A 69,742-nucleotide genomic window follows, 5' to 3' on the forward strand; every position below is an offset into this window, starting at 1 on the left:
GGTTGGGCTAGGTAGCGGTGATCAGGTTCCGAGTCGAATCGGGAGGTCAGATATGGGTAGACGCACACAGATGACAACGTTTTGGATTGGAAAAAAGAGAAAGACGGGTCTGGGAGAGAGATGCTGAGATGGGTTTGGTGGGGAGATTTGAGATGAGGGTGGATGGCATAGCAGCTTTGGAGCTGTTTGGGGATTTCAAAGATGGAGCTTTCTTGGTTTCAAAGGCGACAACTTTTGGGTCTGAAACGAGAGAAATGAGAGAAAGAGGAGAGAGATGGGTTTGAAGAAGAAGAAGAAGAAGAAGAAGAGCAGAAGAGGAAAATGGTGGATGGAGTGGTAGAGATATATTCACGCAGAGATGGAGAGAGAAGAAGATAGAGATTGGGATTTATTTTTTATAGGAATTAAAGATAGAGATTGGGATTTCAAGAGAGAGCGATTATGCTTTGCTTTTTTTAACTTTTCATTTTTTGTTTGGACAATAGATAATGTGTTCAAGTAAATCCAGAATATGTGTCTCGCCCAAACTCGAGGTTACTTGCTCTAGTTGAAATAGGGTTTATATTAGAGATATTCTCGGAGAATCTTAGGAGATATCCAATCAATGTACGATTATGTTTCCATGTACAACTCTATCTCTATGCTTGTAATCCTCTATATAAAGAGGCCCCTATTATCAATGAAAGTCAGATTCAATTCTCTCCCAATTCAGTTTTCCTAAAACACATTATCAGCACGAAGCCCTAACCCTGAAACCCTAAATTCGTAGCCTTCAAACCCTAACCGCCACCGCCGCATATATTAAAGTCCTCAATCCCAGGATTCCAGAACCGGCAGTGGAACCCCCAGAACCGGCCGAAAAACTACCGAACCGGCCACCGGAAGTATCAAACCAGCCCTCCAAGAAGAAAAAAAAGGGATCCCTGCAAGGGTTCACCACCTTCTGGACCTCCGATTGCTACCAAATTTTTCCATCAGTAGCGCCTCAACCCCAGGATTCCGAAACCGGAAGCAAATTAAACCCCAAAAACCGGTCCGGAAATAGATGAACCGGCCTGCCAAAAACCGGCAGAAGAAAGAAAAAAAAAGGGAAAGGAAAAGAAGCCCAGAAGCCCAAGGCAGAGGCCCACTAACGCAGGCCCACTGCCAGGTCATCACAGGGACCCACTGCCACGTCAGCACACCACGTCAGCATCAAGGACCCATTGCCACGTCAGCAGCAGGACCCACTGCCACGTCAGCCCTCCGGTCAACGCCGGTCAACTCCTGGTCAATGCTGGTCAACCTCCGGTCAACTACTTTTCGGCCATTTCCGGTGACTTTTTCCAACAACTTTTTCTGGTCAAATTTTCCGGCGACCTATTTCGAGGTATTTTTTACTAAATGTTCCAGTTTTTTTTAGAGTTTTTTTAATTCAATTTCTCTTCTTTTTCGGGGACTTGCAACATCCCTTCTTCTACCCCCTTTCTTCATCATAGGGGAGACCTAATTAAGCCGAACTGTGGGGGTTAGTGCTCACTCCAAGCTTGGAGCTTGTAAAGTTCTCCAAACTTAGAGTTTGTTGAGATAAAACGATCGACCGCAAACATCATTGTTTCGATCTAATCCAACCCCTCTTGGAATCGAATTTCTTGGAAGCGACTACGCTTAGAAATTTTATTTGTTTTCGTGGTAGCCTTTTTCGCTCCGAAACTAACCCTAATTTCTTGTTCTCTTTCAGGATGAGTAACCTGAACAAATTGGACTTTGCTCCATTGGGAACAACTGGCTCTGAATATCACAGGTGGGTTCGTGATATCCGCCAGCATCTCAAGGCCGATGGAATCTTGGATACGATTCTCGAGCCTAGCCAGGACGTGCTAACTGTTGAGCAAGCTCAAGCTTTGGAAGCAAATAGAGCAGCCTTAGAGGTAAATAAGGCGAAAGTCATCATCCTAATGACTCGTCATATGGATGATTCGCTCCAGTACGAGTGTATGAATGAAGAAGACCCCAGAAGGCTGTGGGTCTCACTCGATGAAAGATTTGGTAACGTCCGTGACTCCCTGCTTCCTGACCTAGAAGTGAGATGGCATAGCCTCCGCTTCTGTGATTTCAAATCAGTTCTTGACTACAACGCGGAAGCACTTCGCATTAAATCCTTAATAGAATTCTGTGGTAAAGAGATCACAAATGCGATGTTGATTGAGAAGACTCTCTCTACCTTCCCCGTCTCTGCATTGATGGTTGCTAAGAACTATCGAATCGATGTTACTGCAAGACGAATCACAAGGTTTCATGAGCTCATTGGAGCTATGAATGTCGCTGAAAATCATGACAACATCCTTGTGAAGAACTATAATTCGAGATCCGTGGGAACAGAGCATATTCCGGAATCCAATTATAGTCGCGCCCCAAAGAGATGGCGCCAAGAGCGATACCCTAATCTTAGGAATACATTTGGACGTTCTGGTCCATATAATCGCTCTACTTGGGAATGTAATCGCCAAAATAGGCGAACACGGAACCGAAGAGGTCAACGTGGAAAGAGAGAGGAAGGCAATGCCTCTAGCCATGTTGGTGGCGCCCCCAACACTAAGAGCCATCTAAATGACGCTTTCAAAGCGCCTCAATCAATGGAGTTTGAGCAAAGAGATGTATGTTCTCGATGTGGAGTGTCTGATTATTGGGCACACATTTGTAGAGCTCGTGAAGAAATTGTCACCGCCTACAAAGCATATTGTGAAGCAAGAGAAGCTCACTATGTGGAACAAGAAGATCAAGAAGATGATCTAGAGTGAAGGGTTGAAGACTACAAATCTGGCTGGGATCAATAGATCGCTAATTCTGTTTAAGTCTTTTTATTTTCCAAGAGATGTAATAGGTAATTGCCATATATTTTTGTAGTAGATGCCAATGGTATTAGTCTTTCTTCAAAGTAGGCATACTCAATGTAAATGTGATGTCTAGGAAGGTTTTGAGATAAGTGGTACTTAAGTGAGTCTTGCTCCACCGACATCTCTCTACTCACCTGGTCACATTTGCATTGGAATTACCGAAAGAAGTTAGACGACTGCCATTGTTTTGCATTAGCTAGTTTATTGGATTAGATTTTCTTTGGTCAAAGAGACAATGATGTAACTCCGTTGGCTTATGAATAAAATTTCGAGTTCTTTTCAATATGACTCCATTTTAATTCTGAGCATATTACTTTGTGACTACGATGGCTGAGCCATCAGTATTAATTCAAGGACATGGAATAGCCCAAGTTCCCCTTGCCAAATGGCACATTGATTAATGTCACAGAAACTCTCTACGCTCCTAGGGCAAATCGTACCTATGGATAGCCAACGGATTCCATGCGAAAACGCATGTAGAAAACGAAAATAAGTTCCTTTGCTATTACCCCTAATGATTGCGAACAAATGCGCATCTTAGAGAAGTTTATGTGTCTCTCTAGTGGACTTTATGTCACTATTCGAGCTATTAAATCCAATAAAGTTATGAGAGAAGATCTCTTGAATTTAGACACATATTGGCTTTGTCACGACAGGATAGGTCATCCTGGTCATGATATGATGATCCGTCTACTAAAGACTTCACATGGACATCTTTTCTCTCGAGCGAAATGAAGCATGAATCAAAAAGTTGATTCTTGGACTAAGTGTGACCGACGCTGCTGCCTAGGGCACCGCCTCCGTCCACCACCAGCCTAGGGCTGGCATAGTCCCTATCCATGATGCCATGGATGGCGTCCATCATGGTGATGGCGCCCCAGGTGATGCTGCAATCACCAACTTCGCTTCAAATAGCGTTTCAGACGCTCAGGCCCAACCAAAATCTTCATTGGTTACTTCTAAAGCCTCTCGCTCGTTTTACAAGGCCCGTTCCTTAGGGAAACTAGGACTGAGACTGTCCTATGCAAAGGATATGAAAATACTCATAATGTTCTTACATAGAATCCGTAGGGATTCTCTGGACTGATTCATCCAACTTGCGAACGTTTAAATATCTCATAATGTTGGTTGACACGCAAACACGCTGGTCACGTGTTGTGCCATTGTCCACTTGTAAAGCTGCTTATGAAACACTCCTAGCAGACATCATATGACAACGGGCTCACTCCCCGAATCATCCTATTCAGTCAATTGGATTTGACTATGCTAGTTAGTTTACATCGAAAACTTTCGATGGTTATTGCATTTGGGACTGATGTTGGACATCATATTCCCATGAGCACACCCAAATGGTCTCGCGGAAACGACTACGATAGTAGTCCGGATATTGGTAATGCGCACCAACCTCCTTATATCCGCTTGGGGTGATGCAATATCGCATGCAGCTATGCTAATTCGTCTACGACCCACTGCCACTCAATCTACCTCTGCGTTACAGCTAGTGACTGGGTACAAATATCGCACTTACGCATATTTGAGTGTGCCATTTATGTGCTAATTGCACCGCTACAACGCTCTATAATGGGTCCTTACAGACGAATGAGCAACTCAGTTGGATTTGAGACTCCAACAATCGTCCGCCACTTAATGCCCTTGCATGGCGATCTCCTTACCGCTAGATTTGCGGATGTCACTTTGATGAGACAGTCTTCCCGTCGTTAGGAGGAGATAAGAACACGGATGTTCAGCAGGAATGACAGGAATTGTCGTGGCCTGTCCCCACTATGTCTCATCTCGATCCCTACTAAAGTGACAAGATCACACAAATATGCTGCAAACATGCCTGCAAGGATGGACGTCCCTACGAGAGGACGTAGCGCCACCCTACACAGAGGTAGGCATGGTGCCAACGCCATAGAGAGTGGCACTTTGGCGTTACAGGTCATGACCCCAGCTAGGATGCGTGGGAGGCCCGTGGGTTCGAATGATACTTTGGCACACTCCAATCCTTTGATCATCGACACTCAAAATCCGTCTCATGAGTATCTTCTGGGTTATGGTTATCGTTGGGGGACGCCTCAACGTCAGAACCTATTCCTGAGAATATAGAGCTCTATGAAACTTACACTAGTGTACATGAGACTGTTTGGACCCAAAATGAGCATTTTGGTTTGACAAAGCGTGTTTTGGAGAAATTGAGCCAATATCAGTGGCTCACATATATATTTTCGATAAGTTCAAAAATATATTATTAAGAGGCTAAATAAGGCCTACCAAACATGGAAATGAAAAGTCAACTATAGCACATTTTCCTACTTCGGTTAGGAGAAACCGAGCTAAACAAGGAAGGAGGGTTGGCAGACTGACCAAATGAACTCGAAATGAGCTGAAACTCTGCAGATCCATTCTAGACAGCCCAAGAATCATTTCTTATGAAGAGTGCCAGAGCTAGTTTTGAGTGAAAGGCCTTCAAACAATCAATCCAATTTTCTGCAGAAGCAAAACTAGAAAACTGGACCTGTAAGAGATCCAGCAGCATTTCCGGCCCAACCACATGGAAATAAATTCTGAAATTTTACCACAACAATCTACATTCATGGTGGATCATTTCATATGAAGAAATCGAAGGTTGAATCTGAGTTCTTAGTGGAGATAAAAATTGAAGGATAAGGGAGCAGAAAATGACTTAAACCTAACAAATTCCATTAAGTGTTTAAGTATTCAAACCTAACATTCCATTAATGTTTAGTGCTAAAACCTAACCCATTATGAGTTGTTTAAGGCCAAATAGTGTTGCTTGGAAGCCTATATATAGAGGCTACAACAAGTATCATCTCACCAATTCAAACACCAATTCAAAGACCAATTCATTCATCAAAACATCTCTAAGATGATCTAAGTTCTCTCTAGAGCAACCTCTCTAAGAGCAACTCCTCTCTTTCTCCTTCTCTTATCGGTGATCACACTCTAAGTCCTAGTCTCCTTTGGAGCCGACTATTAGTGCCACCAAACCCTCTGTCAACGTACTTCGGTCCTAGTCTCCTTGGGAGCCGATTGTAGTACCACGACCAAAAACACCACAAAAGACCAATTCAAACAAAAACACATTCACAACATCAAAACATCTCTAAGATGATCTAAGTTCTCTCTAGAGCAACTCCTCTCCTTCTCTTTCTCTTATCGGTGATCACACTCCTAGTCCTAGTCTTCTCGGAAGCCAACTTTCAGTGCCACCAAACCCTCTGTCAAAGTGCTTCGGTCCTAGTCTCCTCGGGAGCCGACTGTAGTACCGCGACCACAACGGTTACGGAACCAGCCAAGCAAGGGTAACGCCCTAGCAACCCAGCCAAGCTAAAGTCACGCTTTAGCAAGATCTCAACACTTCTCGGTGATGTCGCTCTGCTCAATCTACAATATTGAGTATCGATTGTGTGAACAAGAAGAAACTACAGCAAAGTCCTTACCACAAGGCACAAAGAATCCCGCGACGAGGTTGGTGCTCTCCTCGTCTACAATCGCTTGATAGAAGTCAGGTCAAGGGACACCCCCGACGACCGCACCCGAACGGTGCTGGCACGCCCGCGCATAAAAGAGACTGTTGACCAGCTGCAGCAAAATTGGAGCCAAACAGAGACGTGGGATAGAAACTCCATCATGATTGATGATGTAGTTGCGCATGAGTCTGTTGAGTCTGATGACATCGAACCACGCTCCGTTGATGAATGAATGCCAACGTAGAGAAATTTGGCCTAAATGGAAAGATGCGATCCAGGTTAAGTTGGATTCTCTAAACGAAGAGGAAGGTTTTTGAGCCAGTAATGCCAACACCTCCTGACATAAAACCTGTTGACTAATGGGTCTTCGTTAGAAAGCGTAGTGAGAAAAAGAGATGGTAATCTCGTCTTATGGCGCAAGGCTTCTCATAAAACGCCCTGGAATATTCTCTCGTAATGGATGTCATTGCACTCCACTACCCTGTCAGTTTGGTAGTTTCCGAATAACTGAACATGCAGCTTACAAATGTGGTCACTACGTATCTCTATAGGGATCTAGATACGGAATATACATGAAGGTTCATGGTGAACTTCATTTACCCAAGTCAAGTGGCTCTGGACCACAGAGCGCGTTTACAATAAGATTGAAACGCTCACTAAAGTGACTACTTGATTGGGAAGGGATATGCCCACACGTTTCCATAACAAGTTTCAGATTCCATCGCGGTTCATGTTGGACATGATCTTCATTAGAAGCCCTTAAAGAGTTAAGGGAAACCGCTGAACACTTGAAATCCGATTTTGAGATGAAGGATTATGGGAGAACACGATTATGTCTCGGTTTGGAACTTGAGCATCGTGTCAATAGATGCTTAGCCATTTTGACAAGGTCAAAACTTCAAGCACCCCCATGATCGTCCGTAGTCTTGATCCTGAAAATGATCCTATTCGTCTGAAGGATGATGACGAAGATGTGCTAGAGGCAGAAGTGCCTTACTTGAGTACAATAGGCGCATTATTGTACTTAGCTCAATGCACAAGACCGGACATCTCATTTGCAGTGAACTTGTTAGCTAAGGTATAGCTCTGCGCCAACGCGACGCCATTTAATTGGTGTAAAAGATATCTTTCGATACTTGAGATGTACGATTGATATGGGCTCGTTCTATCCCTATAGAGAGATGATGGATTCTGACCCATCACACACCAGCAACGCCGCCAACACTAGTCTGCGTCCTCTATCCCCATCCCAAAACGACATGTATTTTGGAAGGTTTTGTTGATATAGGGTATCTCTCTGACCCATACAAAGGTCATTCCCAAAATGGTTAAGTATTCACCATGGGTAAAGACCGTGATATCTTGGAGGTCTACAAAAATAGACTCTAATCGCTATATCTTCGAACAATGCAGAGATTATTGCTCTTCACAAAGTGGTTCGTGAATGTATATGGATTGGATCCATAATTACGCATGTTCGAACAATTGTGGTTTGAAGTCTACCACAGATGAGCCTACGATCATATAGGATAATGCTGCTTGTTTTGAAGCAATGCTACATCAAAAGCGACCACACCAAGTATAATCAGCAACAACAAACTCTCCTCAAGATCAAAGTGAACTAGGTTCGATCTGAGGACAATATGACAGACTTGCTCACTAAGTCATTGCCTAATTTTCACTTTCGAGAAACATGTTGGTAGCATCTTTTGCGGAAGTTATCCGAACTCCCATGACCGTTGTCATCAGGGGGAGATGCAGACATCAGGGGGAGATGTCTACATGTATGGTCTCGAAACGTGAAGGGTGTGTTGTGCTTTTTTTCCCCTTCGACCGAGGTTATTTTTGTCCCACTGGGTTTTTGTTACTCGGCAAGGTTTTTAATGAGGCAACGAGAGAAGCACCACGTTTGGGCGACACAAGGGGGAGTGTTCAAGTAAATCCAGAATATGTGTCTCGCCCAAACTCGAGGTTACTTGCTCTAGTTGAAATAGGGTTTATATTAGAGATATTCTCGGAGAATCTTAGGAGATATCCAATCAATGTACGATTATGTTTCCATGTACAACTCTATCTCTATGCTTGTAATTCTCTATATAAAGAGGCCTCTATTATCAATGAAAGTCAGATTCAATTCTCTCCCAATTCAGTTTTCCTAAAACATAATGTACTTTGTTTAGCTAGCTTTTTATTTTTTCTAATTTTTACCGTAATGGTGTGTGGTTTTTTTTTTTTTCAATTTTATTATTCATCAAGTCATTATATATTCTTATTTGTATAATTATGTGCTATAAAATTAAAATTAAAATTAAAAAAATACAAAACCGCCTAGGCGCTAGTCTTTTGGCCACCGCCCGACTAGCGCCTAGCGATTTTTCGAACCTTGGATTATTTCTTATTCTATCAATAAATAATATAAATTAAAAACTAGCTAAAATAGAGAGAGAACTGATTTAGACATATTTAAAAAGTTGTTAGTGGAAATAACTTTTTAACTATTTTGTTTTGTCTTAAAATATAACTAAAAATTGTCTAACATTTGCTCTAACATATAACTAAAAATTGTCTAACATTTGCTCTAACAGAAACTAATGTTTGATGTTGCTTTTGCAGCCGGTTGCATCGACATTAAATACCATTGCAGGTGCCCTATACAAGGTGTTCTCTGCATCCCCTGATCAAGCAAGGAAGGAGATGAAACAAGCAATTCTTGGCTATGTAAGCCTTGGAGGTGTCTTTTCAACCGGACTGATGGCGTCGCTCTGTGGTCTAAACCCTCGCCCGCTGAGTTTAGTTCTCCATTTAATTCCTGTAGCAATATATGGTGTTGGTCGTTTGCTACTACCATTTCCTTCACCGAAACGCATATGGCTTGGAGCAAGATTAATTTGGGTAGGGATTTCTTCTCAATTTTCCTTCATATGGTGACCTGCTATGATTTCTAGATAGAAGCACAAATTTCATCAGTTTTTTCACAATAATTCTAGTGTGAAACCATTTGGTTAATTTCTGGTAAGTTTGAGGCTTTGAGCAGATATCTTACTGAGCATAGCCTATGAGACTTTAAGAACACTAAACATGAATTGAAGTAGGTTCTCTTACTCTTCACGAAGAGCTTTGTTGTGGTTTTTTCCAGAGTGCATCAGGAATAATATTTCCCATCATCAAGGCTGAAGGAGTGAGACGGATGTTTTTTCCTGCAACTATTCCAACTTATCATCTTCATTCTTTTCTGAGAATGAATTAAGTTAATTTCAATCCTATTGTATCTAATTACTCTTACAGTTAGTTCTATCGTTCAGGAATGTTCTCAATGTATCAACAACTATTCGTGTAAAACTCAACATTCGTACGTCTTATAGTGGCCATTTCCAGAGAAAATAAAAGCCGAGTAATATATGTGAAAGATTTGTATTGAAATTGCAATATTTCTTTGTTACTTTCCACGTCCAGCCTCTACAGGTGAATTTCACTCCTACAGTCCTACATGGTTTTATGAATTAATCCAACTGCATCCAGGTGTCTTCGCCTTCCCAGTTGCGTTCATTAATTCTCTCACATTAGCTGCTTCTTCCCATTGACCAGCGGCTGCGTATATACTTGCCAAAAGCACATAAACTGATGGATTATTTTGTTCAGTTTCAAGGAGATATCCAGCAACTATTCTTCCTAGTCTTAAATTACCATGTGCTGCACAGGAACTAATTAGTGTCCACCAAATATTTGGATGTGCTTCAATTTCCTTGCTGTTTATCACTGTTTCCGCCTCATCAAGGTACCCGGCACGACCTAGAAGGTCAACTATACAAGAAAAATGATCTACTTCTGGCATAAAGCCGTAATTACTAATCATGGAATTGAAAATTCGTGTACCATCATCAACTAAACCGGCATGACTGCAAGCGGAAAGAACTGCAGTGAAGGTCGCCTGCTCTGGTGTGATGGAAGACAAGTCTTGCATCGCCTCAAAACAATCAACAGCTTCCTTTCCTTTCCCATGTTGTGCATAAGCTGATATCAGGGCATTCCAGGAGACTATATCTTTTTCATTCATTGCTTCAAACACTCTTACCGACCAATCTAAAACCCCGCATTTAGCATACATCGTAATGAGGGCATTACCTAAGCACAGTTGTTGAGAAAACCCAAATTTGAGAATGTAGGCATGAACTGGTTTTCCATCTCTCAAGGATGTTATGCTTGCACACATGCTTACAATTATACTCAGGGTATACACATCTGGACTGAGTTCTGACACAAGCAGCTCATGAAATTGCTCTAACCCTTCATTTACCATTCCGTTCAACAGGAATCCAGAAATAATAGCATTCCAGGTGATCAAATTTTTGTATTTGATATCTTGGAATGTCTGATAGGCTAGATTCATCTGACCCTGCCTAGCATATGAAGAAACCATTGCATTTGAAACTTGGATTTTAAGGATAAGCCCATTTTTGTGTGCAACAGCCTGAATCATTTGCACGGTCTCAATATACTCAGAGCTTGCCAACAAACTTCCATAAGCAAACTCATCTGGTTTCTCTCCTTCCCTCTGCATTTGCAGATAAACCAAAACGGCTGATTCACTGTCATTCACTTGAGCATAAGTCGAGATCATGGCATTCCATGATATAAGATCCTTCTCTTCCAATGTCTGAAAAACCAGGTAAGCCGCTTGCCAATCCCCACAACCAGAAAACATGGTAATTGCTGCATTGCCCACAGCAGTGAAAGCTTCAAAACCCAACTTAATCGCCTGTGCATGTACATGGTTAGCAACTCTTGCAGCTGAACATGAGCTCATGACACTCACAAAAGTCAGCTCAGTAGGCCTAAGACACGCCTCTTGCATCCCTTTGAACATTGTCAAAGCCTCTTCATCTCTTCCCACACCCACCAAACCATCAATCATCACATTAAAAGTAATCTGATCATACACCCCATCTTCTGCTTCTTCAAACACCTCAAATGCCTCCGCAACACTTGCGCAGTTAAAATACATAGTAAGCAGAGCGTTCACAACAGAAGCTCTTCCCAAAAACCCGGTTCTAATCACTAAACAATGCACCTGCCTCCCAAATCCCAGAGACTCCAAACAACACAAACTCAACACACTAGCAACACTAAAATGATCATGCTTAACACCCATCCTATGCATTTCACAAAACAAACTAAAAGTAACCTCCTCATCCCCATTCTCGGCGCACCCGGTAATCATCGCATTCCAAATCGGCACATTACCCTTGTGAGGCATTTTATCAAACACCTCACATGCATAGTCCACATGCCCCAATTTAACACAAGCCGACAGCAGCGTCGTCCACGAATAAACATCTGGGTCTGCAATCTCATCAAAAACCCATCTCACAGCATTCAAATCTTCCGCTTTCGCATAAAGCGAGAGCAGCGGGTTGGCCACGTGAGGGTAGGCTTTGAGGCCGGACCGGACGGCGTTGCCGTGGAGTTGGGTCCCGAAAAAAATGTCGCGTAATTTCGCGCAGGCGGTGACGGCCACCGAGACCGTGTAGTGGTCTGGTCTAAGTGACTCGGATGAATGGGTTTGGGTGAAAAGCTGGAGTGTCTCTGCGTAACAATGCGAGCGATTAAGCTTAACAAGCCTCTGGTTCACCTTGAAGATTTCAGCGGCGGATTCAGTTATAGTTGTTAAGGCCTCTCTGCAGAAGTTGAACTTCATCGCTCATTTTTCCTCTGTCAAATTCATGTTACTACAGAGCATTTGGGTTGAAGAAGAAGACTCTCCCGCCATAGTATAAACTTATATATAAGATCCAACGACGTCGTTTGGTTCAGTGAGAGTATTAGAATACTACCAAAACGCACCGTTTGGCTCTTTCTTCTCCATTGATACGAAAACCTTGAGGTTGCAGAGGCCAGAGAGTGAGAGACACAAAATGCGAAGGTTGTATCAGATATCGATCTCTGTCTACAGAAAACCCAATCTCTCAATTTCAATTTCGTCCAATCCAAACAGCCCCTTACACCTCTTCCACACAATTCACAAACCCACCAAACAAACCAACAACCATGTATTCACCGAACGAAGATCAGGTCTCGGGTTGGTCCGTCTCGAAACCGACCCGGGACCAAGCCCAGACGACCCGACCCACTGCGAGTTCGCCGCCGACGTGGAGAAGATATACAGAATATTACGCAAATTCCACTCCCGGGTCCCCAAATTAGAGCTCGCTCTACATCAATCCGGCGTCGTTTTGCGCTCCGGCTTAACCGAGCGAGTGCTGAACCGGTGCGGCGACGCCGGAAACTTGGGGTACAGGTTCTTCGTCTGGGCCTCGCAGCAGCCCAATTACAGACCCAGTTACGATGTGTACAAGGCCATGATCAAGTCCCTGAGCAAAATGCGGCAATTCGGCGCCGTTTGGGCTCTGCTTGAGGAGATGAGGAGAGAAAATCAGGAGCTAATTACTGTGGAAATGTTTGTGGTTTTGATGCGGCGTTTCGCTTCGGCGAGGATGGTGAAGAAAGCAGTGGAGGTGCTCGATGAAATGCCCAAGTACGGGTGCGAGGCGGATGAGTATGCTTTTGGGTGCTTGCTTGATGCTCTGTGTAAAAATGGGAATGTGAAAGAAGCGGCGAGTTTGTTTGAGGATATGAGAGTTAGGTTCAAGCCTAGTATTAGGCATTTTACTTCTTTGTTGTATGGGTGGTGTAGAGCAGGGAAGCTAATGGAGGCGAAGCATGTGTTGGTGCAGATGAGGGAGGGAGGGTTCGAGCCGGACATTGTGGTGTATAACAATTTGCTTGGTGGGTATGCTCAGGCTGGGAAGATGGCTGATGCGTATGAGCTGTTGAAGGAGATGAGGAGGAAGGGTTGTGAGCCCAATGCGGCTTCGTATACGACTGTGATTCAGGCGCTTTGCGGGCAGGAGAAGATGGAGGAGGCGATGAGGGTGTTTGTGGAGATGGAGAGGAGTGGTTGTGAGGCGGATGTTGTTACTTATACTACTTTGATTAGTGGGTTTTGTAAGTGGGGGAAGATTGTGAGGAGTTATGAGATTTTGGAGAGTATGGTACAGAGAGGGTTTACGCCGAGTCAGATGACTTACTTGCAGATTATGTTGGCTCATGAGAAGAAGGAAGACCTGGAGGAGTGTATGGAATTAATGGGGGAGATGAGGAAGATTGGTTGCATGCCTGATCTTGGTATTTACAACACGGTGATTCGGTTGGCTTGCAAATTGGGGGAGGTGAAAGAAGGTGTTCGGCTTTGGAATGAAATGGAAGAAGCTGGGTTTTCTCCGGGGCTTGACACCTTTGTCATTATGATTCATGGGTTTCTCGGGCAAGGTTGTTTGATCGAAGCTTGTGATTACTTCAAAGAAATGGTTGGCAGAGGCCTTCTATCTGGGCCACAATACGGTACCTTGAAGGAGTTAATGAATGCTTTGTTAAGAGATGAGAAGCTAGAAATGGCTAAAGATGTTTGGAGTTGCATTGTGACCAAGGGTTGTGAGCTTAACGTGTATGCATGGACAATTTGGATTCATGCACTGTTTTCAAAGGGGCATGTGAAAGAGGCTTGCTCATACTGCTTGGACATGATGGAGGCAGATGTAATGCCACAGCCGGATACTTTTGCGAAGCTCATGCGTGGTTTAAAGAAACTTTATAACAGACAGATTGCTGCTGAGATCACAGAGAAGGTGAGGCAGATGGCTGCAGATAGAAAGATCACTTTCAAGATGTATAAAAGACGCGGAGAGAGGGACTTGAACGAAAAAGTTAAGGAGAAGAAGGATGGGGGAAGGAAACGGAGGGCTCGAAAACGGCAATGGCCTAGTAAAGCTAAAGCCTTATAGTTTGAATGGGAAAGCTGTGAAACAATTGACTTCAGTATGCAGGTTCCGGAGAAGAGGGGGCATCATTAACATGAAAATGGCTTCCGGTTCTGCTATGATGTGTATTTCATTCGAGAAATGCCCTACAAGATTCAAGCGTATGTGTGGAAACAGTGGCCTATTCAACTATGAGGTGCAGATAGTATCCCAAGTTCTTTAAAGGGAGAAATGACTTGAGCGCCTTCATGTTTAAGTTTGTATGAAGGCATAATGTGGTTTCTTTTACAATCGTCCATCTTGAGTTATAAAAGAAGCTGTATTTGCTAAACTCATGACTTCATCATTCGATAACTTCTTCTCCCATTGAATCCTGCATTTCGCCTCTGAGAATGTGATTGAATCCCTGTTCAATACAAATCACACAAAGAATTAATAGTTAATTACAAACATTTTCTTTTTTATGATACAAAAAAGGAACTCACAGAACAAAGAAAAATTACTACTGAAAACCCCTTGATACAACATTAGTTCCTCAATTCTTGTTGGATTCCTATTTTCGACCTCCAATTTTTTTTTTCTTTTTTTTTTTTGTGGATTTCTAGTCCAATCGCTCTGATAGTATCTAGAAAAGATACTTACACTGGTTCAACTAGCCATTCTGATCAACCTTCTGGTGCTATGTTGTTTTCCTTTTACGTCCCTGAAAACAACACTCTTGCCTATGTCCTGTATGCTTTTCCTAGGAAGATATACATGGATATCTTTGAACACAAACCCAGTGCAGTCCTGCTAACGAATTCAACTGACATGTGTGTTCGATATTATGAGAAAAAGCAAGGAATATCACCTCATAAATTGACTGGCCATTGCCTTAAAGTGTATAGCACCTTGAAACATTGCAGTCGTAAAAACAGTGACCACCTTTGGCATCACTCAGTGTATTCTGCAAGCTAATGAAAGTACAGTGATAAAAACTTATTTCGTAAATTGCAGCAGGAGGTGCTCCAAGATCTGCTTCCCATTGGGATCCAATTTGATAAGGTGGTTCATATGAATTCTGTTGGAGCCCACATTACAGATTCAATGAAAGACATACAAATGAGGATGACTTAATCCATACTCTGTCTAAAATCTTGGCTATTGATTCATTTTTGACCAAATTAACCGTCCTCCCCATCTTTATTAATTAGCTTGGTTTGCTGAATAGTTCATGCTAAATTGACCTGTCCTCCATAATTTAACAAATAACAAAGGTAGCTCGACTGTAATAGTTCCAGACAGAATTCCTAGCTTTTGCAATTGCTCAATCTGTGTGAATCTCCATGGACGGATGTTGTTATTAATTTTTCAGCTCTGGGTTCTGACCATTAATGTAGTTGCAAGACCGGCCAATTTCATGATGTAAGTAAAAAACTGCTTAATTTCGTAATTTGGATACCTATAATTGCATGAATTTGATAGCAAGCATATATGCTGTAATTATCCCAAAGACCGGTTAAACTCTCTGTACGTCTTTCTTTATTATTCAAAGATTGATTATTGATATAAAGGGCCTTTACGTTTTAGTTTGTTCAAGGCCTATGAGATTGATTACATATATAAGGCTTAATGTGGTTGCTTTTCTAACCATCCGTCTTGATTTATAAAAGAAGCTGTATTTGTTAACTGTTCGACTTCTTCATCCGATAACTTCATCTCCCATGGAATCCGATGAGACATGTCCGCTCCAGGTCCACTGCATTTCGCCTCTGAGAATGTGATTGAATCCCTGTTCATTTGTGTCAATAATTAAAACAAAGAAGTGAAAAATTAACTAATGGTAGGAAGAGAGAGAGAGAGAGAACATTAGCTGCGGGTAAAACTGTATGTAAAAGTCACTAACCCCATCTAATTTATCATTATTCATCACTTAAGATCAAAAGTTTAATTAAATATTAGATTATGGTCTCCCCCTAAAGGCGAAAGCTAAACCCTAAATTCACACTATTTTAATTATAACCAAAAAGAATTAACCATATTATGGGTAAGGATACGTCAAGCTATGCTATTTGCCATGCGTGTTAGTAAACAAGTCGATCATCGATTCCCAAAGCATCAATGTTTAGAAAAACTTACACTGGTTTGACTTGCCATTCTGACCAGCCCTGGGGTGTAATAATGTTTTCCATATATGTCCCAGAAAACAATACTCTTGCGTATGCTCTGTATGCTCTTCCTAGCATTATAGGTCCTGATCCACATACATGGCAATCTTTGAATACAAACCCAGTAGTTTCCTCAGGTCTTTCGCGACCCTGTGCAGTGATATAACCACCATTCTGGCCTAGTTTGTGGACTAACGAAGTTATCTGACATTTCTGCAAGGACGAATTTGATCAGGTGTAAATACATACATGCAGCTAAACGTGTTTGTTATATATGAGAAAACCGGAAGGAGTTTCACCTCGTAAATTGACTGGCCATTTCCCCAAATAAAGTCTATAGCACCTTGAATGTTGCAGTCATAGAAATAGTGTCGACCTTGGGCATCAGACAGTGTATCTTGCAAGCTAATGAAAGTGCAGTAATAGAAACTTGCTTTGTCTCCATCTATTGCAGCAGCAGGTGCCCAAGTAGTTTTCCTCCCATTCGGCTCCAATGTGATAAGGTGGTCGTAAGTATTCTGTTAATAAGAACCAAAATTATATATTCAAGGATAGATATGAAAATGGCTCAACTCATATCTCTGATCTGTTTTAAGAAAAGAAAAAATCTAATTTATATATGCTTAACCTTGAATACTATATTTTTTGCCACAAAATTATCTGCATGTGCCTTGAATGTAGGACTGGCAACAACACTGCCAGCATCTCCAAAATCGATTGTTGTAAGATGATTAGGGTTTCCTTCAAGAATAATGTACGGTTTGTCTTGAGGGATTGTAACCTTTTCACTTGACATGAAAATAGGTTCATTAGAGCTTGGAATTTATTGGATAGCTTGAGAATGAAAACCTTAGAGAAAAAATAGTTTACTTACTTGTAGACACCATGGTTAATATGGATCCGGATCCACCATGCATTATTTGATGGTATGGAATCAATGGCTTGTTGTACAGTGCTAAATTGCCCTCGACCATTCTTACTGACAGTGATCGTTCTCGACACATCACCCTGTAGATCATATCTAATTGCATCAAATTTAGCAAAGAAAAAGAAGAGAACCAATATTACGAGAAACTTCATATTGCAGAACAGATTCAAAATAAGCTTTGTAGATTTTGCAACACAGTTTTCTTTCCATCAAGGAGAGTGAAATCCTTGACGTACTTTATATATATATAGATAAGTTAGATGTACAAAAGTGTACGTCATTGAGATGAAGAAACGGTTCCACAAAATCTTCAAAACAGATGATTAGAGAACGTGATGCAAATTGGACCATATACATTAAGTTGAAATCTTAATATCCCATATACATTAAGTTGAAATCTTACAAAACAGATGATTTACTATTATTGTTTGATAAGGAAGCACCAAAAGGTTATTTCATTCATGTTGCTAACATCTGCTCACTTGGATTGTAGAAAGGAGCCAACTTAATTAATTGGCTCTAGATACCTCTAACCCCAGCTAATGTGTCTGTTTACATTTTTCTATTTTGGTTAGAGAACGTGATGCAAATTGGACAAGCCTTTGAACTGCCTCATTATAATTACTTGCACGGGTTTAAGAGAGAAAAGCTAAAGCAAACTGGACAAGCTAGCCTACGAACTGCCTCATTGATTGTAATTACTTGCAGTGTCAAGAAACATAATCCAGGGAGAAAAGCTAAAGCAACCCCTGAGAGATTTGGCTCTAACAAAATCTCATATATGTAATCAAAGTTGTTTCTCTAACAAAATCCCATATTTAGCTAGGTTGTTGCCCTTCGCTTGCTTTTATAATTTTCATCAACATACGTACTTCTGATCGATTCAATATTTTGTTAGTGGTGCAAGATGAAAGTTGTACCACGTAGGGTTTGGATGAGACCAAATGAAAGGAAGGAAAGAAAGTAAGGTTTAATGAAAAGGGAACACGTACATTGTTGGATCATAATTCATATATATTTTTGTGCCCTAAAACATGGAAATTACTTGTTCTAAAAGTCCAATCTAATGTTGACTAATCTAATTCCATGTTTTGTAGAAAATCTTGACAAGAAGAGAAAAAGTGAAATTCCGGCAAATTTTCCATGCACCACCGCTTATGGTGGCACAAGTACTTCGTGAAGCAATCCCAGAACAATAGGAGTTTAAATGGAGCAATGAAGCCATGGACCATAAAGTACTGATGTAAAGGACTAAGTTTGATCACTCCTTTGGTCGGAAATTACAAGGGAAATCCAAGGAAATCGTTATGCAAAATAGTTGCTGCAAAGTAGCTAGGAATCTGCAGTACTTTCATAATAAGCTTTTCGGGAACAGTATTGGAGAGCGTTTCTTGCATTCTTTCAACTGCACCTTTTCAGAAAGGGCCACCATTCTTTAAAGATATAATGTTTTATTTCAACATGAGCTAAATAACTTGTCAGAATCATCAATGAGGCAGCAGGAAATCATGTGCAAAATAAGCTTCCCAATAAGGCAGAAACTGCCAGCTGTTCACGAAACTTTTTGGGAGATCTTTTCCGGCAACTTACTTAGAGTTTTTCTAGAAGGTTATTGATCATTCTTCAACATATGATGGTATAGATCATGGATATCAAGAACCATCCAGAATCACGGCAATATCAAGTCAATCTTTGTCTTAGAAGGAAGCTTCAGAGAGAGAAAATGAATCCTAGTCAAAACAGGCAGTTTGGCCGAAACTCTTCTTTGGGCGGATTTCTTGTGCATTTTTGGAATGTCTATGATGCTGAAATTATCAAGGAGAGTCCTAGAATAATCCTGCAAGATTAAGGCAAGATCAATCCATCATATTATCATTTGGATAATAGACACCCCTATGTACTTTCTCTCCCATGCTTGTCACATTGACTTTGGTTACCCAAAACCACCCCAACACTCTTCATTTTCATGTTTTCCATGCACAATAAAGAGAGCTAGCTGCTCCTCCTTCTCCTAAGTCATCTTTTTTCTACTCTACACTCTCATAGCTCATCATTATGTCCTTTTTTCTCTTCCCCAACACTTCACCTCCTTTTGTTGACTTTTTCTCACTCTTTCTCCCTTGTTTTCTTACTTATGAAGAGAAGGCTAGCTGCTTCTCTTCCTCTTCTCCCTCTCTTTAAGGCTCTCTCTTCCCTTTTTATCATCATCTCATCTTCCTACAAGTTTCCCAACACTCAATGACCCATACCACTCTATTACACTCTTTTCTATCTCCGTCTCCCCAACAAAATCTCCATCTCCACCTCCCAAAATTCAAACCCATAATATCCATACTCCTCAACCTCCATCACCAGCACCACTACTCTATCACCATCACCACTACTACATCACTACCACTCAAAGTTAGCCAAAGGAGCATCATATCTTCATCACCATTCCATTTACCGTCAACAAGAAGTTCATCATCTATCCATATATTCCACCATCAAGAAGGATTCAAGGAGCATTGAAGGAGAAAAACAAAGGAGAAGCTACCCATTGATTTGTCAAGCTTCAACTAGTTCATTAATTCTTTTCTTAACTCTTTAATTTACCTTGATGTACTTTATAGATTTGATGCTAATTTATATGATTATGAGTGAGTAGTTACTTTGTTGGGGCTAGGGTTGGAAGCCCTAGCCAAACTTGTATGAATTGATATTTTAATTTACATTTGATGCTATTTGTGATTTTCATCTTCATACAGCATGATAGCATCCTCTATGTGCATTTGATAGCATGATAGCATCCTCTATGTGCATCTAGGAACAATGAATTGAGACTTAACCGGTAATAGGATTTGTTCTTAGATAATTAATTCTAGACTTATCCGGTTGGAATTGATAACATTAAAGGAGTTTAAGCCTTTGTAGTCTTATCCGGATGTAAAGAGGGTAATTGGGAAATTAGAATAGCATCTCTTATATTTGAACTTCAATACTTGCAAGGGAGGTTAGTGGTAGACAATCCAACCCCTAACTTCATCCATTATATTACTAGTTTAGTTTAGAGTAGTTTAGTTAACATTTGAACATTTATTTTAATTTGGTTCACCACTCTATCCAACACACAATTTCACTACCACCACAATGCACATACTCACCATGAGCCTAGATTTCCTTGTGAATTTAGGTTTGTGATTGTACATTTGCATATTCTAGCTCTCCTTAGGTTAACACCCTAGCTAGTGAAAGAAATCCAATCCTCGTAGGTTCGACAACCTTTCTTAAATCCCTATATTATTACTTGTACCCCTTATACTTGATGGGTAGCTATTTGGCTAACATACATGCATGCATATAAGATGCATTCAATTATCACTTTTATTACTCAATTACTCAAACAAGAATCAATTTTACTTTATGAAAAATTTTATAATGCATATCCGTATGTTATAGACACATTTATAAATGTGACAACAAATTTTTGTCAAAGTGATAATGTTGAGTCCTTTTTTTTCTTTTTTTTTTTGAATAAAGGGCTGGTGCGGCTGCCCTCAAGCCTTGATTAATGAAACTGTCGGATACAAGGGGGGGACATTGAGCCTAAACCCCTGATTGCAATATATAGGCACCTAGAGAACATCCTGAAATAATATCATGACTCTCTACTAAACAATTGTATTCAAATACGCACCAACTAGCAAAAAGCGCTCTACAGGCGACTCTATTTGCTTTACAGCGGTGACACAACGGAAAGATAACTCGATCTACAACTCGATGACAGCATAGCATAATTTCCATACTCACAGCTTTCCCATCATGTTGCCACTGAAAAATACATCCAGTGACACTAAGTTTCACCCTACCACTAGGAGGCAGCGACTATTTGACCAAGCAAGGAACTCGCCGCCTACCTAGGGCAGACAAGTTACTGTCACTAAGAGGTTGCGACCATTTGCAAATGCAAGGAACTCGCCGCCTACCTAGAGCAGACAAGGCACTTTGAGTCCTATTTTATGTAATCTTAGTTTTATTAATGGTAATTTCACCACCGACGATCTTGTTACAAATTTTTGAACAAATTCGTTGTCAATATTGTAATTTTTGAACAAATTCGTTGTCAATATTGTTGAGTCATATTTTCTATGTACCACTATGGGTACTACCACTGTCTTCTTGTCTGTCTAGATGGCAGCGGAAGGGTATGTAACGGCCTATATATTCTGGCTTTTGATGAATATATTTCGCCTACTGGCTCTATTTAAAAATAAAAAAAATGGTAATTTCACCACCAACGATCTTGTTACAAATTTTTGAACAAATTCGTTGTCAATATTGTAATTTTTGTTTAATTATATATAAATAGTGAAATGAATATGGTAATTTTGTTCTCAATTTTGATTCATATAAATTGTAATTTTTGTTCAAATAGATGTAAAATGAGTATACTATAAATATCACAGTACCATGACTTGTCCCTTTATTGATGGAAGAAATCATAAAAAAATGTTACATGAAAACCAACTTCTATAGATGCATATACCACAACCGTACTGTACTTGGTTATGTTTAATCTGTAAATTTATTTGAATTAACATACTTGTTGATTGGAACAGTTTCTTTATTATGTTTTTTTGTCTACAATTCTTTATTATGGTTTAGTTAGCTGTACTACGATATCTTTTCTTTACATCTAGTATATATAAAACTAGTAAATTTACATCGAAGGGTCTTACGAAAAAATCTCTCTCTCCTCGAGAACCCTAAAGGCCGGACTTTTTCCGATCCAAGAATTCATTCTCGTCCGGCGGCGTCCGGACTCCGGGCTGGCCTCTGGCCTCGCCGCTGTCATGGGGACTGCTGCCGGACGGGTAATTGATGGCTATTGCTCAAGGGGTTCCATCAGATGAGTTTGCTCGGGGCTTGTCGGAGGGTTTGGCTGGGATGGTGCGTGGTGGTGGTCGTTCAAATGGGAGCGGAGATCTAGCTCTGATGACTGTTTTTCTTGATCGACGGCGCCAAGGAGCAGACTCGATGGCGGTGTGTGGCAGGAGACCAGGATCGGGGTTGGGTTTTTCTCTGCGGTGGTGTTGTGACGATCTGGATCGGTTTGGTTTTCTCTGTGCGTGGGTTGCAACGTCGGGGCCTGTGGGGGTGTGGGTCGCAGGCGGTGGGACGGCTGCGGAGGGGATCGAGGCGGTGCCGGTCATGGCGGCGTGCGGCTGAGGGAGCTTCGCTTTGACTGTTGTGAACGACGGGAGAGCAGATGGTGTTGGTGGACTGGACCGGATCAACTGAATGGGCCTTGGGTGGACTTGTTGTGGTGGCTGCCCTAGTTGGGCTTTGAGTTTTGGGCTAGGACTTTGGCCCTAGTGCATTAATTATGTATTAGCTTAGTCTTTTACAATAAAGTTCCTGTTAGGAAGCTAATGCATGTTATGTGCACTCTATGTATTTCTAGCGCCTCTGGAGTAGTACCAAAGGAGGATCTCCGCTATGTCTACGTCCATGACATGTCTAATGAGTGGGTCTATTTCTATGTATCACTGTGGGTACTACCACTATCTTCTTGTCTGTCTATACATGGCAGCGGAAGGGTATGTAACGGCCTATTCTGGCTTTAGATGAATATATCTATCAGCACCCGGATTTGGGTTTGGTTCAAAAAAAAAACTAGTAAATTTACTGACCAAGGGATTTTAAAGATCAACTTAATGCGCGCGGTTGCTTTCCCAACCAGCCATCTTGGTCTATGAAAGAAGCTGTATTTGTTAAATTTATCACTTCCTCATCTGATAGCTTCTTCTCCCACCAAATACGACGGGACATATCTGCTCCAGGTCCTCTGCAATTCGCCTCTGAGAATGTGATCACATCCCTAATCAATTTTGTCGGAGAAACAATGAATCAAGAATGCATGAGTACTTTTCCTTTGTTAATTGTCAACAAGATTCACGCAAAAACAAAAACAAAAAAAAAAAAAGAGGAAGAAGAAGAAGAAGAGAAAAACTTACTCATGTTGAATTTGTGGCGGTGTCCAAAGGGACCAACCCTCCGGGGTAATAACATTTTCCATATACGTCCCAGAAAACAAGACTCTTGAGTAGTCTCTGTATGCTCTCCCAAGAAATGCAGTGCCCGATCCACATACATAACAATCTTTGAATACAAAACCAGTAGTTTCGTCTGGACCTTCACGACCTTGTGCTGTAATATAGCTAGTAGTGCCAATTAATTTGCTCAAAGACATTATCTGACATTTCTGCAAACAATTTGATCGAGCTTAAATACATGATGAACGTAGATATATGCTCTCTAGAGTGTCTAGTTAACTTAATAATATATGCAATTTTCATTCTCAAAAAAAGAAAAGAAAAAAAGAGTGTCTAGTTAACTTTTTTTTTTTGACAAAGGAGAATTCAATAAAACCAACAACACCTAATACAAACTGAAGGAGAAAGTACAAAGAACTACTGTACAAAAAAGAAAAACTAAGTAACAGCAGGAAGAGCATCATAAAGGAGGATATGAGACAAGGAAGAAGGAGGCAGATTCACCCAATCTGCCGGGCACTTCCCCCTGCGAGCTAGACAGGCAATATGGTCAGCTGCCTGGTTAGCCGTCCTGCTAGACCAAGTCCAGCTATAAGAAGGTTGAGCAACTGTTAAATCTCTAATGTGATCGATCAGGGGTACCACAACCCAATCTGACGAGGAAGAGGAATAATTAAGGAGATTAACAAGTTGAAGGGAGTCGGATTCAAACAAAACACGTGCAGCCCGAAGCCTTTTGGCAAGATGAACACTCAGACAAATTGCCATTGCTTCAGCATACAACGGAGTAGGAGCTGTAATGGATAAATGACTTCCACCAATCACAGCTCCATTACAATCCCGAGCTATTGCCGCCACACCAACAGCAGTGGATGACCAGGAGGCATCCGAATTAATCTTGATATGGTGTGGGGGAGGACGAGACCATTTAGGCTTAGGTGGAGGCCGAGGTCGAAGGGTCGAGTTCAATGGAGGGTGAGTACCAGGAGAGACCACACGAAGGTACTCCAGTGAAGCGTCGTAAGCCATAGTAGCCACCATTAGAGGATCTGGAGTAAGATGATTGAAGACACAATGACATCTATGCTTCCACATTTGCCAAAGCAAGAAACTCAAGTGGGTGAGGACCTCTTTCTGATGCAGCCTATGAACTGAAGGAGGGAACGATAAATTCTGAAACCATCTGTCAAAAGTGGTAAGTTGTTGAAGTTGAGGCCTGTAACCAATAGTATGACAAAACCAAACTCTTCTTGACCAAGGGCAAGCAAATAGAACATGTTCAATAGTCTCAGGACAAGAGTTACAAAGAGGACAGAGTGGATCAGAGGCCAACTTACGACGAAACAGATTGACCTTGGTAGCCAAGGCATTGGAAAGAGCTCTCCAAAGAAAATTCTTGATCTTGGGAAGGGTTTGGAGAGACCACACACGTTTCCAGACCATCGGATTAGGAGTATGAGAGGTATGAGCATGAGGCACAGCAGAGGGAGAGGAATGAACCCGGGCTGCGTAGTAGCCGGACTTCACAGTGTAACAACCAGATGTATGCAAGGGCCAAACTAATTTGTCAGGAATAGATGGATTAATCAAAGGGATTGCCAAGATTGCCTGCCTTTGGAGAGAAGAAAGATCGACATCTATTGGAGATAGGTTCCATGAAAGAGAGGACCAGTCTATCAATGAAGACACAGAAATAGAGAGATCAGCCTGAGCAGAGGGTAACAGAGCCGAGCTCGGTAAACGTGGGATCCAATTTGCCTGCCAAACCGGGATATCTTGACCATTACCAACCCTCCAAAGAGTATTCATCTTGAGCAGGTCCCGACCATGCAATAAGCTAGCCCATAACCAAGACGGAGAAGAACCAAGTCTTGCATCCATGAAGGAACCTGAAGGGAAATACCGATGTTTCAACAGAGAGTAACCCAAAAAGCAGTAGGATTGGTAAGAATCCTCCATCCCTGCTTTGCCAGTAATGCTTGATTAAAACCTTCCAGATCCCGAAACCCCATTCCACCTTGAGACTTAGGTAATCTTAGAGTATCCCAGCTTTTCCAGTGAATACCATTGGAATTCTGTTTACCCCACCAAAATCTTGCAATTTCTGAATTAATCTGAGTACAAAGAGTCTTCGGGAATCGAAAACAATGCATGGGATAAGCAGGAACAGCAACTGCAACAGACTTAATCAAAATCTCCTTGCCAGCCTGAGTAAGAATATGTTGCTTCCAACCCTGAAGCTTTCGAGAGACAGAGTCACGAATATAGGCCAAAGCAACACATTTTGAGCGTCCCCAAACTGTAGGGAGGCCTAGGTATTTCCCCGCATTAGTGACAGAGCCAACTCCTAGAAGAGTAGTTATAAAGGTACTCAAGATAGCAGGGCAGTTTGGACTGAAAAATAATGAAGACTTGGAATAACTAATTTGCTGCCCAGAAGCCACCCCATAAGACCGGAGAAGAAATAACAAGTTGTAAGCATTTGGGATTGAGGCCTCCAGAAAAAACAATGAATCATCAGCAAATAGTAGATGGCTAATCTGCGGACCATTGGGAGTTATAGAAATTGGAGTCAGCCACCGAAGGGAGCAGGCTTTGCGAACCATAACAGATAGGACATCACTAACAAATAAAAACAAGTAAGGAGAGATGGGATCTCCTTGACGAAGGCCTCTTGTAGGTTGGAAAAAAGGGGATGGTTTACCATTAAGAAGCACAGAAAGAGAAACTGATTTAACACAGTTCATGACCAACAGTACCCAGTGAGGGTGAAAACCAAGTTTGAGCATAACAGCTTCCAAGAAGTCCCACTCCACTGAATCATAAGCTTTATTAACATCTAACTTCAAACCGAAAGCTCCAACACCAACTTGTCGAAGAAGCTTTAGATGGTGAAACATCTCATGAGCTACTATGACATTATCCTGGATCTGTCGACCTGTCACAAAAGCTGATTGATTTTCAGAGATGATATCCGGCATGAAAGGTTTCAGGCGGTTAGCTAGAACCTTTGAAAACACCTTATAGGAAAAATTGCATAATCCAATAGGGCGAAACTGATGAGCGTGCTCCGGATGGGGAACTTTTGGGATAAGGGCTATATGGGTTTGGTTAAGCTCAGATAAGACCACACCAGTCATGAAAAAAGAAGAGGTAGCTTCAAAGATCAGAGAATGGACAATTTCCCAATACTTTTGATAGAAAATCCCAGAAAAGCCATCTGGCCCTGGAGATTTCAATGCTCCCAATTGAAAGATGGCCCTCTTAACTTCTTCAAGACTAACCTCAGCAAGCAACACCCTATTCATATCCGCTGTAACCACACAATCCACCAACTGCAGAATATCCCCCCAATCTCGATGTCCCGAGGACTTAAAGAGAGATTGATAGTAATGTTGAAGAACATCCGCCACCTCAGCCGCTGATTCCTTCCAGATACCATCGCCATTACGAAGACGGAGAATACGATTCCTCTGATGTCGTTGGGTAGCAGTTAGATGAAAAAACTTGGAGTTATTGTCCCCCAACTTCAACCAAGAAACACGAGACCTTTGATGCCAGAATTTTTCTTCCAGTAACCAAAGATCCTCAATCTTCAGTGTGATGGTACGAAATTGGGAAAAGTGTCTAGTTAACTTAGCAGCCAAGTTTGAAATAAATATTGCACTCATACCAGCCTATAGAATTCAATAATCGGAAACTCGTCATCTTTTAGATCGTTCACCTTTGAAGGAGACCTAGAAGATAGACGGTTCAAGCTATTCGACATATGCGTGTTTTCATTTATCTCATTATCATTTGTGGAGGGCGTTGGAGAAAGCATCATAGGTAAAAATTCAACTAGGGTTTATTGATGGAATATGGCAACAAAACTTAACCTCATAAATTGACTGGCCATTGCCCCAAATAAAGTCTATAGCACCACGAACATCGCAATCATAGAAATAGTGACGACCTTTGGCATCCCACAGTGTATCTTGCAAGCTAATGAAACCACAATGATAAAAACTTGCTTTGTCTCCAACAATTTTAGCCGCAACGTACTGCCCAAGTAGTTCTCCGGTTATTAGGATCCACTTTGATAAGATGGTCATATGAATTCTGTTACAACCAAATTTCCAAAATTATGAATATGAGGCTAAAGAATAAGTAACAGTGTTTTAGATTAATTATACGTATAACAACAATTGCAAGTTCAGGATCTACACTAGATCCTTTAACCTTGAATAGTATATTCCGAGCTACGAAATTATCTGCAAGTAACGTAAATGTAGGACTCTCTGCAACACTGCCAAAGTCTCCAAATTCTATTGCAGTGAGATATTTAGGGTGACCTTCAAGAATAATGTATGGTTTGTCTTCAGGAATCAGCACTTTTTCACTAGATTAAAAAAAAAAAAAAAAAGGTATATGAATGAGCTTGCAATTTACCACATAGCTTGGATTAATTAGTTACATTAAACTTCAGACAAATAGAGATGTGCTACTTACAAGTAGAGACCATTGTTAAGTTGGATTCGAATCCACCAAGAGTTATTTGAGGGTATGGAATCAATGGCTTCTTGAACTGTTCTAAAATCTCCTCGACCCTTCATATCCACTGTAATGGTACGTGATACCTCATCATATAGATCAAATTTCATTGCATTAGAGCATGTACCCAATTTAGAGAAGAAATAGAAGAGAGCCAATAATAGTATTATTGATATGAGAGACTCCATATTATTAGTTAGTAGTTGCAATGGACTTTTGACACAAGGAGATGGTGAATATATATATGAGGAATTTAAAAGTTCCATGTACAACTTTTAGGATTCAGCTGATCTATCAGAATCTAACAATATTTAGTCTGATATTTGTTGAAAAGTAGGAACCATTCATCCACAAAATCTTCAATTATTACGAGGTGATTTAGAGGAGACATTAAATAAGCTGTTTAGTCTATACTCAATATGGATTTTCTACTTTTATGATTAAGGTAGAGTGTTTCTATTGGGACCTCCGAATCTGCTCATTTTTTTTTTTTTTGAACAAACCCAAATAAGGTGACTATCATTCATTGAAAGCCAGAAAGAGCCATTACATATCCTCCCTCTACCATCAAGGGGTAGATAAAGAGTTTGTGGTAGTAGCACAGTGATACATAGATTAGGTCCAATCATTTGACGGTTCCATGCTCCGAAAGGAAGCCTATAGACTATTAACTACTACATAGCAAATAGGCCGAGTAAACTAGACTCAATGACGCTTACTAAAAAACTAGAAGTATAGCTCCCTAACAAAGTAGGGAATTATTTTAATCAAAATGACTAAACTAAAATAGAGGGCCTAGAGCAAAAACCCAGCCCAAAACTAGCAGCCCACACAGCCTAAGAGAAGGCCCAACTCAGGCCCACCAAGAAAGCCTGACCTGAGCCCAAATTCAATCTCCAACCACACTGTTCGTCGACCGCCGCTACCCAGCGCCAGACTTCGCCGCTGCAAAGCAACGCCGGACTTCACCGCCTCAATCCAACGCCGGACCTCACCACCGATCCAGAGCCAGACTAAGCCAAACCACATCCCACAAGACTCGCAAATAGTGATCAAACACCCGTCCGGCAACAACCCATTAACGACGTGGCGGACCAATGCCGACCATGAGTGCCGCCGGACGAGGAGGACGTCGCAAACCCTAGACCAAGCCAGCCGAGTTTTTTGGAGCTCGAGAATACAAATTGTTTTTTGAAATTGAGATAAGGACAATAATTAAATGACATATATAATCTGCTCACTTGACCTCAACTCCATTATGAATTATTAAATGACATATATAATCTACTATAATGACTATTAAATACAATAATTATATCAAAAAAATATTACATTGATTTTTTCTAGACTTTCCAATTCAATAATATTATATTACATTCTTTATTATTTTCCTTATCTATTTTCATATTCCAATTACACTACATACTCATTAAAGCATTTATATATATTTAATACGAATTAACACTATGATTAAGATCATATGACTTAAAAATGTATGATATACATGATGAACGCATATTGGTGAGGGAAAATAAAATAACCTAAATCTAAGTCTATCCATTATATTTGCAAAAACAAAAAAACAAAAATGAGTTAGCAATTAAAAAACTAAACAAATATTTAAATAATTAATCATGAGGTATGAAAAATAGAGAAAATAAAATAAACATTAAGAAAAACTTATTAATCTTAATTTTTTTTTTGCACAGCTAAAACAGAAAAAAAAAAAAAATTAAAAAAAAACCACAGAATAGTTCATGTTATTTTTTTGTTAATTAGAAATTAATTTTTGAAACTCAATACCTTGTATTTAAAACTTTTTCTTACGCAAACAAGTCCGAATTTCTTGGAGTGACCTCGGTTTACGAAACCTAGGTTTCATGTTGCTGGCGACGGTGAAGCTTCGCTCCCTAGACCAGGCAAGGCTGCGGGGCGCTCTCGAGCGTGACGACGGTGTGGCGGCGGTGCGGAGATTGGTCTGGATCGTGTCTGGTTTGGCGGTGGCGGATTGGTTCCAAGTCTGTTCCAATCAGGTTCTCTGGGTTGGTGTAGATCAGGATCTAAGCAGTCGATCGTGGTGGTTTCCGGTGTAGGGCTCGGCGGTTTCTGAGTATAGCACAATGGCGGTCCTGAGCGTGTGTTGCTTGGACTAGTCGGGTCCGGCAAGAACAGAGGGCGACGAGCAGTGGTCCTTCTTGCGAAGAAGAATGGGAGCAGGGCCGATTCGCTTCCAGTGGGTCTGATTGCAGGCTTGGAGCAGAGAGGCAGCGAACCCAGGACGGGCATGTAGTGTTGGAGAGGCTGGCCGCCGGAAAACTTGGCGACGACAGTGACGGGGCAGAAGCAGAGACGGGCTGCTGCTCACCTTACTCAGATTTTGGCTTGGGCCTGGGCTCAAATTTGAGTTGTTGGGCTCTATGTTATGGGCCAGTAGGGAGGGTGCCTTGCCACCCTCATTTGTCACTTAGTGATGAAGGTGGGCCTAACCTGAGATGTGGACCTTCTTGGGCTTTCAGGTCGACTTATGGTCTAGGACCAATCGTTTCGGATCAAGACTGCTACGGGAGTTGGTAATTATTTGAAATAAGATTGGTGTTCATTTTCAAGCGGCTTATGGATAAAGAATTGCTTCTATTTGTTTGCTAGGAAGTGGCTCTCTGTTGGTACCGCAATTGCGCGCCTGGCTAACGGGGATGCTAGTCAATGATGTTACCCTAGAAGACACGGAGTTGTTCTTTGTTTATGGGCTCGCTTACAAAGCGGGCTCAAAATTGACTTGTAATGAGTTTACATTGCTTAGCTAGGAGCGTGGTTATTATCCCGCCATTTTTCTGTCTTTAAGTGTATGTTAGACTCTGGCTTTTTGGCTGGTCATCTAATGATATGAAACTTTGCTTAAAAAAAAAAAAAAAAAAAAAAAAAAACTTGTATTTAATTTTTTTTTTATTGAAAAAGAGATTTATGTTGTCTGATTAAGGATTGGATATGCAATTAAGATTTATAGAGTAATTAAATCATTGAAATGACTAAGTTTTTTATTTTAAAGATAATAGTTTGTTTGCAAATTATATGAGTGAGGTTATTTGAGGAACTTTAGTGAGGTTTAGTGAGTAAATTTAGTATTCAAAAATTTGATATGAGGTGTAAAAAGCATAGGAGGTCAAGCAAGTATATTTGGAGGTCCCAATAGAAAAACTCATCAAGGTAATGCAAGTTTTATTCATTAAGTCAGAGAAAAGCATCACAAAAACATTTGTGTGTTTACATAATGAAATAAACTATCTTTAATCTGGTCCAAAAATTGTAAGCAAAAGTAGTATATTGGTTCTTTATGTTTGGTTTTTTATTTTAGTTAGGTAAGATAAGTCCTTACTCTATTGAGTTAGGGTTTAGGTGTCCTGGTGAAGGTGTTGAGCCGTTAGTATGGTGTTATACCCAAGAACTATTTGCTTTAATCTTGGTATCTTCTTGTTGACAAACTGAGGAGCTGCTCCTGCATATGATCTAGTGGTTTTGGGTCATGGTGCGTAAGGGAGTAGAGTTCCTCTGGAGGTTGGCTTTGAGGATGTATTATAACTCTTGGGATTAGTTTGCTATCAGTAGCCCGATCTTAGGGCAATTATTGTGGTTGGAGGTTGGGCCTTATTGGCTCATGGTGTCCTTAACCGCTAGTTCTATCTTATGGATATGAGTAGTTCATCTTCTCCGATTGGAATGGTTATGAATTTACATAGTCATTACCATCTATGTAATCTTTTAGATTAATGAATGGATTTATATTTCTCTAAAAAAAATAATAAATTAAAAAAAAAAAGTGTTAGTAGGCCTAAAATTTAGTAGGCGGCGTTGGTAGTAAATTCACTTTTTTTTTTTTTTTTTCAAAAGCTTTTTTTATATCATTTACTAAATCGATGCACTAGTTATTACAATATATATTATCAAGTTACTTGTTACCAAGTATAGGAGGCTCCTAAACGAATTGTGTCTAGGAAAAAAAAGTATCGGCATACAAAGAGAGAGGCTTCTCTCTTCGAAGTTTTCTCCTAGGAACCCTAGGCACGTCTTTCAACTTATTCGAACAGCGCTCGTTCAGTGGTGGCCTGACATTTATGTTGGCCTTGGTCGGGTGATGTCAGGGCTGCTGCCGGACGGGCTTCAAAGGCTTGCTGATAGGTTGTCAGTTTGTCTCTTGGCTTGGAGGTTGATGCATCGGTGCCAGATCATGGTCTGTTGGGCGCTGTGGCATGTGGGATCGACGGCGACATGGCGGGTCAAGAAGCAACGCACAAGTGATGGCTTTGATGGAGGCGTAGGTAGCGGAGTTTTCTGGTGGTGACTTGGTGCAGTGGAGATCGATCCGGGTTGGGTTGGATCGAGTCTTCTCCTGTGTCGGGTGATGATGGTGGTGGTGTTCCTCATGGTGGCAGTGGGGTTGTTGTGTTTTACTGTTAGCAGCTTGGCGTAGTGCAACAGGGGTTGGGGTGAGCTGCTTGCTGTTGGGCTCAGACTAGGACAAACTGTGGGCTCTTAGGCTGTAGCTTTTATTTTAGGTTTAGTTTTAGCTAAATAATTCCCTATTTTTAAGGGCCCTATGCTTGTTAGGTTAGGTTACTTAATGAGCCCTAATGAGTGTAGTTTGCTTGTCTATACACTATGTTTTTCCTCATAGAATCCTAATGATTCAGTGGGTAGGACGGCGGAACGAGCTTATAGGCTCGCTTTTAAGTGAGCGCTAAGTTCGTATATGGTAGGTCTATCCCTATGTACCACTGTGGTTTTCATCACGATCCTTAATCTGGCCTCAACTCATCAGCAGGAGGTTATGTAATAACCTACTTGGCATGAGTTATATTAATTGAATTATCATTTAAAAAAAAAAAGTATAGGACCCTCCTTAAAGTCAGCCAAACTAGCATGATTCAACATTAAAATTCACAAAGATTAGGGAAATTTTGTTAGGGTTAATATATTGAGGGAAAAAGTACTACCAATTGGACTAATCATAAGAAAAAATCATTTGAATGTTTTGAAAAAAAAAAAAAAACCTTCTTATGATTTTTGTCCTCATTTGCATAACTTGGTGAATGTGTACTCTGACAGGGCTTATAACAAAAAATTTTTATCGCTGAACTAAATCGCATATTGTGTCAATGCATGTAATGAATTCCTACCATTATATGATATAAAAAAAAAGATCATGAATATTAAGAGCATATGACAACTGATATATATATATATATATATATATATATATATATATATATATATATATATATATATATAGTCACATGAAAATAGGTGGTAGTCCGTCTCATATATATTAGTTGTTTCTGTGTGAGAATACGGAACGGGAACTAAGCATGGATCATGATGGGGAGAGAGAGAGAGAGAAGCATGTATAGTGGTTCACCTTGCCCTTGAGGCAAGGCTACGTCCACTTAGAGAATTCACTATGAGTGAGGCCATGCAGCCTTTGTAGTATACAAGTATGGGGATCATGGATCCCCTCATCTTCTAAGAAGGGGAGGACTTCCTTATATAGCTAAAGGAAGTCTCATTCTATTCTACATTTCCGATGTGGGACATAATATACATATTTGCTTCTCTTGAAGCCTCTTGGAGATCATGGGAGGGTGACCTCCCTATGAGGTACCGGCCGACCTCCACCATAGCGAGGTAGCTCGGGTGTCGGACTACCGGATGCATGTTGTAGGCTGGACTAACCATGTCGCGGGGCCCACCTACGAGGTCGTTGCTTATGCTTGGCAGTATGTAGTATAAGTGATATCAACATTAGTTTTATTTCAATCTTTCCACAACTTATTTTATGTTTCCAGAACTTGTTTCATGCAACATAAATGTATGTGATAACCATTTTCATGCACGTTCATGATTAATTGATTATTGAGGTTAATCAAGTGTTTAAGGGCTTAATGTGGTTGCTTTCCCAACCACCCTTCTTGATTTATAACAGATAATGTGGTTGCTTTTCCAATCACGTACCCTTTTTGGTTTATAAAAGAAGTTGTATCTGTGAAATATCTCACTTCCTCATTCGATAACTTCTTCTCCCATGGAACACGATGAGACATGTCTGCTCCAGGTCCAGTGCAGTTATCCTCTGAAAATGTGATTAAATCCCGAGTTTTTCTATTGAAATCTCTAAATTTACTCACTTGACCTCTATGTTTTTTACACCTCTTATCAAATTTTCAAATACTAAATTTACTCACTAAACTTCCTCAAATAACCTCACTCATATAATTTGCAAACAAATTATTATCTTTAAAATAAAAAATTTAGTCATTTCAATGATTTAATCACTCTATAAATCTTAACTAAATATACATTTCTTAATCAAACTTGAGTTTCAAAAATTAATGTCTAATCAATAAGAAAATGCCATGAACTATTATGTTTTTAAATTTTTTTTTTCTATTTTAGCTGTGCAAAAAAAAAAATGAAGAAATCATTTTGTTTTTATTCTCAAAAAAAAAATCATTCGGTTTTTAATGTTTTTTTTTTCTGTATTTTTTGTACCACATGATTAATTATTTAAATATTTTTAGTTTTTGTTGTTTTTGTTTTTTGTTTTTTGTTTTTTGTTTTTTGTTTTTTTTTTTGTTTTTTTGTTTTTTTTTTTTTGTTTTTTGCAAATATAATGGATTGACTTAGATTTAGGTCATAAATCATAAGAGGATTTATTTTGTTTTCCCTCACCAATATGCATTCAACATATATATCATACATTTTTATGTCACATGATCTTAATCATATTTTTAATTCTTATTAAATATATGTGAATGCTTTAATGAGTATGTAATGAAATTGGAAAATGAAAATAGATAAGGAAAATAATAAGGAATACAATCTAAAATTATTGAATTGGAAAGTCTACATAAAATAAATATAATATTTTTTTGGTAAAATTATATATTGTCCTTAATTGTCATTTTATAGTAGGTTATATATGTCATTTAATAATTCATAATAGAGTGGAGTCAAGTGAGCAGATTTGAAGATCACAATAGAAACTCTCTTAAATCCCTGTTAAATAGTTTCAAACAAATCAAGCCAGGATCTTTAATAAGAAAAAAACCCTAAGTGCTGTCGAGCATTCTGCTCTGTGTGGCACCACCAACGCCGCCCAAAAAGCGAGCAACATCATTCAACATGCTCCAAGGCAGCATCCTTGTATGGAACTGCAGGGGTATTGTGAACATTGAGACACAACGAGCCCTCATTGATCTCGTCCATGCCAAAAAACCATGCCTCATTTTCCTCTCAGAAACCCTAGCAAGAAAGGAGTTGATTAACTCACTCACACACCGTATTGGTTTCCATGATAACATCTGTTTCGATTGTCAGGAGGGGTCACAAGGTGTAGCCCTAATCTGGAATAATGAAACACATGTTGATCTACGTTCTGCTTCGGCGCATCACATTGATGCTGTGATTGGAAAACCAGGTGAAGAACTTTGGAAATTCACTGGTTTATACGGCTGGGCAGATCGAGGACAGAGGGAATATACCTGGCAGTTGATCCAACAGCTTGCTGGGGAGGATTGTCAATTAGCATGGCTCATGGCTGGTGATTATAATGAGGTTATGTCCTCTGCTGATAAGTCAGGTGGCCCACCGAGATCTGCAGCAGCAATGGCAAGGTTCCGCCACACCATGGCTTAATCTGGACTTATAGACATGGGCTTTACAGGGTGTAGATTTACATGGAGCAATAAATTTACAAAAGAAAGATTAGACCGGGGCTTTCAATCACCACAATGGAGAGCTTGTTTTCCCTTCAGCAGAGTCATTACCATGAGTCCCAGTGAATCTGATCATTGTCCTCTCCTCATAGAGGTGAACGCAGAAAACAACTTGAGTCGACGAGCTGCTCGTCGCCTCAGGTTTGAAGAAATATGGTATGGTAATGAAGATTGCAATGCTATTATACAACAAGAGTGGGCTTCACCAACTACAGGCAATGCACTCAGACAACTGGGCTACAAAATCAAACAAGCAGGCAAACGATTATTATGATGGCACCAAACTGATTTTGATAAGCAAAAAAGGGAACTGAGGGTGATTCAGGAGAAGTTGTTTGATCTCATGAAGCAACCTTACTCTCCTGAGCAATATGAGGAACAACGAACTCTCCATGTGAAGAAAAGCAGTCTACTTGCATTACAAGAAAAGTATTGGCGCCAGAGGTCTAGGGCAATTTGGCTCAAGGATGGGGACAGGAACTCTGCTTTTTTTCATAGGAAGGCTAGCAATAGAAGAAGTCGAAATACCATTCATGGTTTGGAGGATGAGCATGGTGTTTGGCAATCTGAACCTTCTGAAATCCAACGTCTTCTCATGAAGTATTTCACACAAGTCTTCTCCACCGAAGGCACTGATCCAAGAGCCATACAAGAAGTTATGAATGCTACACCAGTCAAGGTAACTCCCCTTATGAATGAACAACTCACCAAACCCTACACTGATGATGAATCAAAAAAGCAGTTTTTCAAATGCACCCGTCTAAGAGTCCAGGGTCGGATGGCATGACACCTTTCTTCTATCAGAAGTACTGGAGTGTGGTAAGTTTTGATGTTTGTACTACTGTCAGAAATTTCCTTACTAGTGGGGAAATGTGGGATGAATCAAATTATACACACTTATGTCTGATTCCGAAGATAAAAGACCCGAAAGTGGCCATGCACTTTCGACCAATTGCTTTGTGTAACGTTATTTGCAGAATCTGTTCTAAGGTAGTTGCAAATAGATTAAAGTGTTGGTTACCTGAGATCATATCTCCTACACAAAGTGCGTATGTACCTGGACGTTTAATCTCAGACAATACTCTTGTAGCCACAGAAGCTGCACATTTCATGCACAGGCTTCGAAATCAAGAATAAGGTTTTTTCTCCTTCAAACTTGATATCAGTAAAGCCTATGACAGGCTAGAGTGGGATTTTCTGCAGGCCATTCTAACAAAATTGGGTTTTTTGCCTCGGTAGATTAACATGATCATGAAGTGTGTTGTTTCAGTTCATTACTCAATTTTAATTCAAGGAGAGCCTAAACCAGTAATCTCTCCCACCAGGGGAATAAGACAGGGTGACCCTTTGTCACCATATCTCTTCATTTTGTGTGCAGAAGGACTGTCAGCACTTATATCCAAGGCAGCTTCTTCCAATATAATCTTTGGACTAAAAATGTGTCTAGAAGCTCCTACTTTGCATCATCTGTTATTCGCTGATGACTCCCTCCTCTTTGGCTATGCTAATGCTGAGGAATGCACTCACTTCCGAAGAATACTTGATGTCTATGAAAGAGCCTCTGGACAGATGGTTAATTTTCAAAAGAGCAGTGTGGTGTTTAGTAAAAATGTTCATGCTAGCAAACAACAAGAATTGGCCTCCATTCTTAATGTCACATGTGTTCAGGAGCATGATAGGTACCTTGGCCTTCCTCTAAGGGTCGGTAGATCAAAGACTGCAAAATTTGAGTACATCAAAGAGAGATTGTCAAAAAAGCTCATAAGTTGGAAATCCAAAATTCTCAGCAATGCAGGTAAAGAAATTCTAATCAAAGCTGTTGCTCAAACTATGGCATTATATGCCATGAATTGTTACTTGCTGCCTAAAGGGCTTTGTGTTGATATACATCAATTATGTGACTCTCTTTTTTTGGGGCGACACAGAAGAAAAAAAGAAAATTCATTGGAGGAGTTGGGAAAGATTATGCCTCACAAAAAATGAAGGTGGAATGGGTTTTAAGAATTGCATGCATACAATTTAGCAATGTTGGCCAAGCAAGGATGGAGATTAATCTCTAAACCCACATCTCTTATTGCTCGGCTATACAAAGCTAGATATTGTCCCAATTCTTCCTTTTGGGAGGCTGAGTTGGGAGAAGCCCCTTCTTTCTCTTGGAGAAGCATCTTGCACAGTCGATCAATTCTAAATGCAGGTGTGCATTGGAGAATTGGATATGGCAGTATGACACATGTTTGGACAGACAAATGGATACCGGATTGTCCTCAATATCAAATTGGGATATTTACAGTTTACCCCCCTGAGGTTTGGGGGTGTCATCATTTCACCCCCTCTACTTTTAATTTTGACTTTTTACCCCCTAAACTTTCCAATTTCAATCAGCCGTGTCCAATTTCTCCTATTCCGTCCAAATTGGATGTTAAGTCTGACCCTTGAGGGCTAAAATGGTCATTTCAACATAAAAAAATAAAAATAAAATAAAATAAATTATTATTTTTTTCTTCTGTTTTTTAGTTTTTTTTTTTTCTGTTTCTTCGTTTTTTTTTTAAAGAGTTTTTTTTTTTTTGTCTTCAACCTATACACCACAAGTTATAATAGGTTTATAAAAATAAAAAAAATACTCTAGGTAGTTGAAAGCCGCTCGCTGGTCTACGATATTTGTGATATATCTCCGATAAAGTGAAGAATTTAGGATATATCCCTAATAAAGTGAAGAAATATCTGTAAAAAATAATTTTACACTTTATCTGTAAATAAATATCTGTAAAAAATGATTTTACACAGATATTTCTTCACTTTATTGGGGATATATCCTAAAATTCTTCAATTTATTGGAGATATATCACAAATATGTAGACCAAAAATGATTTTACACAGATATTTCTTCACTTTATTGGGGATATACAGATATTTATTTACAGATAAAGTGTAAAATTATTTTTTTCAAATATTTCTTCACTTTATTGGGGATATATCCTAAAATTCTTCACTTTATCGGAGATATATCACAAATATCGTAGACCAGCGAGCGGCTTTCACCCACCTAGAGTATTTTTTTTGTTTTTATAAACCTATTATAACTTGTGGTGTATAGGTTGAAGACCAAAAAAAAAAAAAACTCTTTTAAAAAAAAAAAAAACTAAAAAACAGAAGAAAAAAAAATATATATTATTTTTTTTATTATTATTATTATTTTATGTTGAAATGACCATTTTAGCCCTCAAGGGTCAGACTTAACGTCCAATTTGGACGGAATAGGAGAAATTGGACACATCTGATTGAAATTGAAAAGTTTAGGGGGTAAAAAGTCAAAATTAAAAGTAGAGGGGGTGAAATGATAACACCCCCAAACCTCAGGGGGGTAAACTGTAATTAACTCTATCAAATTCATAGGCCTAGCAATACAGAAGTGGAAATGGTCTCGGATTTAATTGATGTAGACACCAAAATGTGGAAGTATGATGTTGTGCATTCAATCTTCCCAGGTAACATTGCTGAAAAAGTTATGTGTATTCCTCTAAGTGCAAGAACAAGTGAAGATAGAGTTTACTGAAAACCAGAAAAGAAGGGGTTCTATTATGTCAAGTCCGCTTATTGGATAGCAAGAGAACAGGTCCTAAGCACAACCATGGCCTCCACATCACAAGGAGACCCTTTCAAACCTCTCTGGAAGTCAAAAATCCCAGGTAAAGTTCAAATAAATGCGTGGAGGGCTTGCAACAATCTGCTGCCCACAAAAGCTGCTCTTCTTCACAAAGGCTTTACGGGGGACACTAATTGCCTCCTCTGCCCGGCCAAGTTTGAAGACAGAACTCACATCTTCTGTAAGTGTCCTTCAGCTCAAGCTATTCTCTCTGTACCACCTTTTAATTTCCAGCAGCATATTGCACCTAATATGGATTTTAAGGCATGGATGTTAGACATGGCAACCACTCTGCAGCAAGATGTCTTTGACAAACTCCTTATGACTCTTTGGGCTATTTGGAAGAACCGAAACAACATGCTCTGGCATGGTACTTCTCAGTCACATAATGAAATGATGTTTGCTGCATTATCCTGGTTGGAAGAATTTAGGAAAGCAAGATCAGCAACCCAACCAACCAAAGATTCAAGACGCAAGCACAAGTGGCAGCCGGACACCAAAGGTAATTGGAAACTCAATGTTGATGGTAGTTTTCTACCACATCAAACCAAGGGAGGACTTGGTGGAGTCTTAAGAGATTCACAAGGCAATTTCAAAGCTTCATTTACACTACCAGTTCAATAGTGGAAAGTGTTAAACAGGTGGAGTTGCTAGCTGTCAATGAGGGATTCAAATTGATGTGTGCCTTTCCTGGGCAACCAGGTATAGTCGAAACCGACTGCCTTGAGGCTACTTTGGACCTCAAAAATCCCAGATGGGATCTATTACCGTATGCAGCAATCATGGCTGACATTCGAGTTATATTACAGTCCAAACCAGAGCTACAGATTTGTTTTGCTCCTAGGACCTGCAATAGGGTGGCACACAGGTTGGCTAGTCTTGCTTTTGATGACAATGATAGTCATGTTTGGAGGGATCATCCCCCTGAATGTATCCTAGATGTACTAGCCTTGGACTGTAACTCAGGCTAAGTCCTTATCAATAAAGATAATTCTTCTACTAAAAAAAAAAAAACAAATCAAGCCAGAATTTACTCATATTAGTATGCATATTTTCTTAATCGAAAATCAAACAACGACAAGGAAAAACAAAATAATACAAGACCACATCATGTACCACATTTAAACCACATTATCCGAATCAAAATGATTTCAAAAACACTTACGCAAATTTGCGGTGGTGTCCAGATGGACCAACCCTCCGGTGTAATAACGTTTTCCATATACGTCCCGAAAAACAGTACTCTCCAGTAGTTCCTGTATGCTCTTCCTAGAAATGAAGTGCCTGATTCATATAAGGGGACGGAGCCACTACAAGGGCTACTTGGGCTGTAGCCCAAGGGAAAAATTGGGCAAAAATCTGCTAAGTAGGGGTATAGCCCAAAAAAAAAAAAAAACTACTAATGCTTCTGGCTTGCTGCTGTCGGTCCCGACTCTCATACTATCCCCGTCTCCCCGTTCAGATCGATTTTGGTTCTGCCTTCCAGAGTTCCAGGCTCCAGCAACCGAGCCACCTCCCCTTTCAGTCCGCCTGAGCCACCTCCACTGCGAGTACTACTTGAAGGCTTCAATCCCTGAATCTCAAGTAAACACCATAAACTGATTACGCAGTACCCATGCTGATGATGTTTGATAATTGGGAATGAATTGTCCAGATTCATGAATCGTGATGTTTTGGTGTTTAGGGTGAGGTGGTAAACTGATTACCAAATAGTCTAATACCCAATACCCGCCGAGAGCTTCTGTCTGATTACTGCTGGAAATGAAGAGGCAAAATCTCTCCAAGTTAAGTGGCGCTCTGGTGCTGGTGCCATCGTAAATCATCTTCATCATCTCAGGTACCAATTTCTCTTCTTTTCGGTTTTATGAGTTTTGGTTATTCTGGAAATTGGATGTGTTGATAATATATGAGTTTTGCAACGATTTTGATTGCTTGGAATTGGATGTGTTCAGTTTGAATGATCTGCAATTGGATGTGTTGAGTTTGAGTTTGATATTTGATCTCTTGAATCATTAGAGTAGCCATTTAATTCTATCTGTTAGAGCAGAATTCCTACATTTCATTCTGTCCGTTTAGAGCAGCCATGTATTCTAATATGTAACATATGAATGTAAAGCTACTTCTCAGCAATATGTAATGCTAATATGATTTGCTGGAATGTAACATATGAGAGGAATATATGCAATCTGGTAGTAGTAGCAAAGATGTTAGTTTCCCTTTCCCTTGATTAGAAAGAATTTCTGTGACTTGGTATGTCTGATCTCTGTTATTGTTTCCTGGAAATTATACTTCAAGCCTACACTAATCCATTTGGTTTGATTTTAAGTTCTGTACTGAAGTAAGTGATTTAGTTGTATGTTGTTTTAATTGGGTGCATGTGAGACTGCTGTATTCATGAGTTGATGGCTATAATTTATGGGGTTTTAGCTAGAAACCCAAGTGCCCAGATTTGCTTGTTTGGCAGCCCTTTAGTTAAAATTATAATTTTTTGTTTCTTATCTTTAAGGGAAAATTTCGCAAACAGTACACCAATTAAAGGCCACTAATAATTTTTATACATAAAGTTCCAAAACCAAACATTTCGGTACACGAAATCTGAAACTCGACCCACTATCAGTACACGACGTAAATTTTTTACACCAAAATGTCCATTATGCCCTCAGTTCTTTTTTTTTTTTAATAATTTTTTTTTCTGTTATTTTTTTTTCCTTCGTTTTTATCTCTTTCTTCTTCCTTCTTCCGGGCTCACTCCCTCGCTTCCAACGCCGCCCTTGCCCTCCAATTGGTGAGATTTATGGTCCTACAGCTTATATTTGTAACTCAGCCAATATTTAGTCATGTGAAAAGAAAGAAAGAGATAAAAACGAAAGAAAAAAAAATAACAGAAAAAACGAAGGAAAAAAAATAACAGAAAAAACGAAGGAAAAAAAAATAACAGTTATATATAAAAAAAAAGAACTGAGGGCATAATGGACATTTTTGTGTCAAAAATTGACGTCGTGTTTCAGATTTCGTGTACCGAAATGTTTGGTTTGGAACTTTATGTATAAGAATTATTAGTGGCATTTACTTGGTGTACTGTTTGCGAAATTTTCCCTATCTTTAAATCTCATATCTTTGTTATCTTGTGAGTGTAGTTAGTGCTACTCGAGTATTAGTCCTTAGTGCTGTTTATCAAAGCCTGCTTATCATGCTTTCTTCGCTCTTCCTCTTTCTATATAGCTAAAATTAGCCTAACCCATTTTCAATTCCTGGCTACGTCCCTGTCCATATACATGACAATCTTTGAAAACAAAACCAGTACTTTCATTTTGACCTTCACGACCCTGTGCTGTAATAAAACCTGTACTGCCTATTTCATCTCTCAATGAATATATATGGCACCCCTGCAAACAATTTGATCGAGTGAAAATACAATGTTAGTTTCTCCATATCCAGATTGAAAATTTTCCTGTCATTATTAGAAAAAGTAATACAACTTTTAACCTCATAAATTGACTGGCCATTGCCCCAAATAAAGTCTATAGCACCAGTAATATTGCAGCCCCAAAAATAGTGACGACCCCTCGGGCATCCCACAGTGTATCTTTCAAGCTTAAGAAGCTACACTGGTAAAAACTTGCTCTGTCTCCGAAAATTAAAGCGGCAACTGCCCAATTCGTTTCCCTCCCGTTATTCGATTTAAGACCGTCATACGTATTCTGGAACCACCGTTACGTATGCATTAGTTTATGACCGATAAACAAAGATGGCTACAAAATATACGTGCATACTACTTTTTGGGCAGCCCAGGATATAGTTTCATTATTGAAACATGCACTCATTTCTAAATCACTTAAAAAGATAAAAATCAACAAAATTATCAATCATCAAGTCATTTAGGCTTAAATATTTACCTTGAAATAAACATATCGTGCCACAAAATCACTCGCACGTAAGGTAAATGTGGCACTGTTAATAACATCTCCAGCATCTCCCCATTCAATCGTAGTAAGGGTTTTAGGATCTCCTTCAAGAATAATATATGGTCTATCTTTCGGGATCACAATTTTTTCACTGGATACGCCCAACATAATAACTATTAGAGTTTGGAATTTACTCCATATATATTCGGGAAATGAAACCCTCCAAGGGAAAACAAAATTACTTACGAGTAAACACCATGGTTAAGCAGGATACGAATCCAAACCGCGTTGTTTGATGGGACAGAATCGATGGCTTGTTGGACGGTGGTAAAATCTGCATTACCATCCTTGTTGACCGTGATGGTACGTGAAACATCGTCTTTCCTTTCATCATAGCAGGAACCCAATTTACCCAAGAAAAAGAAAAGGAACAAAATTATTGATATCAGAAGAGACTCCATGCATGCATAGCAGAACTTCAATACAAGCTTTGCAGTCTGTAAAAAATGAGGACATAAAACACTTTTGTTTAACGCAGGAAGATGATGAAACTAGCTTGTTCGTCTTATACAGATAAGAGTACAATGGAAATTGATATTTTGGTTGGGATTAGATAAAATCGAATCTACTCCCAGTTCTAATTTTGGAAGAAAATATATAAGGCATTGAGGTGACAATGCCACTCATGTTCTACATATAATCAATTGGGATTTTCCTAATTACCAGCTATGGTTTGATATTGAGAAATTATTCCACATATTCTCCTTCTTACTTCAATTGAACTTTAGTGACCGAAATCGTTTATCTTCTAAAGCGTAGTCAACTTTGAAAATTATACGTGTAAAATTCTTAAGAAATTGAAAATAATTCAACAATCAAACTGTTATAAGGTTTGACATGAGCATTGATTGAACGTCGACTTAGCTTATAGTACAACATGTTAGCTACCACGCTTACTTAGCTTAATTAGAATACACAGTCCTGCTCATGCGGTCAGCTCCGTTCTTAGGCAGACTCAACTGTCGTTGGATTTAGATTTAAGGGTGAAAAATAATAAGACAGTTAAAATGCTTATTATTCTCTATTATTAGATATAAATCCAACAACAATTATGCTCAACTGACTACAAATTAAATTAATTGTCTACTATAACATGATTCAGAAATACAATGTCTTCAATTCCCTACTAAATCAATTGGCTGGTACTGCTGATTATAAGCCTAGCAATTCAGCCAATGACCTGTTAACCGTCCATTAACCGCCCACTAAAAACTCATTTATTTCCGTCCGATAACCTAACGTGTTAATGGGCTGCCAACCCGTTAGTTAACGGGCGGAAACAGGCTGCACGACGGAATCCATCGAGCCCGTTAGAATAAATAAAAAAAAAAAAAAAAAACCCTCGCTTAGATTTTGAAGGAAAGCCTCACTTCACACAACCTCACTTCCTCGTCAGTCGTCACTCAGTCGAGTTTGAAGGAAAGCCTCAATTCCTCTTCTCAACCTCACTTCCTCAATTCCTCTATCGAAACGTCGTCGCTTCCTGAAGGATTTCTCTTTCAATACTCCGACGCCATTGCTGAAACCTTCAACTCGACCACTTCAGTCTTCAGGTACTGCTCAATTTGATATTGTATTACAACTCGATGGTTTGTTCTTTTCTATTTTGGGTTCTAATTCGTTGACCCTTTTAGGCTTTACTTACTTGCCTCACTTGATTGGTATTGTAATGGCGCTGAATCGATGTGGGTTTTGTATTGGAATTTTGTTGTGAGCAAGTAGTTGATGTTAGCTGATTTAGAGTTTAGATAGATTTCTGGGTTTTTGTTGTGATATTTCTGGCAAACCCGATGTTAGCTTGGGGTAAATGAGGTGTCGTTTCTCTTTGTTTTCGGATTCTTGGGTGAGTTTTCTGAATTGGGTTCTGTTTGCCACTGCATTTTATTGCTGCAAAAATTTCAGCTTTTGTGTTATAGGTCGCTTAGTAATTCGAAATGGGTTTTATTGGGTGAGTTTTCTGAATTGGGTTCTGTTTGCTTCTGCATTTTATTCAGATATAGGTGCTACATCTGAATATCGATATGTTTTTGCTTTTCCTGAATAACTTTAGTGATGAATTCCTGGTATTAGGCCATATGGAATGGTTTGAGTGGTTTAGATCGTGAGGAACTAATTGTAGATGCTCAAGACCCATGTAGAGATATATTGCACCTTTCAAGATACATTGCAGAGCTTTAGAAATTTCAATGTAGAGATATGTTTCACTTCTCAATCATCCATGTCTCCTCTCTTATCAAACATTGCAGAACTAACTGTTATAACTGTTATGCATCCGTAGAAACTATTGAAGAAGCATGGTTTGATCCGGTTGCAATATTGGAATCTGACTGTGATGAAGATTTCCTAAGTTTTAATGATGGTAAAATTTTACAGATGTCTATTTTCACCGTGCATTAGGCAATCTGTTACCAAAATCGTATTTATTCTGGACCCAAAGGGTCCAATCCATCTAGGCCCAGCCCAACTAAATGTCCTCCAGTAGCCCGCCGGGCGCTCCCTCCTTCTTCCTGTTCTATTCTACTCTTCATAAACTCTTCTTGTTTCATCGAGTAATTACTGTGAGTTCAGGACTCAGGTATATCTCTCATTCTCTCTTTAAGTTGTTAAATGCTCTCATTTCTGTTCAGTTCAGTCCTTACTAATTCCAAGAAATTTCTCACAGTTCTGTTTCATGTATTTCTTTGATTCTTTGGTCGAATTGCTATGCCACTCTCTAGAAATTCTGGATTTTTTTATTTTTATTTATTTGCTGATTATATGCGACTTTGTTTCAATTCGATCTTTTGCTTTCTGGGTTTTGCGCAATTGAGCTGAAAGATTCAAGCTTTATGATTTTCTATTGGGCATTGATTGTGTTCTTGTGCATGTTAATCTGATTTTTGAGGGATTTGTCTGTGCATTATTGGGGGTTCTTATCTGGGTTTTGTTATTATTAAGTCGATGTTTTGAGGCCAATTCCGACTTCGTGGATGATGTGTATGTGTATCATGAATCTTTCAAGTACTTGACAAGCTCTAGTTTACAAGTAAATTGATGAGTGCTGCCTTGTACTGATTCTTAAAATACTGAACATAGTCTAGTCTAATGACTATGTTTTGCTGCTTAGTATTATGCATAGCCTTCATCTGAGGAAGGTGTTTGCTTGTAATTTTTCTCCTGTTATACTATAGTTATAGAATTGCATTTTCCAGTTACCCACTACTTTACGGAACAAGGCTAGTACTGTATTGGTAACTATATACCCTGTACTGTGCTGCATTTCTTTTAAGTAATTCTCTGCTTCAAAATTTAGCTACAATTTGTGGTAATCTAGCTAGTTCACGTTTTTAAAGTTTCCTTTTTCTGATTGTTCACCACTTCAGTAAAGAAAGCTAGTCTTGTATTAGAATAATGTAAAACCTCATTGTTTGTTTTTTGGTCGTATAGATCATGTGGTGTGCAATAATTTGTTGCCCAGAGTTAACATATGTCTATTTCACCAATCTTGCTATAGTTTGTAATCACATACTTCTCAAATTCTTCCGCTTATGTGATTGGACCAAAACTTTTTATATGGCTATCCTTTGTTTTTGACTGAAGATGATGTGTGTGCATGAGTGTGTGTTCAGACCATCCCTGCAACTTCATTTGTATGCATGATCCCTTTTCATATATTTTATCAAACTCTGGGTTTCATATCTTTCGTGGCCTATTACCTTGGTATAAAGACAGCAGATGTTGTCGAGTAAACTTGAAAGTTCCTTGGTAGCCTGGTGTTATTGTGTTACTGTCAATCTCAATTAGAGCTGAGGTTTGACTGGCATTTATAAAGACTTACTTAGCTGGACATTCTCGTGTTTATCTATGCTTATTTGTTTTATAACTAACTACTCTTGAAAGATATGAATTCATTGTGAAGTGACCAATGTGTGTCGAAGCTATTCCGGCTTCCAGAAATGAGTTGAATATCATGATACTTGTAGCATGTCATTGTCTGGAGATACAACATAAAGACATCTGATTTGTGTGTTGGGGCTCTTTAATTTTTTCTTGAATATCCATTCCAAGATAAAGCCACATCAGTTCTACACTAAATAATCTTCGTACTTAGGGACCCTAAGTACAAAGATTTTTGTTTGGGAAGTAAATACTACACACTGGATGTGTTGGTTCATTGAAAGAATGTCTTGAGGAAATTTAGTTGGTCATTTCATATGGCCATATCCCTAAGTACGAAGATTTTTGTTTGGGAAGTAAATACTACACATTGGATGTGTTGGTACATTGAAAGAATGTCTTGAGGAAATTTAGTTGGTCATTGTAGACAGCCACATCAGTTCTACACTAAAATTTACCAAAGGAACCATTTTATGATCACAGCATTTTTTAAAACACAGTTTACAAAACACTGCTGAGTTATTTCATCACTGATATTTCGCAGGTGATTTTTCTCACATCAATATCGAACTGGGCCTAGAACGACGAAGAAGAAAGAAGATTCACCCAATCTATTTGAATGCTGAGAACCATTTCTATCTCCCGGACTCCTCTGAGGTCCCTCTTCCAAAATCGAGCTCCTCATTGTTCAATCCCAAACCAAACCCCATCACCACCATGTAACTCTTCCAGTTTGATCTCCTATTCTCTTTACTCGACGTCATCAAAGCAAGAGAAGGAGGACAGAAATGAGGTCGTTTCGCTTTTCAACAGAGATCCAGCTGCCCCTCCGAGGCTCTTTGTGGTCCAGCCCCGGCTTCGTCCCGATTCTATCTTGCACGTTAAGCTCAACGAAGCTCTCAGCCTTGCTAACTCTCTTGAAGAACAGCGAAATGGATGCTTCAAAAACAATTTGTGTGATAAGGAAACACCACCGCACGTTGTTGTTCAAAACCCAATAGTGAGGCACCAAACTCGTGCAGGTCAGCTTTCACAATCCTATTTGATTCAATTCAGTGATTCTTCATTTCAATTTTGATTTAATGGATTGTAATAATGTCATCTGTTTAGTGTCTGGAAAAAATCACAATTACACCTTGTGCAGATACATATTTTGGAAAAGGAACTTTGGAAGCTGTTAAGTGTTATCTGAATGCTGCGGAAGAAAAGGAAAGACATTTTTTTAATTTTTTTTTCTCTTCAGTTTTAATCCACATCGTTATGGAATGTTAATGTGCATTTCAAATTCAACAGGATCAAGTGGATGCTGTTTTTGTGAATACAACTCTGTCTGGAATTCAGCAGAGGAACTTGGAGGCAAGTAGTTCTTCTTATTCAATTTTGTTCTTTTGTTTGGTGGATGGAGAGATTGATTTTTAGTAGTGCTGTTTTGAATGGCAGAGAGTGTTGGGCAAACCAGTCTTGGACCGTGTGGGTCTTATAATAGAGATTTTCAATGCTCATGCCTGCACAAAGGAGGGAAAGCTTCAGGTATAATTGCAATATTTGGTTGAGTTAGTATGTTTGTGGGACTTTTGAATGACCTTTGTATGGCCATTGGCCCCTTTTTTCAGGCCGAGTTAGCAGCACTAATGTATAAGAAAACAAGACTTATACGAATGCGTGGTCCAGGTGGACGCTTAGGTTTTGGAATGGGTGGAGAAGCTGAAGTTGTTAGTGCCCGAGGGTAATGTATTCTTTAACTTGGAAAAATAAATGGACTAAACATTTAACTAAGTTTGTGGCACATATAACACTAAGAAATGATTTTGACTGTTGATGGGTGCTATTTCAGGAGAGGAAATGCTGGAGCTGGATTCATTAGTGGGGCAGGAGAAACTGAACTTCAACTTCAACGACGAAGGTTCATTTCATGATACATGATATCTTATGTTATCTATATGCTGGACACTTTAGTTTTTATTTGACTGCAAATGGCTCTTTCTTAGCTTATGAAGTCAAAAGAAATCATTATTATTTTTTCATAAAATCAGATGTTTGACAAGTTTCCTGCTAAAATATCATTGGATAGTTTACACCAATCTAAATGGCATTTTGTACTAATCAGCCACTTAAAGTCCTGATGATGAAAATGATCCTCTCATTTTTCGTTGGTTTTCTTTTACGGTTCTTTTTCTTTTCTCGATTGAAGTTCATAGTTTAGTAAATTATTGAAAACCAGAATCTTAGGAGTGAAGTGTCAATGGCTACTATTTAGACATCTTTAAGGCATCCTTGCATAATTGCATCCACTTAATATCACTGTCATCTCAGAACTATAGAAAGGAGTACTCTGCTACAGCAAATTCAGATGTTTGACAAGTTTCGTTCTAAAATATCATTGGATAGTTTACACCAATTTAAATGGCATTTTGCATGTATCAGCCATTTAATGTCCTGATGATGAAAATTCTTCTCTTTTTCTTTGGTTGTTGGTTTTCTTTTACATTTCTTTTTCTTTTCTTGGTTGAAGTTCATAGTTGAGTACATTATTATTTTTTTTTGGCAAAGATAGTTGAGTACATTATTGCAAACCAGATTCTTAGAAGTGAAGTGTCAATGACTACTATTTAGACATCTTTAAGGCATATGTCCCTTGCATACTTACTTAATATCACTATCGTCTCAGAATTTTAGAAAGGAGGAGTAGTCTGCTGCAACAAATTAAGGATGTTCGTCGTACACGAGCTGTGCAACGTGCTTCTCGCAAGAGGCATGGAAGCTCTGGTCAAGGCTTAGCTACTGTTGCTGTTGTGGGGTATACAAATGCTGTACGTGGTCTAACTTGGTTTTATTTTTTCTTTTCTTGTTGCTATTACACAAGTGTCCCAACATATTTCACTTCTTGTGACAGGGGAAATCTACATTGGTGAGTGCCCTCTCACATAGTGATCTCTACAGTGATTCTCGGTAAAATATTTAACGTTATTAAGTATTCTTTTATAGATAATTATTTGGTTATCTGAGCCTTGATGTTCACTTTTAATATCTTATTGCTCATGGTATTGTATTTTTCCAGATTGTTTGCAACAGTTGACCCTAGATTGAGAAGTGTACTTCTTCCTTCAGGGTAATATGGTTGAAACTTGAAACTGACAACTATTTCTAGTGCTAATGTATATTGACATTTTAGTGGTGAGTTTTTATTGGATGACTTTCTAGAGCTTCTTTCCCACTTATTCAGAGTTTCTAATGTTCAGGGGGAAAGTGCTTGTTAGCGATACAGTAGGATTTATTTCAGATTTGCCAGTGCAGGTATATAGAAACCATGTTCTCTACTTTCCTCATTTACTCTATCTTATCTTTTATGCTCTTCATTACTTCTGTAAAACCTGCCTGTGCAGTTAGTGGAAGCATTTCATGCGACTTTAGAAGAAGTTGTGGAGGCTGATCTGCTTGTGGTATGATTAATTACTTCTCCTTTATTTCAGGGCTTATGCATTTACATCTTAACGAGATCTTATGACAACACATTAAGATGCAATAAATGAAGTCAATCTTTTGACATGTCTCTGAGCTTCTGTTTTTATATCGTTCATTATATGATATGAATTGACAATGAAATACATAGAACACAGCATGGAGATGGAATATTCACTAATAGTTGATGTGGTACACATGACATGTCTAATGGTCGTAGCTTTATCCTTGCAGCATGTGTTGGATTGCACTGCTCCTAATCTTGAGGAGCACCGATCAACTGTGTTACATGTTCTTGAGCAAATCGGTGTATCCAAGGAGAAGCTTGAGAATATGATAGAAGTTTGGAATAAGGTACTGTTCCCAGTTGTACACTTTCCAAAACATAATGAAACCTAAAAAAAGTGATGCAATTGTATCTTTTTCAATTCTGCAGATTGACAATGAGGGAGAGGATAGGGGAATGGATGTTAATGAATCTCTTGATGATGGTGAAGATGGTGAGGTGAGCGGCCTCTCAGAAGAAGATGATGTGGAGTCTGAGCTGTCACCAGGAGCAGCAAACTGTAAGGCTGATGATCCTTTGTCTGAGCTGTCAGCAGAGAATCCCGAAGCGATGGATGACCAAGAACTCGATTCAGAAGATAACCAAGATCATTGGGGTGAAGAAGGTGGTTTCAGCATGGGCTCTAAGACTCTGAATGACCAACAAAGTGAGTACCCTAAGGACTGGGCAGCGGAAAAACAATTGCAATCACAAGCTCCATCTGGTCCACATGTTAGAACTTCTGCCATAACGGGAGTCGGCTTGCAAGAGTTGTTAGAGCTCATTGATGAGAAACTGAAGGTCCCAAATGTTGTGGAAAAGGGTGTATTTGATCGAAAATGGAGGCCCCCTCGTACAGAGGAGGCGGGTCTAGCAGTTGAACAATGATAAATGCATGTGAAGATGTTTGTTCAGTTATGCTATCGCTGAAGAAAGACAGGCATCTATTGGAAGGCCCTAATGACAGGGGTAACCGACAACTATAGAGCAATTCTTCAGGAAGCAATGGTGGCTCATGGGAGAATATATGTCAAGAAAGGACTCTGAAGATATTCTAGCATCAAAGTTTCTTACAAGTACATCAGTTTGAACATTTCTTCAAGCCTTAGCCGTTGGGAGGTTCCTTCCATTGCCCTTTGTGTGCTTTCTATACCTAGTAGAAAATAAAAGCAATTTTGGGTGAAGAAATGTGGAATGTCTCGGTTTACACGCCTCTCCTCTTCTTGTAATTTGTTTTTTTTTGTTTGATAGGAGGAGATCCTTCCTATTCTCTTATAGTAAGAAAAAGAAGAATAAAGTACAAAGAATTAAGCCAAAATCTCTCAAAAGAACAAGATTAGGCAAGCATGGAACTAGCGAAAACAAAAGTTCGGAAGACTTGACTGGTACTCTCCATATAAGGCCTAAGTGCTCTCTATTACAATGTGCAAGGGTAAAAGGTGAAGTATGGTCCTACCAAACCAAGCTCGTAAAAGTAGCAACAACAAGTTGATTACCCTATGAGATGACCGGAAATCTACTTGAGAAATATGATGTAAGCAATTGTTCTACTTGATGCGAAACAAATTAAGGATGAGAGAAGAAGAAGAATCCACTTTCAACGAAATATGCTTCCAATCTCTTCTTGTAGTCTTGCTATTCTTGAGAGTACAAAACGGTACAATTTTGTATTTTATATCTGACTAATAAAAGAGTGATACATCAATCAAGGCCTCCTCACACGTAGCAAAAATATGACAATTTCAAGTTTTATCTCATACCCATAAACAAAGGAATTAACTAAACTCAAGTTTTGGGAGACAAACAGTAGAATTTTAAAACTTTTGTATTTTTGCCAGACTCAGAAATTGATTTGTTTCAACACGGTTATTCGATCTGGCCCAGCTCAACCTGAGAATTTGTACAAATCCCATAAATAAAAAATCAGATCCAAAGACGTAATGATTTTCATCATTGAACACTATCAAATTCATGTCCTAGTAAACACCACCGCAAAAATGGAAATGTGGATTTAGATCAAAATCCACTAAATTTTGTAATAATGAATGAACATTATAATGGCCAAACTACCCTCACCCATCTGAAAGCACTAGGTGACCGCCGACACTAGTTTCTTAAATGCCGCGTTCCCGAACCATTCATAATTACAAATCCCAAATATCTACGTACCACCACCATATACGACACCACCCCCTCTCTCTCTCTCTCTCTCTCTAAGCTAAAAGCCTAAAAGCAAATCCAAAGAGAAAAGAGAAACCTTTTTTTTCTCTCTCTTCTCTTTTCGTTTCGCAGATCTTAGATCCAGAAGCATTGCGCTTCACTAAATCGTCAATGCGGTGCTGACGTTTGCTGATCTGAAGGTGAGTTTCCGAATTTCCAATTCCGTTTCCGATTCAATTCTTTCGTAGCTCTCTGGTTTTTTCGCGGGAAAATTAGAATTGGAATCAGAAGCTCTTTGGCTCTCGCATTTTCGCTACTGTTTATGGATCTGTGTCTCTCGTTTACATTACGTTTGTGGCTGATTTGGTAATTTTGTGGTTTCTGAAGGAATTTTTGGATTCATTCCCTGCGAAGAAGACAACAGTCATGTCGAGGAGGCAGGTGGGATCCACGCGCCGGAACGCGAACTTTCCGTTTGCCGGAGCCTTCAATTCGAAATCGAAGTCATCTCCTTTGTTGTCCATAGGGCTTGTAGTTGTGGTAATTTTTCGCTTGGATTCAGTGTTTAATGCTGTGTATGTGAATTTGGTTGTGTGAATCGATGTGTTCGAAATGTAATGTGATGTGTTGTTTTTCGGTTGGAAATGTGCAGGGAGCTATTCTTCTAATCGGCTATGTTTATAAAGGCTCAGGTTTGTGTCAAAATTACTCGCGTTACGTTTGGTGATATTTATTTGTGGATCAGTTAGAATTGCAAGGATCATGTATGGTCTTTTACTAATTGCTGCATTTGCTTTATATGCTGAGGTTTTTGCTTATTTGAATTACTTGTTTTTATGTTTATTCAAGTAATATTATGAAAACGTAATTTGACTTATTAAAATGTTTGTTCTTGAAATTCAGGTGCCTTTGGGGGTAGCAAAGTAGTTAGCAGAGTTGAAGGTAGTTTTTTGGATCTTTAACTTTTGTTTGTCTCGTTGATCTACGGTTATATATGTTATTCATTTCTCATGTTGGATAATATTCCTCTGGAGAAGTGCACTTTTCTTTACATTTAATCTCATATTTTTAGTTTATCAATTTGGATTTGTCAGATTTTGGTACTAAAATCAGACTGCTATTTTCTTCTATAAATAGGGGACTTCTCATGCACGTCAGAAGTTCAGAGAGCGATACCTTTTCTGCAGAAAGCGTATAGTGGTAGCATGCACAAAGTTCTGCACATTGGCCCTGATACCTGTTCGGTTGTCTCTGCGTTGTTGAAAGAAGAGGAAACTGAAGCATGGGGAGTGGAACCATATGAGCTAGAGGATGCTGATAGCCATTGCAAGAGTCTTGTGCGTAAAGGCATTGTGCGTGTGGCTGACATTAAGTTCCCTCTACCATACAAAGCAAAGTCTTTCTCCCTTGTGATTGTTTCAGATGCTTTGGATTACCTCTCCCCAAAATATCTGAATAGGACTCTTCCAGAAATTGCAAGAGTGTCTATTGATGGTCTTGTTATTTTTTCAGGTATGGAGTTGTAAAATCTTCATATGTTCTGTAGATAAGAATTTTTTTTCAAAAACTAATTAGGTAATAGGTATACATGAGGTAGCTGCACTATAATAGTTCTCTTTGAGTTATGCATCAGATTAAAATGAATGTAAAGATGGTTAGCATACATGAGGTAGCTGCATTATAATAGTTCTCTTTGAGTTATGCATCAGATTAAAATGAATGTAAAGATGGTTAGCAATTTTTGCCCTTGCAGACACATGCACATACCCCAGCCAAAAGTTTTTGATCCTTTGTGGATTCTACAGCTCTTGGCTTTTTAATCTTTTACCAAAGATACTGGACTAGAAGTACTCTGGTTCTAAATCTTTCTCACCATAATTAATTTAGAACTCTTAGAGCACATTGTACACGTAGGATTAAGCTTATGATGTTTCTTTCCCTCCTCTTTCCTTTAGGACAGATTACGCTATTTTTAAGCTTACCGGTTTGTCATTGTATTTGACATTATTGTACACATAAAAAGTATTGAAGGTTTCTTGATCTTCTAATATGGAAATACGGATGTCTGATATCATTGCTATTACTTCTATGTTTAGGTTTCCCAGGTCAACAGAAAGCTAAAGTTTCTGAATTGTCAAAATTTGGACGTCCTGTAAGTATTTCTGTTGTCTCAGCAAGTTACTTTTGATTCTCTTGCATTGCCTACTTTTACCGATCTGGATCTGGAAGAGAATAATATTAGTAGATGTCATACTCATTATGCATATCAGTAACTTGACTTTAAGATTTTGAGCATGATTTAGAAACTCTAAGCATGATCTCACCAAGTGTATAATTGATGGGCTGCATAAAGCTGGTCATGGTCCTTGTACTCACTAATAATTATAGGAGATTTAGCAATCACCATGGGAACCAGGTTCTCTTAGACTTTAGTTGTTAATGCAATCACCATTTTGATCTGGATTAGGGATAATCTTCTTTATGAATTGTTTTATCTATAGAAGGGCTTTTTATTTTTATTTTTATTTGTTGGTGGGTTAAATATTAGTCTGTATCTGCCTTTTGACCTAATGACATACATTTCATTTCATTAGGCCAAAATGAGGAGTGCTTCTTGGTGGGTACGCTATTTTGTTCAGACCAGCTTAGAAGAAAATGAAGCTGCGAGCAAGAAGTTTGAGCAGGCAGCAAAAAAGGGGTCGTACCAGCCAAGCTGTCAAGTGTTTCACCTTAACTCATATCACTAATATAAAGATCACAACATGTTGATTCATAAATTTTGGTACTGCGACAAGGCCGCCAAAGAGAAAAAATTTGTTAGCCGTCATATGAAAGCAGGTTATTTGTCTAGCTGTCTTCTGGGTTATTTAAGGTATAAGATATATTAAAGGATGTCAACTTCTGTTGTGAACGGTCATTGATGGAATATAGGGTGATTTGTATGCTGATTCGATTGCATTTGTATTCTGTTTGATATAGTTATTGTAATTTGTATTCATGAATTTAATTTTACTTGCTGCTTTCGTTCTCTGCAGCTCTTACTCTACCCAGTTACTTGCAATTCTTTTTGTAGTAACTTATTAGCTCTTAAAGTTCCTTAATCAGAATTGTAATGAACAACCCTGTTCAACCGGTCTATAGCAACAATTAATATTTGATAACGAGAAGTAAAATGAGCATCCAGTTCAATCTTTTGACATTATCTAGTAAAAATCTGTTTCGTGACATTAAAATCAGGATCAAGAATCAACTTCTATAACTTGTCCAAGAGCCGGAATGTTTTGTACAAAAAAACCAACTTGAATGATGAACAAATATAATGACCTTGTAGCGGCAGCCACTTAGAAGCTAATTGCTTTTGTTTGAAATTCATTCATGCTTGCAGAAGCCAATCTTCTATGTTCGAAGAAAAATAACTGAAGCTGACGCACTCAAATATCACCAATAATCCCCACAAGAGCACTGCCCTTCCTTGAAGCAATGAAACCTGTGGGCGTCCCTCACAGTGATTTCCCTCCCAGCAATGGCAGAGATAAACTTGATTGCATTGTGGCAATCACCACATATCCTCAGATTCTTCACCACAAGTATAGGCTCCCCTTCTCTTGTTGAGATCAAACCAAATGCAACTGCTAACTTTTCACTGTGATGCCCTAACATTATCTCCTTCTCTCCTTCGACAGTTTCGTCATCCTTTACCAAGGCCCATGTTACATCAGGCACATACCCAGCTCGCTTAATCTTCATTGACATCTCCTCCAAGTATTCATGAATTTCTTTAATCATTGGGTGGGAGCCATCTTCAGCCACAAAAACATGTATCCTCTTATTCACCTCAATCCAACTTAAACCTGGTTTCTTCTTCACTCCTCTATCTCGCATCAACGTTCTAATTTTTGCTACCTCATCCCATTTGCCAGCTCTAGAATACATATTCGACAGCATAACATATGGAACAGCATTTGAAGGTTCCAACTGAAGCAACTGATTGGCTGCCTTAACTGCTAGTTCAATATTTCCATGTGTTCTACAGGCACTGAGTAATGTAGCCCAACCAATGGTGCCAGGGCTGAATGGCATCACCTCAATGAGACTCTCAGCTTCGCCCAGTTTGCCTGCTCGACCTAAAAGATCAATCATGCATGAATAATGTCCTACATCTGGTTCGATTCTGAACTTCTCCTGCATCATACTGAAGTACTTCCGACCCTCCTCAACTTTTCCAGAGTGAGCACAAGCAGAAAGGACAGAGATAAAGGTTATACTTGTTGGAACAACATCGGTCTGAAGCATATGTTCGAAAAGGCACAATGATTCCATTCCAATCCCATGCTGTGCATAACCTGCAATCATCGAATTTAAAGAGACAGTATTATGCTCCGGCATCCTATCAAATAACCTTCTTGCATCACGAAGATTCCCGCATTTCGAGTACATTGCAACTAGAGCATTATTCACTGAAATCCTATTCGAAGGGATCTCAGATTTGATTGCCAAGGCATGTATCTGCTTCCCCTGGAAGGGTGATGACAAATTAGAGCATGCACTAATCACACAGACGAAGCTGCAATCATCAGGGTAGTAACCAACACGTTGCATCTGCCGCAAACAATCAATAGCATCTTCAGAGAACTCGTCATTTTGAGAGTATCCAGAAATCATTGTGTTCCAGAGAACCAAATCCGGAGCAGGAATCTCTTCAAATACTTTCCTGCACTCTGACATGCCACCAGCACACTTCGAATACAAATCAATCAGCCCACTCCCAACATGAGAATTCTGGTGGAAACCGGTTTTGATCAACTTAGCATGAAACTGATGCCCACCCAACAAGTCCTCCACGCAAGTAAACGCAGTCAACACACTAGCCAATGTAAACATGTCCACATCAAACCCCCTCCTCACCATTTCTTGAAACAACCCCAGCGCCTTCAACCCATTTCGGTGCTGCCCATACGCCACAATCATCGAATTCCATGTCACTTCATCTCTCATTTCTCCCATCACATTAAACACCCTCTTCGCCTCCTCCAACAACCCATTCTTACTATAGTAAGTCAACAACGCATTGTTCACCGAAACATACGAATCAAACCCACCTTTAACTATCAACGAATGCAACTCCCTAATCAAACCAACATCATCACAACAACCCGTGATCACCGCCGAGATAGTAAACCCATCAGCATCAAGACCCACTTCTCTCATCCCACTAAACAACCCCAATGCCTGCTCAGTCTCTCCCCTCTCGGCATAAGCCGAAATGAGGGTGTTGTAAGAGACCAGGTCCGGTTGGGGAATTTCATCGAACAAGTTGTGTGCAATTCGGGTCTGCGATTCTTTCGCGTAGGCGGCCATGATGGCGTTGAAGGAGAAGACATTGGGGTCTTGGGTGGCGGAAAAGGCGTTCCGGGCGGAGATGAGACGGCCGCATTTGGAGTAGAGGAGGATGAAGTGGTTGGAAATGTAGGTGGAAGAAGGAAGGAGGGACTTGAAGTATAGTGCATGGAGGGCTTTGCCTGTGAAGAGGTCTCTTTCGGCTATGCACGTCTTTAAAACGTTGCGGAAGGTTTGGAAGGTCCATCGGAGTTGGTTCATCTCACAATTGTGTGCAATTGCCAAAGAGGCATGGGCCAAAATAAGAGTGTGACCTAAAAAAAACAATGACTTCGTTGCAATTTGGTAATTTAGTCTATTTTTTTTAACTTTTATATAAAAAATTCAGATCAGTTTTTTGAACCAATTTTTATTTATTTTTTGGTTAAATATTGAGAGATTTAAATGACTTATATGCCCTTATCTCTACTACTATAAATGGAGGCTATCTTTTGGTGTCAAAGGGTTTCACTAAATTTTGAAGTGTCTATAATACCCTTTTATAACATAATTATTAAATTAAGTCAATAAAATATAAATAGATAAAAGTGTAAATTGAAATTAAAAATAGCCAAACCACCACTATTCTATGTTCACAAGGAAAAAAAAAACCATTCCTTTTAGTCGACCATTTTCCCTTAACACAATGTCACCCGCGAGAAACGCGGGCATGTTACTAGTAATGTTTAAGGGGGTGGTGGTCAATGCTTCCGTTTATCAATATTTTAGTCGACCATTTTCCCTTAACACAATGTCACCCACGAGAAACTCGGGCATGTTGCTTGTCTATATTAAAACGAACTTATCACTCAAACACTAGGTGCCACTGACAGGACCCGCCCCGGATTTCACCCTGAAATCCGAAGTGGACCTGCGGGGCCCACCTTAGAAGAAATTTTGCCAAAAATTTGGCAGAACTTCCCCTAAAGTGGACAACCCAAAACCTGTAGAAAGAAAATTTACACTTCTAAATCATCCATCCTTATTCTCCTGGAGCCACCCTGCTCCCCCAAACAACATCAACCAAAATCATATGACACAAAACACAACTTAAATAACATTAATTTCCTCAGGTAGTCAGAGCAAATCTAATAGCAAGGGTGATCAAGGAAAACCTAAATCAAATAAAAACGCGGAAGCCACGCTGTTGTCTATGCCTCAACTCCAATGTACGCCCGACCTCAACTAATTTCGCCTGCAAACTGGGCATTTGAAACCGAAGGGCCCAGGGGAAAGTACATAAAAACGTTAGCGTGAGTGGACAAAAATAAATAATTGTAAAAACATAAGAGTTTATACTTTCCCACATTTATCTTTTTAAAACCCGATGCATGCAACAATTTAAAGAAACACAACAATTTTAGTTCAGCTCAAGAAAACCGACTAGCCCCGCTAGCCACAACCAAGCAAAGAGGAAAGAACTCTGATACTCAAGAAAATAAGACCAGCCCCGCTGGTTAAGGGAATCGGACTAGACCCCGCTAGCCCAGCAATAATATAATGAGTAGGGGAAGATGATAGCCATACGAATAAGCCACTCAGGCTTGGTTGGGTGATAGCCTCCCAGGCTAAAGAACTCCCATAACTCCCGTAATATACCCTTACGCCACTAAGTGTAGCGATAGGATACTGGGCTACAGAATTACTGTCACAGAGACAGTAACCTGCGCCACAAAGGCGGAAGGGCTACGGTGATCCCATCACCGCGCCACAAAGGCGGAAAATCAATGCTAGCATGATAAAATCACCCCTCAGTATGGCACAGGGTAACATAACCGAAAATCCAGTAAATCCAAAATACATAAGGCTTCCCCCATCTCTCGTAAAAGAATTTCCAACGACGTGTCCCACACGCCAAAAGTATCTCCAAATTAATAGCAAAAGCGAGAAATAATAATAAATCGTAATCCCCGTAAACCGAAACAAAACAAATTCTAAAATCATCATCAAGGCATTCCCAATGCCAAAATCGAAAGTCAATAAATAACAAGAAATATAATTCCATCGAAATCTCATTTTGAAAAATATTCCAGAAATCTCAAAACAACGAATAGAAATATAATTAATTCCGGAAATCACCTCGGAAAAATAATTCGTCGAAATTCAACATCAATTATAAATTCGAATCCGAGCATAACAAATTAATAACCGAAATTCACAACCGAGGTAAATCATAATCCATCTCAGAAAATCATTATCGAAAAGTAATATGTTAATTAAATAAAGCATTAATTCAAGGAAATAAACGCATGCATCATTATTTAAAACAAAAGTCCACTCACAGTACTATTCCGACGATCACGCATTCGTGTTCCGTCATCGAGCAATAGCTCGGTACGTCGTCCTGTACACAATTATATTCCGTGAATAATTCTTCAATAATTTAATACAACTCCTAAAATCAACTCCTCATAATTTCACCTCCCAATTCTCCTCGGATTTAGCCCAAATTATACCACTAATACCAATTCGTTAATTTAAAGGTTCCAAGGCAGAACCGAGAGATATCCGACGGTCGGATTCTCGTAATTCGATAATCGAAACCTTAAATTTCAAAATCCATAAATAATTCTAAGTTTCTCTAAAAATTACCAAATTTCACATACAAGCTCTACACAATTAATAGGATTTAATGGGCTAAAAACCGGAATTAAAACACTGCTCTACGCGCCTCCACGCGCTACCCACAGTGGCGGCGCGTGGGGTCCACGCGCCGGCAACCACTACCTCCGATGACCACCAAAATCCGGCAATAGCATCAACACAACAGACCCAACAATTTTCCCAACAGCAACACATTCCAATTTTACCTTGAAGTAGTCGAATCCAACCAGTGAAGAAAAGCCCCGAAACCTGAAGAACCCTAGAAATGCAACTCGTTAATTCGACCTCTACAAAGCAAATTGGAATGAAATACTTTAGGGGAAATGATCTCCATCAAAAACCGAACCTTCGACGTTAACTTGGTGGCCGGAGGTGGCCGGAATTGCCGGAAATCGGCGAAAACCCCAAACTGAAGCCGGAGAGAACTTTGCTTCGATCCGAGCTTTTCCGGCCAAATCGTTGAAAACAAAGGGCACCAGCGTGACAAGGGGGAGGAGGCGACCCTGTGGTGGCCGGCTTTCTGCCGGGTGATGGCCGGACGGCGGCCAATCGAAGGGAAGAAGAATTTCCCGAAGGAGAAAGAGGGAAAAATCGGGGGAGAGGAGAGAGAAAGGTGGGTTTCCGGTTTTGGAAACCTACCACAGTAAATTTCCTTATATATATAATTTTCTTACCATGAACAGTAACTTTCTTAAATCACTCATAACTTTCGCATACGAACTCTGATTTAGGTGTATCACATGTCCACGGACTCGGTTTAACGTCCTCTACGACTTTCAAGAAGGAAGTTTTCTCAAATTTTGGCCCGATCAAAAAGTCAACTTTTAGGGCCACTAAAATACCGAGTTAGAGTAAAAAGTGAGAGTAGTTGTCATTTACCGTCCAAATGACTAGTAAACGGGTAAGTGAAAATACGGGATGTTACAGCCACGAATACTTTTTTTTTTTCTCAAAAAAAAAAAAACGTTTTCTATTTTGAACTTCGCATATGTGCGTGAGCCATTTTTTTTTTTTCTTCAATTATACAATAACTAGTAACACAATTTTAAGAGTGAAAAACTAAACTAATTATCTTTGATTTTTTTTTTTTTGAAAGGGATGATCTCCGATTTATGTAAATAAAAAAAGTTAGTAGATCAAATAATTATCACGGATGAGAGAGTTATATGAGAGCATCACTCAATCAAACGCATAAAAAAGCAACATCCAAAATGAAAATGAATTCATGGAGCATATTTTCCATAAAAGAAAATAACATTGGCTTATTAAAAAATAAATTGGGTAAAAAAGTAAATTGAAACGCAGAATGATCATTTTCACAAATAGAGTAATTACCAAAGCTATAATCTTTTCATTCATATTTAAAATTATAGTATTTAATATATTAAATATCTATAATTAAAAAATATTTTGATACATAAAAAATAATAATATCCAATATGTTCATTGTTCTCAGATACTTTTTTTTTTTTGATCAAATAGAACTTCATTAATAATAATGAACTGCATACATAGAATGATGGAACAATACTTTGCAACAGACCACTAGTAGTTGCTGCAAAGGAAAGACCACACCAGACTTCACACTGGAAATCTATACTGACACACTGATGAAGCCAACTAGGCCCCGACTCCAGACAAAGTAAAGGTTGACTAACTTTCAATGCCTCTTTTGCCAAGCGATGAGCAACCTTGTTGCCTTCTCGTTTCACAAAATGGCTACTACAACTAGAAAAAGACTAAAATAAAGACTTAACTTCGTCAATTAAATGACCCTCAGAACTATAGTCCTCCGAACTCTCTTGCAAGGCATTGATGACTGAAAGGGCATCTCCTTCAGCTTCAAGATGAGTGAAACCAACATGAATCGCAAATCTGAGGCCGTGCAGCAATGCCAATGCCTCTATAGATCTTGGGGCGAGGTTACCAACCTGTGGGACTGCCATAGCACCTTTCAATACTCCATGATTGTCTCTAAAAACAACTCCCAGACCGCAAACTCCATTTTTTGCATCATGAGCCCCATCAAAGTTCATTTTAATGTGCCCCGTCTGTGGAGGTTTCCAACGGACTTGGCCATGCACTGCAGCTGTAGTCAACTGGTGTTTCGAAGCTCCCAACCTCACAAACTCATTCTGCCATTCCGTGGCTAAGCGTGCTACCTCTTCAGGCTCCATGTTCTTTTCATTGTACCTGTTCAGATTTCTGTGTCGCCAAATCCACCAAGCTGTGAAACAAAAGGTTTCCAGTTCAGTTCCAGTAGCTGTGGAACAGATGTGATGCACCAAATCAAGAAAAGTGGGCTCCTGCCATACTCTACAAACTCCCTGCAAAAAAGTCTTTTTCCATGTTTTCTTAGCTTGTGGACAATCCCAAAGGACATGCATCACCGACTCACTATTCCACCCACATTGCCAACATCTAGAATCCTCTAGAATCTTCTTTTGTTTTAGGTTAGCTGCACATGGTAAAAAGCCTTTCACCGCCCTCCACATAAACACCTTAATCTTGTGTGGTGCATTAACTCCCCATATTTTCTCCCAGACCTCCTTACATCCATTGGCACTGGACCCTCCACTATCAACACGGTGCCTAGATATCATGTCCCTAGCAACCCAATACCCAGTCTTCACACTATACGACCCATTCTTGGTAAAGTGCCACACAAGTTTGTCCGGTACATTTCTAAGTCCAAGAGGCATACCCAGAATCATCTCAGCTTCGTGGGATAGGAACAAAGACTGAATCAAAGGAACGTTCCATGCTCCAGTCTCAGTAAACAAAGATTCGACCTTATGTTGCACAGGTAAATTAATAGGGCTCACAACCTTAAAGCTTACCGGGCAAGGCAACCACCGGTCAGCCACCACACTTACTCTTCTCCCATCTCCAATCCTCCATCTCGTCCCCTTATCGATCACCTGTTTTCCCCACATCAACCCTCGCCAAATAGCAGATGGAGTACGTCCTACGCTGGCATTAAGGAAACACGTACTCGGGAAGTATTTAGCCTGGAGTAAAGCACTAACTAATGAATGCTTTCCCCAAAAAATCCTCCAGACCGTTTTGGCCAACATAGCTTGGTTAAACGCCCTCAGATCGCGAAATCCAAGCCCGCCTTCTTCTTTCCTGGTACAAAGTTTATCCCAACTACGTACACCAGGGAATGCCTCTTGTGCCACCCCCCTTTCCCTACCAGAATTTGCTTACCTTGGATTGGAATTTTTTGCACACACCAACTGGTAGCTGGAAAACACTCATAGAATAAGTGGGAATAGCTTGAGCTACAGCTTTGATTAGCACAAGTTTACCCGCTTTTGAGAGGAACTTCCCTTGCCACCCTTGTAGATGCACATCTAATCTCTCATTCAGTTTCTTGAAGACATCTTTCTTATTTCTCCCAATTGTTGTTGGTAAACCTAGGTATTTCTCATGGAAATCAACCACTGGTACATCCAAAATCACCTTAACCTCTTCCTTCACTTGTTCAGGGACATTCGGACCAAAAGAAAGAGCAGATTTCTGGAAATTAATTCGTTGTCCAGCCGCACACTCATAAAGAAGAAGACACTATTTCAACGATACACATTCTTGTACAGTAGCATTAACAAATAAGAGACTATCATCCGCGAACAATAAATGTGAAATGGAAGGTGCACTAGGAGCCACCCGGACTCCATGAATCAGCTCCATAGAATCTGCATGATGGAGAAGACCAGATAAACCCTTGGTCACGAAAAGAAACAGATAAGGAGACAGGGGGTCTCCTTGTCGTATGCCTCTCGTAGGGCTGAAAAGTCCAACCGGCCTCCCTTTCCACAGAACCGAAAATGAAACAGAGTTAACACACCTCATAATCAATTCCACCCAATTCGCCAAGAACCCTAGCTTCAACATAACTTTCTCCAGGAAACCCCACTCCACCCTATCATACGCTTTGCTGATGTCCAGTTTGAGTACCATCTTTGGTGTTGCAGTGTTCTTCTCTACTCTTATTGTATGAATAGTTTCGAAAGCAGCAATCACATTATCCTGGATATTCCTTCCGGGAACGAAAGCACTTTGAGTACAGGAGATAATTTCCGGTAGGTACTTCTTGAGCCGGTTTGCAATGGTCTTCGAGATTAGTTTATACACAATGGAGCATAAACTAATAGGCCTAAATTCTGTCACATTCTTGGGATATAAGCATTTCGGAATAAGGGAGATGAGGGTATGATTGAACGTGTCAAAACCTCGTCCTTCATTAAGTACCCCAAGACAAAACTCGCACACGGAATCCCCAACAATGGACCAATAAGTTTTGAAAAAAAGTGCAGACATACCGTCATGACCCGGTGATTTTTGTGCTGCCATGTGCTTCAGAGAAATCTCGATCTCCCATCTTTCAAACTTCTGCAATAGCTTTGTATTCACATCAGCAGAAACACGCCTAGGAATTTTATCCAAAATCAGATCAAGGTTTTCGCATCCCTCTGTAGAGTACAAGTGAGAAAAGAAAGAAATAAAGGCATCTTGAACTGCCAGCATATCTTCACACCATCTTCCTTGTTCATCAAATACCCCATCTACTTTATTCTGTCGTCCCCGGCCCTTAGCATAGGCATGGAAAACTTTGTATTCCTGTCGCCCTCCTGTAACCAATCAATTCTGGATTTTTGCTTCCACATTGTTTCTTCATACCCGGCAAGCTTCTCTATCTCAGTTTTAATCAAGGCCCGCTGCTTTCGGTCATCTTCATTCTGTACACTTATAGGATAATGCTGAAGCGAATCCTTCAGGGCTGCTATTTTCTTGGGTATATGGCCGATAACACTCCTATTCCAAGCGGAAAGCTCCTCTGCACACTTGTGTAGTTTGGTAGATAGACTAGCAGCTTGATGTGTTTCGTTCTCCCAAATCTCCTTTATAATATCCCCACACCGTTGTTCCTTGACCCAGAAGCCTTCAAAAAGAAATCGCCTTCGTCCCAATTGCTTCTTTTTAAGACCAGCCCCTACCAAGTCAAAAAAACAACGGTAGATGATCACTTGCACCAACCTCCACGTGATACTCATGCACTTTTGGGAACGCAACTGCTGCTTCATTATTCATGAGGCCCCTATCTAACCTTTCATGCATACTCCCATTACTCCATGTGAATAGTGGTCCAGAGAACTCAATCCCCTGTAGTGAACAATCATCAATCGCCTGAATAAATCTTTCCATCTGACAAACTGGTCTCAACCTACCCCCATTTTTTTTCTTCATTGCTCACAATCTCATTGAAGTCTCCAAATACAAACCATGCACAATACGGATACAAATGTGAAAGACGCTTCAACACCTCCCACGAGTGGTGTCTCTCCCCAGCTTCCGGGTTGCCATAGAACCCGGTCAATCTCACCTGTTTTCCATCAATTATTACCAACACATCAATAAAGCCCGCAGTAGCATCGATGACATTCACAGTGCAAGAATCCTTCCAACAAAATGCCAAACCGCCCCCCTGCTTTCCGGTTCTATCCACCACCTCACAGTTCCCATATCCCAGCGACCCACAAATTCTTTCCATAACTGCCTTTTTCTTTTTTGTCTCCATGAGGAAGACAAAATCGGGATCTTGTGCCCTCAGTAACTTCTTTAGGGCGTTGAATGTGGACGGGTTCCCAAGCCCGCGCACATTCCAGCTTAGTAAACTCATTGTTCGTGGTGGGCCCGAGCTCCGGGTCCCACCACTTTAGTCCCCCTACCGGAACTAGACTTCGCCACAATACCACTTTTCTTCTTCAATTGCTTCTTCGGAGAACTGACCGTAAACCGCTTGCTTGGGGAGCAAGTCAAAACAAAACCCTTGCATTTCCTCCCATTCCCACTAGGTGATACAACCTGTTTGGGTCTAGATTCAATGCCAGCCATCTCCACCTGAGCTGTCTTCCCCTTTCCACGACCTTTCTTCCTAGGAGAAGTGCCCGTGATATCTCCACGTTGAAGTTTTGTGTCACCTGGACACCTGTTTCCCTCTGACGAGAAAGAACTATAACCCTTGAAGCCAAGACTACATGTGGTCACTGGTACGTTAAATAATATTGACATATCTTGAGTCTTCGCTACTCCCCGCTCAGCCTCCTCACTCCCTTGTCCATCCTTCGCAGCATCCTGATCAACCATTGTTACTTCGTCTACATGGTTCTCCCAAACCAGCTTTCTACGCTTCACTCCACTGCAAGGCTCAAATAATTCAGTTTTCCTTACCCCCCTTTCTTCGGCGTCTCGCAATAACTCGTCCTCATCATCTCGGTCTCGTACCAATCCACATACACTCATCTCTGGAACTTTAATAGACCACTTCTTTTTTCTTGGTAGTAATCCAAACGACCTGCCATGCAATTGCCCATGCAAATAAATTGAATAAACATTTTTTGAAAGCGTTCTCCACCTGCCATATTTTTCCTCAGTTAATCTACCTTCCATTCTTGCTTGGCAATGAGATCCTACATGATCAAGGAGACCACAAAAGAGACAAAAATGCGGTAGGTGCTCATATTCAAATCCTAACTTCGTCAACTGTGTATCCCTTGGATCCAACTGCAATCTCATCCCTTTTCTTAGAGGCTCCGCGATCCGAAGTTTCACCCTCATCCTTAGAAAACTACCACTGCCATCTCCGCTCACGTTTGGATCCGTCATAATAAAATCCCCTATACTACTGCCAATCTTCCTTCCCATCTTATCTGTCAGTAATGCAGGGGGTAATCCTGTCACCCTTATCCAAAACTCCTGACCAGTTAAATCAACAGCTCCCGGATCGACCATCCCATCAGACGGAGCCAACACCAGCAACGAATTATCAAACGACCAAGGACTCCCCTGCAAAACCCGTGTCCGATCCCCTTCCGTTTTAAACGAGAACACAAATCGCTCCGCGCTTTCCCATTCCAGTATCGCAAACTCCTCCTTCGTCAACCATAACTTCTTAATTATACGTCTGAAAGATTCCACGTTAATCTTTTTCCCAGTGAGAACCTTCCCCACAAGCCAGAATCTCTCGGTGAGCAACGACCTCGGGTCCTCCACCGTTATCACTTCCAAGTCATCTTCATCCTGAATAGCAAGCCGCCGAGAGAACTCTCCAACCACATCCTCCATACTCAAACAAACTTTCTCTACCACCGACCACACCCTCTGCAGAACGTAAAGGAAACCCCACATACACCACAGTTGGTCGGAGGATCCCCGTTGTACAGTTGCGGCGGTACTACGAAACCCTAGCACTCTCCAACCCTAACTCCGAAAGAGAAGGGACTTTGTTCTCAGATACTTGGGGCAACTGATTAAATATTTTTGTTTCTGTTTAATTTTTTTATAAAATTTTAAAATATATTAATTTGGGTAAGCTAATGAGATAATTTTTTTCTCAAACAATCAATGGGATTAACCAATTGAGGATTTGAGGCGGTAGGTAAATCTAGATATTTACTAAAGTCAATTCTAGCTCTTTTCTTTAACCTAGTTTAATTTACTTTAATTTAGGTTTATAAAAAAAATTGTAAAAATATATAAAAAATATGTTTTTTACAATTGTATCCCTACTTTAACGAAATAATTGAAGGAAAGGATTACCGGAAGGATAAAACAGGTGACATTAAACTCCCTAAAAATTCATAGGTACCAAAAAATGCATTTGGTGATGGTTTAGGTAGAATATGAAGATGTTACCCAAAGCTAAAACCCTCATTTTCTTTTACTCTCAACGCCTTACAGTCATAAAGCTTGGAACTCAGCTAGCTCTTCTTCCAGCCCTTGCCCAACCCTAAACCTCTACGTCAACAGGTAAAAATCTGTCCATACCTCCATCTTTGAACTCCAACTTCTTTATTTTGTGTCTCAAATATACACCACTAGTTCATTTTGTGGATCATCTAGTTTCCTTCTTTGGGATTTCACATATATATTGAGCTGAGCTTTAGGATTTTTATTTTTGTTCTTCAAATTCTATAGAGGGTAAACAAGTTTGTACCGAATTTAACAGTAACATTTTTTTACTAGGGTTCCAATGGAGAACAATTCACTACTAGAATTTTGGCTTTAGTCATCGGTTCCTGGCCGATGTTAAAAAAAAAAAACTACCGATGTCTTAGTGGGTGATGTTAAAGATCACGAAAAAAAAGACATCGGTTAAAAACCGATGTCCCGTAACAAAATAGACACCGGATAAGCAACGAGAACCGATGTAAAACCGTTATTATGATGACATATTGGTGTGTTTAGATATTGTTAAACCTTTATATTTTGGTATTTAATGCTTAATGAAGTATAGGTCCAACATCAGAAGTATTCATTTTAACATCGTTACTCATACTAGAAACGATGTTTTATACGGTGTCACACATCAGATTCTTTTCATTTTGCCTGCTGTTTGTGAGGTTCACGCATATTTTCCATATATCCCACTATTTAAGATTCAATCTACATTCTTTAGTATTGTATGAACGATGTCCATTATTATGTTAAACATAGTTTCTTTTTATGAAGTGATGTTCATTTCTCTATACTACATCAGGTTTTTAGGTTTAGAGCGATGTCCATATTGATATTAGACATCGTTTCCCAAATTGTAAATCGATGTTCATATTGATATTAGACATTGTTTCCCAAATAGTAAATCGATGTCCATATTGATACTAGACATCGTTCCCTGTATTTTACATCGACGTCCATATTGAGACTAGACATCGTTCTCCATATTATACATCGACGTCCATTAGTTTTTTTAACATCGTTTTTAACCTAACAACTCGATATCCACGGATAATCAGACATCGATTTTGTTTTTCAAAACTAATGTATCATCTCTTTATTGACATCGTTTCTTACTCAATACGTCGATATCCACTGAAAAACAAGACATCGATTTTTGTTTCGAAACTGATGTATTATCTCTTTATTGACATCATTTTTATAGTTTAACACTGATTTGAAACAGGTGTATATATATCATGTCCTTTATATGAGATGATGTCCACAAAATTTGTCATTGC

General features: G+C 39.7%; 6 protein-coding genes and 2 pseudogenes across 9 annotated transcripts; 3 read left to right on the top strand and 5 right to left on the bottom strand.

Annotated features, from left to right (window-relative positions):
• Window positions 1–9,510: 9,510 nt before the first annotated feature.
• Window positions 9,511–12,220, bottom strand: LOC133722289 (pentatricopeptide repeat-containing protein At3g49740). The gene has a single exon (XM_062149147.1). The coding sequence runs from the start codon at window positions 12,063–12,065 to the stop codon at window positions 9,864–9,866; it is 2,202 nt and encodes a 733-aa protein (XP_062005131.1). The 5' UTR covers window positions 12,066–12,220; the 3' UTR covers window positions 9,511–9,863.
• On the top strand, window positions 12,174–14,515 carry LOC133722299 (putative pentatricopeptide repeat-containing protein At5g65820). Its single transcript, XM_062149156.1, has one exon. The coding sequence runs from the start codon at window positions 12,283–12,285 to the stop codon at window positions 14,206–14,208; it is 1,926 nt and encodes a 641-aa protein (XP_062005140.1). The 5' UTR covers window positions 12,174–12,282; the 3' UTR covers window positions 14,209–14,515.
• Window positions 14,516–15,687: 1,172 nt separating this feature from the next.
• On the bottom strand, window positions 15,688–17,457 carry LOC133742883 (probable pectinesterase 29). The gene is made up of 5 exons (XM_062170582.1): window positions 17,206–17,457; window positions 16,960–17,119; window positions 16,631–16,849; window positions 16,303–16,544; window positions 15,688–15,955 (listed from the first exon to the last, which is right to left on the bottom strand). Exons 1-5 carry the CDS (start codon window positions 17,409–17,411, stop codon window positions 15,793–15,795), a joined length of 990 nt encoding a protein of 329 aa, XP_062026566.1. The 5' UTR covers window positions 17,412–17,457; the 3' UTR covers window positions 15,688–15,792.
• Window positions 17,458–22,947: 5,490 nt separating this feature from the next.
• LOC133717990 (probable pectinesterase 29) lies at window positions 22,948–28,015 on the bottom strand (annotated as a pseudogene).
• Window positions 28,016–33,757: 5,742 nt separating this feature from the next.
• Window positions 33,758–43,602, bottom strand: LOC133718063 (probable pectinesterase 29; annotated as a pseudogene).
• LOC133722309 (GTP-binding protein At3g49725, chloroplastic-like) lies at window positions 40,933–51,791 on the top strand. 4 transcript variants are annotated; one of them, XM_062149197.1, is made up of 15 exons: window positions 44,552–44,754; window positions 45,480–45,560; window positions 47,622–48,099; window positions 48,222–48,284; window positions 48,369–48,437; window positions 48,522–48,607; window positions 48,691–48,803; window positions 48,912–48,980; window positions 49,746–49,887; window positions 49,971–50,026; window positions 50,136–50,186; window positions 50,317–50,371; window positions 50,461–50,517; window positions 50,771–50,890; window positions 50,973–51,791. In XM_062149197.1, exons 3-15 carry the CDS (start codon window positions 47,697–47,699, stop codon window positions 51,468–51,470), a joined length of 1,782 nt encoding a protein of 593 aa, XP_062005181.1. In that variant the 5' UTR covers window positions 44,552–44,754; window positions 45,480–45,560; window positions 47,622–47,696; the 3' UTR covers window positions 51,471–51,791. The 4 variants fall into 4 exon arrangements, with proteins under 4 accessions (XP_062005194.1, XP_062005181.1, XP_062005188.1 ...); XM_062149204.1 differs by lacking the exon at window positions 45,480–45,560 and adding an exon at window positions 45,575–45,776; XM_062149210.1 differs by lacking the exons at window positions 44,552–44,754; window positions 45,480–45,560 and adding an exon at window positions 40,933–41,073.
• A 936-nt stretch (window positions 51,792–52,727) lies between these two features.
• LOC133722342 (probable pectin methylesterase CGR2) lies at window positions 52,728–55,788 on the top strand. Its single transcript, XM_062149232.1, has 7 exons — window positions 52,728–52,942; window positions 53,130–53,282; window positions 53,395–53,434; window positions 53,646–53,684; window positions 53,880–54,254; window positions 54,839–54,894; window positions 55,337–55,788. Exons 2-7 carry the CDS (start codon window positions 53,169–53,171, stop codon window positions 55,487–55,489), a joined length of 777 nt encoding a protein of 258 aa, XP_062005216.1. The 5' UTR covers window positions 52,728–52,942; window positions 53,130–53,168; the 3' UTR covers window positions 55,490–55,788.
• Window positions 55,423–58,408, bottom strand: LOC133722333 (pentatricopeptide repeat-containing protein At3g49710). Its single transcript, XM_062149219.1, has one exon. It carries the CDS (start codon window positions 58,338–58,340, stop codon window positions 56,181–56,183), a length of 2,160 nt encoding a protein of 719 aa, XP_062005203.1. The 5' UTR covers window positions 58,341–58,408; the 3' UTR covers window positions 55,423–56,180.
• Between the last annotated feature and the right edge of the window lie 11,334 nt (window positions 58,409–69,742).

Source organism: Rosa rugosa, chromosome 1 (genome assembly GCF_958449725.1).
Source record: "Rosa rugosa chromosome 1, drRosRugo1.1, whole genome shotgun sequence".
Lineage (NCBI taxonomy): Eukaryota > Viridiplantae > Streptophyta > Magnoliopsida > Rosales > Rosaceae > Rosa > Rosa rugosa.

What these genes read in the sequence shown, in the direction of transcription:
- LOC133722289 (XM_062149147.1), bottom strand. Translation starts at nt 12,065, where the DNA reads ATGAAGTTCAACTTCTGCAGAGAGGCCTTAACAACTATAACTGAATCC.
- LOC133742883 (XM_062170582.1), bottom strand. Translation starts at nt 17,411, where the DNA reads ATGAAGTTTCTCGTAATATTGGTTCTCTTCTTTTTCTTTGCTAAATTT. An exon ending in CAAAAAATATAGTATTCAAG is followed by an intron (nt 16,850 to 16,959) that starts GTTAAGCATATA and finishes TCTTATTAACAG; the next exon opens with AATACTTACGACCACCTTAT. An exon ending in GAATGGCAAGTCAAACCAGT is followed by an intron (nt 15,956 to 16,302) that starts GTAAGTTTTTCT and finishes ACAAATGAACAG; the next exon opens with GGATTCAATCACATTCTCAG.
- LOC133722333 (XM_062149219.1), bottom strand. Translation starts at nt 58,340, where the DNA reads ATGAACCAACTCCGATGGACCTTCCAAACCTTCCGCAACGTTTTAAAG.
- LOC133722309 (XM_062149210.1), top strand. Translation starts at nt 47,697, where the DNA reads ATGCTGAGAACCATTTCTATCTCCCGGACTCCTCTGAGGTCCCTCTTC. An exon ending in AGTGTACTTCTTCCTTCAGG is followed by an intron (nt 50,187 to 50,316) that starts GTAATATGGTTG and finishes TCTAATGTTCAG; the next exon opens with GGGGAAAGTGCTTGTTAGCG. An exon ending in TGATAGAAGTTTGGAATAAG is followed by an intron (nt 50,891 to 50,972) that starts GTACTGTTCCCA and finishes TCAATTCTGCAG; the next exon opens with ATTGACAATGAGGGAGAGGA.
- LOC133722299 (XM_062149156.1), top strand. Translation starts at nt 12,283, where the DNA reads ATGCGAAGGTTGTATCAGATATCGATCTCTGTCTACAGAAAACCCAAT.
- LOC133722342 (XM_062149232.1), top strand. Translation starts at nt 53,169, where the DNA reads ATGTCGAGGAGGCAGGTGGGATCCACGCGCCGGAACGCGAACTTTCCG. An exon ending in TGGTCTTGTTATTTTTTCAG is followed by an intron (nt 54,255 to 54,838) that starts GTATGGAGTTGT and finishes TTCTATGTTTAG; the next exon opens with GTTTCCCAGGTCAACAGAAA. An exon ending in TGTCAAAATTTGGACGTCCT is followed by an intron (nt 54,895 to 55,336) that starts GTAAGTATTTCT and finishes TCATTTCATTAG; the next exon opens with GCCAAAATGAGGAGTGCTTC.